Raw genomic sequence first — 72,089 nt, forward strand, 5'->3', positions numbered from 1 at the left:
ACACACATACACACACATGTATATGTATATATATATGTAGTATAGGTATGGTATATATATTATATTCACCATACCTTCTTTAACTGTTTATTTGTCAGTGGACACAGGATGTTTCCATATCTTGGCTATTGTAAATAATGACCTGATGAACATAGGGGTACATGTATCTTTTTGAATTAGTGTTTTTTTTTTTTTTATAATTTAGAATTAAATTAGAATTTGTTTTCTTCATGTAAATACCTAGAAATGGAATTGCTGAATCCGATGGTAGTTCTATTTTTAATTTTCTGAGGAATTTCTGTACTGTTTTCCACAGTGGTTGTACCAGTTTATAATACTACCAACACTATGAGGGTTCCCCTTTCTCTCCAACCTTGCCAACACTTGTTATTTCTTGTCTTTTTGATAATAGCCATTCTGACAGGTGTGAAGTGAAATTTCATTGTGGCTTTGATTTACATGTCCCTGATTATTAGTGATTTGTGCTTCTGTGCATGCTCAGTCATGTCTGACTCTTTGCTACCCTTTGAACTGTAGCCTACTCGGTTCCTCTGTCCATGGGATTTTATAGGCAAGAATATTGGAGTGGGTTGCCATTTCCTCCTCCAGGGCATTTTCTTGACCCAGGGGTTGAACCCATGTCTCCTGCAAATCTCCTGTATTGTAGGCAGATTCTTTACCTGCTGAGCCACTGGGAAAGCCCTGCTATTAGTTATATTGAGCAGCTTTTTGTGTGTCAGTTAACCATGTTTTCTTTGGAAAAATGTCCATTCAGATCCTCAACCCATTTTAAATAAAGTTGTTTGTTGTTTTGATGTTGAGTTTATGAACTCTTTGTGTATTTTGGATATTAATCTCTTATCAGATATATTAGTTGCAAATATTTTCTCCCATTCAGTTGACTGCCTTTGCATTTTGTTAATAGTTTTCCTCACTGTGTAAAACTTTTTGGTTTCATTTGCTCCCATTTGTTTATTTTTGTTTTTGTTTTCCTTCCCCAAGGAGACACATCCAAAAAAATATTGCTAAGACTGAAGTCAAAGAAGTGTGCTGCCTACGTTTTCTTCTAGAAGTTTTATGGTTTCTGGTCTTACATTCAAGTCTTTGTCCATATAGAGGTTTTGTGTGTGTGTGTGTGTGTGTGTGTTATGTATGATGTGAGAAAGCAGTCCAGTTTGATTCTTCTGTATGTAGTTGTCTAGTTTTCCCAACATTATTTAGTGAAGAGGCTATCTTTTTCCCATTGTATGTTCTTGCCTCCTTTGTTATAGCTTAATTGACCATCTAAGAGTTGTACCATAAAGAAGGTTGAGCACCAAAGAATTGATGCTTTTGAATTGATGCTGGATAAGACTCTTAAGAGTCTCTTGGACTGCAAGGAGATCAAACCAGTCAATCAGAAAAGAAATTAACCCTGAATATTCATTGGAATGACTGATGCTGAAGGTGAAGCTCCAATACTTGGGCTACCTGATGCGAAGAGCTGACCCATTGGAAAAGACCCTGCTGCTGGGAAAGACTGAAGGCAAAAGGAGAGGGAGGTAGCAGAGGATGAGAAGGTTAGATAACATCACTGACTCAATGGACATGAGTTTGAGCAAACTCTGGGAGATAGTGGAAGACAGAGGAGCCTGGCGTGCTGCAGTCCATGGGGTCGCAAAGAATCAGACATGGCTTAGCCACTGAACAAAAACAATGAGTACGGTTCATTTCCGTGTTCTGTATTCCTTTCTTTTGATCCATGTATCTGTTTTTGTGCTGATACCATACTGGTTTGATTAGTTTGTGCCCATACCATACTGCTTTGATTATACTACTGTAGATTTGTAGTATAGTTTGAAATCAGAGAGTGTATGGTACTTCCAAATTTGTTTTTCTTTCTCAAGATTGTTTTGGCTAGTTGAGATGTTTTTGGTTTTTTACACAAAGTTTAGATTTATTCTGTGAAAAATGCCACTGGTATTTTTATAGAACTTGTATGAATTTGTAGATTGCTTTGGGTTGTATGGTCACTTTAACAACATTAGTTCTCCCAGCCCTTAAATATGGTATATCTTTTTTTTTTTTTTAATTATTTGTTTGGCTGTACCAAGTCTTAGATAAGGCATGCTGGATCTTTAGTTGCAGCATGTGGGAATCTAGTTCCCTGACCAGGGATTGAACCCTGACCTCCTGCATTGGGAACACGGAGTCTTAGCCACTAGATCACCAAGGAAGACCCAATATGATATATATCTTTCCATGTGTTTGTGTCATCTTCAATTCTTTCATCAGTGTCTTAGAATTTTCTGAGTGTATATCCTTTCCTCCTTTGTTAGATTTAGTTCCAGTTGTTTTATTCTTTTTTGATGTAGTCATACATGGGATTGTTTTCTTCAATTCTCTTTCTGATAGTTCATTGTTAGTGCAACAGATTTCTATATACCAATTTTGTGTCCTACTTTACAGAATTCATTTATTAGTTCTAATAGATTTTGGTGACATGTTTAGAATTTTCTGTATATAATATGCCATCTGCAAAGAGTGACAATTTTACTGCTCTTTTTCCAATTTAGATGCCTCTATTTTTTTTTTTTTTTCTGGTCTAATTGCTGTGGCTAGGATTTCCAATTCTATATTGAATAAAAGTGATGAGAGTGGGCATCTTTGTCTTGTTCCTGATCTTAGAAGAAAAGCTTTCAGCTTTTCTCCATTGGGTATGATGTTAGCTGTGAGTTGATCATAAATGGCCTTTATTATATTGAGGTATGTTCCTTCTATACACATCTTGCTGAGAGTTCTTATCACAAATGAATGTTGAATTTTGTCAAATACTTTTTCTGTATCTTGAGATGATCAAATGATTTTTGTTCTTTAATTTGTTAATCATGTATATCAAATTGATTGATTTGCAGATGTACTATCTTTGGATCTCTGGAACTAATTCCATTTGATCATAGTTTATGATTTTTTTAATGTATTGTTAAGTTTGATTTGCGAATATTTTGTGGAGGAATTTTGCATCTATGTTAATCAATGGCCTCTAATTTTCTTCTTTTTGTGGTGTCTTTTCCTGGTTTTGGTATTAGGATGATACTGGCTTTGTAGAATAAGTTCAGGAATATTCTCTTCTCTTAAATTTTTGAAATAATTTGAGAAAAACATGTGTTAGTTCTTTAAATGTTTGGTAGTATTAGCTAGGTGCCCATTTAATATCAAGATGATTTTTATTTTCAAATGAATTTCTGATCACAATAATTTATTTTTGCTTTTTCTTTATTTCTTATTACTGTTATTCCTTCTGGCATTACTTATTATTTATTATTTTAACTGTATTTCTTCTATTTTTTCTGTGTTTGCTTTTCTCATTCTCGAAGAGAGAGTTTAAATTATTTTCACAAGTGTTAGGACATGGTGATCCAATAAAAGTCTTACTCAAATTAGATCTTGGTTTTCAGACTCCCTGATGGATGCTTAATATGCTAGGTCTTATTTCTCCTCTGGGACTAAAGTTACAGAACCAGAACTGAGATAAATTTAACCCTAAATTATGTGCTGTCAATATATTTTAATCAGAAGCCCCAAATCCCTGCAGAGTTTGATTCTGAAAGTCACCAATTTTGAACTCTGTCTCTGTGTTTGATTGCTCATGTAATATTAAACCCTAGTTGAGCCTTAATTTCAAGAAATATGAACCAAACGAGGATTTCAAGTATTGCTGAACCTGTGGAAAGTAGTTTCTTTACACTTGCTAAAATATACAAATAATGAGCTGTTTCTGATAGATGTTTTTGAATTCACTTGTCATATTTTAAAAATGGTCAGGAGTTATTGGTGGTCAGGATACTATTCCACATGTTTTTATTTCATGGTATTTCTATCTGGATGTCTGCTAGACATCTCAAACATAATGCCAAAACTCTTCACATTTACCTCTCCTTCCCCAACCTATTTTCCCTCAGCCTTATATCTTTATAAAATCATCAGTTGTCACCAGTCACTCCAGCCCCAAACTTGGAAGTCATTTTCAATTTCTTCCTTTCTCTTTCCTCCCATAAGCAATCCATCAGCAAGTTCTATTGTTTCAGTCTCCAAAAACATAGTCTTTCTTTCCAGTTCCTCTGCCACAACCTTGGAGTAAGTCATCATCTTTTCCCTCCTGGCTGCTACTAGAGCCCTTTCTCTAACTGCTGTTTCTGCTTCCCAGGCATTTTGGCTATGAGGTGTGTGCTTCTAACCACTGCAGTTGGCTGCCTCTTGTCTGCTTCTTTCTGCCCTTAGAATAAAATCCAAACTCCTTACCATAGCCATTGCCCTTGGCAACACTGAGTGCATTAACAGCTTCTGTGAGAAACTTTGGTGAAGCTGTGCCTGTGAATAGCAGTCTACTGAGGGTGGAGGAGCCAGTGGCAGTTTAGAAATTGCGGCTAGCCAGTCATCATTTTGGGAATTTTGATATGAAGATGAGGGGAGAGGTAAGGGGGCAACAAAAGACAGCATAAGGGATAGAAGAGTGGTTTTTTTTTTTTTTTCCTTCTTTTTCTTTTCTCTTTGGCCACAGTGCACAGCTCATGGGATCTTAGTTCCCCTACCAGGAACTGAATCTGGACCACAGCAGTGAGAGCTTGGAGTCCTAACCCCTGGATTACCAGGGAATTCCCAAGGAGTGGTCTTTTTTTTTTTTTTGAAAAAAGGGAGACTTGGAGCAATCTCATACAGGGAAGGAGGTAGACTAGAAAAGCTCGAAATATAGGGTGAAAAGATGACAGAATAATGCTTCTGAAGGGGCAAGGAGAAGTGGGTGATTTAGTCTTAGACTCTATACTAGTTACTGGTTGCTAAGTAACAGATTACCTGAAAATTTAGCAGCTTATATGATAAACATTTAATATCTTACATAATTTCTGAAGGTCAGGAATCTGAGGGCTGCTTAGCTGGGTAGTTTTGGCTCCAGATATCTTGGAAGGGTGCAGTTTACCTGGCGGCCAGAGTTACAGTCTCTGAAGATTTGACTAGAGCTGGAGCAGCTGCATCTGAACTGTTAACAAGAAGCTTATGTTTCTCACCACATAGGCCTCCCCATAGGGCTGCTTATGACAAGATTTCTAGGGCAAGTGATCCAAGAGAGTGTAAGAAAGTAAAAGCCCAAAGAGACGCTGCTGTGTCTTTTATAACCTAACATTGGTGTAATACCATCATTAACCATCACTTCTGTTTGTACATATTAATCCTGGTATAATGTGGGAGGAACTACAAATGGTGTGAACACCAGCAGGTAGGGATCACTGGGGTCCATCTTAGAGGATGGCTACCACAGAACTCAAGTGTACTTTTGCTCTGTCAAAGAGCAATGTAAGAGAAAGGGGAGGAAACTGAGAAAGAGACTGACCTGTGGCTTCAGTTTTCTCAGTGAAGCAGGAGGCAACGTCATTTTCTGAGAGTAAGAGGGTGGAAGAGGGAGTTTGGGGGCGGGGGCTGAGGTTTGGAATCACTCCTCAGGAGAATGCGAAAGACAGCCCCTTCCATGTGTAGAATGGTCAGGTCAGGTTGGGTTGAGAGCTCGTTCTGATGAAACAGAAAATAAAAAATATGCAGATGCACCATCTTGCCTGATTGTGTGATTTTTCTCCTTCAGATGCAGAGATGCAGAAATGGTGATGCTGGATGATTGGTGTGATCCAGCATGGGGCTTTTGTTTAAAGAACGGTGTTGAGACAAAGAAGACAAGATAATCGTGGAAAATGTTATGAGAGTGATTGAGATAATTCATCATGGGGCTGAGAGGAAGGACATGAAGCCATAGGTAGCTGAAAGACATGAGAAAATGGAGAGACCAAGGAACTTAACGTTTTGATATGATTGTTGCTGCTGCTAAGTCGCTTCAGTCGTGTCCGACTCTGTGAGACCCCATAGACAGCAGCCCATCAGGCTCCCCCGTCCCTGGGATTCTCCAGGCAAGATATGATTGAAGTGAAGGTAAAGCTAGAGGGAGGCAGGAGGGCTGGATGCAGGAGACGGTGATGTAGAGATGACTTCGGCGTTCAAGAGATTCCATGTAATGGACATGAGAAAACGCTTTAGGAAAGTATGTTTAAAGTGAACTAGATTTATAAAAACCTAGACTTGTATACTCCATACAGCAGAGGATTATTTATCAGTCAACATGTGTTTGTTGAGTCATAGCTACATGTCCACAAATGTGTGAGATCCTGTGGGTGATTAAACCAATTAAAATATATTTCTTTCCACTACAGGCTCTACCACCCAATTTTTTGATTTACCAAAGTATCTTTCACTCCGTGCCATAATACATCACAGGTTTCCTAAAATAATAAACATTGTCCTCTCGGCACTGTACCATAGAATTTGAAATATACAAATGGATGTTGTGGACCAATTTAAACAAATATCTTGTGTAAAGTAAGTGTAGGTTCTTTCTCAGTGTTCTTAGTTTGGGAAATATTTCAGAAAACTACTTTATTATAATCAATTGTTAGCAACTCTACAGAACAGTGGTTCTCAACCATGTGGATACCACCTGGAAACTTGTTAGAAATGCAGATTCTAAGGTCCTACCTGAGATCTGAAAGGGAAAGTGCTAGTTGTTTAGTCATGTCTGATTCTTTGTGACCCAATGAACTGTATAGCACACTGGAGCTCCTCTGTCCATGGAATTCTCCAGACAAGAATGCTGGAGCAATTGGAAATAGCAATTGGAAATAGCAATTGCTATTTCCTTCTCCCAGAGATCTTCCCAACCCAGGGATGGAACTTGGGTCTCCTGCATTGTGGGCAGATTCTTTACCGTCTGAGCCACCAGGGAAATTAGAAACTCTGGGAGTAAAGTCAATCCACATTTCAAAAATCTCTTTAGGTGATTTGATGACCTCTGAAGTTTGAGAACTTACGTGGAAGATATTAAAATAACAATAAAATAAAACAAAGTAAAAAACGAAATAGAATAATTTTTCCCTCTTTGAATTTTAGTTTCTACTTCAGAATTACTGACAAAAGCTATTTTTAATATTGTCATAAATAGTTCAGTGAAAACAATACCATTTTAATGTTACTAATACTTCTGCTCCTTATAACTTCTTCACAGATACTTTTTACTACAATCTCATGGTGCAAAGTCCAATAAAGAAAGTAAAATTCTATTTTATAAGAAATGATGTCTCTTTATAAGACAAGTTTTAACAGTTGAGATGAAAGTTCAGGGTCTTTCTTTTAGATAGTGGATTTGCCCATTCTATTGCCCTTAATTAATTTACTTACCCCTGCTTTGCCCTTAAAACACATTAAAAATAGGTATAATCCAAATACTCAATTATTAACTTCTCACTATTTTGATAGTTGCGACTATTTGAGTATACTGTTCTACATAACTGCTGTATATACTATTTTCCCTAAAACTGTATAAATTAAGAAAAAAAAAAGAGTTTGTCAAATTTCAGTTTTCTATCATAAATGAGTATTGAATTTTGTCAAAATCTTTCTATGCATCTAGTGAGATGATCATATGATTTTTATCTTTCAGTTTGTTAATATGGTATATCACATTGATTGATTTGCATATATTGAAGAATCCTTGCATCTCTGGGGTACAGCTCACTTGATCATAATGTATGATCCTTTTAATGTGTTGTTGGATTCTGTTTACTAAAATTTTTTTGAGGATTTTTGCATTCAGTTTTCTAAATAGAGAAATACTTTATTTATTCATCAATATTGGGGAAAGAATTCTTCCATACAAATGAGTTTTCTAGGAGCCTGACCTATGTTTGCATCCGTTCAGTTCAGTTTAGTCACTCAGTCGTGTCCGACTCTTTGTGACCCCATGAATTGCAGACACCAGGCCTCCCTGTCCATCACCAACTCCCGGAGTTCACTCAAACTCACATCCATTGAGTCGGTGATGCCATCCAGCCATCTCATCTTCTGTCATCCCCTTCTCCTCCTGCCCCAATCCCTCCCAACATCAGAGTCTTTTCCAATGAGTCAACTCTTCGCATGAGGCAGCCAAAGTACTGGAGTTTCAGCTTTAGCATCAGTCCTTCCAAAGAACACCCAGGACAACACCCTGATCTCCTTTAGGATGTACTGGTTGGATCTCCTTGCAGTCCAAGGGACTCTCAAGAGTCTTCTCCAACACCACATTCAAAAGCATCAATTCTTTGGTGCTCAGCTTTCTTCACAGTCCAAACCTCACATCCATACATGACTACTGGAAAAACCATAGCCTTGACTAGACGGACTTTTGTTGGCAAAGTAATATCTCTGCTTTTGAATATGCTATATAGGTTGGTCATAACTTTCCTTCCAAAGAGTAAGCGTCTTTTGATTTCATGGCTGCAGTCATCATCTGCAGTGATTTTGGAGCCCCCCAAAATAAAGTCAGCCACTGTTCCCACTGTTTCTCCATCTATTTGCCATGAAGTGATGGGACCTGATGCCATGATCTTCGTTTTCTGAATGTTGAGCTTTAAGCCAACTTTTTCACTCTCCTCTTTCACTTTCATCAAGAGGCTTTTTGTTCCTCTTCACTTTCTGCCGTAAGGATGGTGTCATCTGCATATCTGAGGTTATTGATATTTCTCCCGGCAATCTTGATTCCAGCTTGTGCTTCTTCCAGCCCAGCATTTCTCATGATGTACTCTGCATTAAACAAGCAGGATGACAATATACAGCCTTGATGCACTCCTTTTCCTATTTGGAACCAGTCTGTTGTTCCATGTCCAGTTCTAACTGTTGCTTCCTGACCTGCATACACATTTCTCAAGAGGCAGGTCAGGTGGTCTGGTATTCCCATCTCTTTCAGAATTTTCCACAGTTTCTTGTGATCCACACAGTCAAAGGCTTTGGCATAATCAATAAAGCAGAAATAGATGCTTTTCTGGAACTCTCTTGCTTTTTCGATGATCCAGCAGATGTTGGCAATTTGATCTCTGGTTCCTCTGCCTTTTCTAAAACCAGCTTGAACATCTGGAAGTTCACGGTTCACACATTGCTGAAGCCTGGCTTGGAGAATTTTGAGCATTACTTTACTAGCACGTGAGATGAGTGCAATTGTGCGTAGCTTGAACATTCTTTGGCATTGCCTTTCTTTGGGATTGGAATGAAAACTGACCTTTTCCAGTCCTGTGGCCACTGCTGAGTTTTCCAAATTTACTGGCATATTGAGTGCAGCACTTTCACAGCATTATCTTTCAGGATTTGAAATAGCTCAACTGGAATTCCATCACCTCCACTAGCTTTGTTCGTAGTGATGCTTTCTAAGGCCCACTTGACTTCACATTCCAGGATGTCTGGCTCTAGGTGAATGATCACACCATCGTGATTATCTGGGTCGTTAAGACCAGATATCTTTTTTGTACAGTTCAGTTCTTCTGTGTATTCTTGCCACCTCTTCTTGATATCTTCTGCTTCTATTAGGTCCATACCATTTCTGTCCTTTATCGAGCCCATCTTTGCATGAAATGTTCCCTTGGTATCTCTAATTTTCTTGAAGAGGTCTCTAGTCTTTCCCATTCTGTTGTTTTCCTCTATTTCTTTGCATTGATCGCTGAGGAAGGCTTTCTTATCTCTTCTTGCTAGTCTTTGGAACTCTGCATTCAGATGTTTATATCTTTCCTTTTCTCCTTTGCTTTTCACTTATCTTCTTTTCACAGCTATTTGTAAGGCCTCCCCAGACAGCCATTTCACTTTTTTGCATTTCTCTTCCATGGGGATGGTCTTGATCCCTGTCTCCTGTACAATGTCATGAACCTCCATCCATAGTTCATCAGGCACTCTGTCTATTAGACCTAGTCCCTTAAATCTATTTCTCACTTCCACTGTATAATCATAAGGGATTTGATTTAGGTCATACCTGAATGGTCTAGTGGTTTTCCCTACTTTCTTCAATTCAGTCTGAAGAAAGTCTTACTGAAACAGGTAAGAAAGGCTGAGACTCTCTCAGCATAAACCTCACCTCCAGGAAAGTTGCCTTATTGGTCAGGAGGGAACCAACAAATCCCAGCTTCCTCTTAAAGAGTGAAGAGTTTGGGCATGTTTGCATATCCACAGCTATTTTTGTTTAGATTTATATCTGTAAATTAGAAGATTGTTTGGTAAGGTGAGCAGTTTGATTTTTCACTATTGAAGCTCTGTTTTGAGTACATTTTATAATATCCTTCTCTTCTAATTAAATAAATGTTTATGGAACGCCTACTGTTTTCATGAACTGCATTGGGTGGTTAGAGGGATAAAAAGATGAATGAGAGAAGTCACCAAGATGGCACCAAAAAAGGAACCTGAATTTCCTTCCTCCCAACATTCACTGAATATACAGCCACACAATGATCAGTATCCTCTGAGAGAAATTCAGAAACAGTTTGAATGACTCCTACACAATGGGCAGATGAGAAAATACCCACACTGAAACAGGTAAGAAAGGCTGAGACTCTCTCAGCATAAACCTCACCTCCAGGAATGTTGCCTTATGGTCAGGAGGGAACCAACAAACCCCAGCTTCCCCCTGAGGAGTGAAGAGTTTGGGTCACACATATGGTGCCCCAGCTTTTATGTCCAGACTATTGTTATAGGGTTTACCTGTAGTGCTTTGAACTTGTTGCCATTCATTTTATACATAAAATGTTCTTAAGTGAGAGGACCTACCCCTGACTTTTTTCCCTGAAGTATATTACTTCTAGCATTCTAGTATGAAGCGTGTAATTAAAACAGCATAACAACTGTGTGGGGTTTGTATCTGCTGTATATCAACTGCTTGCATTGTTAATCTTGCAGGGTTACATTTGGGTTTTCATGGATGATATTTCGTTGTAAACCATTTTCTACATACATAACTTTAAAAGACCCTAACCCTGTTCAGTGCTTTCCTCTCCCCCTCAATGTTAGCTTGAGCTTACTCAGTTTTCTTGAAAATACTCCAAAAATTTTGTAGAGCTTTTTAATTTCTGCAAATGTGCATGTTTAGTAAGACCTACTGGACCTTCAATGGAAATGGCAAATATAGTGCTTCAAGAAAGCCAGAAAAAGCCAAATTTCAATGTCTTTATCACCAGGGAGAATGAACGTTATCCCAGGGATGGACTGAACAGATATTGTCGGTGGTGAGGCAAGAGAGAAATGAACTATGGAATTAGAATTCAAAATTCACAGCATGAATCTGAATATTAGAGAATAACCTATATATTGACCCTTCTGATGTTTAACAGAGTAAAGCATTCAATTTGCATTTCATTAAATATTAGAAATCAGATAAGATTTCTGTTGTTTCTAATTAAAGAAAAAACCTCTTACCAAATTACATTTGAGTCATTAATTTAAGAAATTATCATGAGTTCTTCATTGCAAAATTCAGGCTTTAATGGAAGAAAGTAGGGAAAACCAGTAGGTCATTCAGCTATGACCTAAATCAAATTCCTTATGATTAAACAGTGGAGGTTCTGAATAGGTTCAAGGGATTAGATCTGGTAGACAGGGTGGAGAACTATGGATGGAGGTTCATTACATTGTACAGAAGGCTGTGACCAAAACTATCCCAAAGGAAAAGAAATGCAAGAAGGCAAGTGGTTGTCTGAGGAGGCTTTTACAAATAGCTGAGAAAAGAAGTAAGTGAAAAGGAAAAGTGAAAAGGCATGGGTGAAAAGGAAAGATACAATCAACTGAATGCAAAGTTCCAGAGAATAGCAAGGAGAGATAAGAAGGCCGTCTTTAATGAACAATGCAAAGAAATAGAGGAAAACAATAGAATGGGAAATAGTAGAGAGCTCTTTAAGAAAATTGGAGATATCAAGGGAACATTTCATGCAAGGATGGGCATGATAAAGGACAAAAATGGTATGGACCTACAGAAGTGGAAGATATTAAGGAGAGGTGACAAGAAAGCACAGAAGAACTATACAAAAAAAGGTCTTAATGACCTGGATAACCATGATGGTGTGGTCACTCACCTAAAATCAGAAATCCTGGAGTGTAAAGTCAAGTGGGCCTTAGGAATCATTACTACAAACAAAGTTAGTGGAGGTAATGGAATTCAAGCTGAGCTATTTCAAATCCTAAAAGATGATGCTGTTAAAATGATATGTCAGCAAATTTGGAAAACTCCACAGTGGCCACAGGACTGGAAAAATTTCTTGCATTGCATTGTATTCCCAAAGAAGGGCGATGCCAAAGAATGTTCAAACTGCTGAACAGATGTGCTCCTTTCACATGATAGCAAGGTTATGCTCAAAATCCTTCAAGTTAGGCTTCAGCAGTGCATAACTGAGAACTTCCAGATGTACAACCCAGGTTTAGAAAAGGCAGAGGAGCCAGAGATCAAATTGCCAACGTTCTCTGGATCATAGAGAAAGCAAGGGAGTTTCAGAAAAACCTCTATTTCTGCTTCATTGACTACCCTAAAGCCTTTGTCTGTGTGGATCACAACTAATTCTGGAAAATTCTTAGAGATGGGAGTGCCAGACCACTTTACCTGTTTCCTGAGAAACCTGTATGCTGGTCAAGAAGTAACAATCAAAACTGGATATGGAACAAGAGACTGGTTTCAAATTGGGAAAAGAGTACATCAAGACTTTATATTGTCACCCTGCTTATTTAACTTATATGCAGAGTACATCATGTGAAATGCTATGCTGGATGAATCACAAGCTGGAATCAACACTGCCAGGAGAAATATCAACAACCTCAGATATGCAGATGATATCACTCTAATAGCAGAAAGCAAAGAGAAACTAAAGAGCCTCTTGATGAGGGTGAAAGAGGAGAGTGAAAAAGCTAGCTGGAAACTCAACATTAAAAAAACTAAAATCATGGCATCCAGTCCCATCACTTCATGGTGAATAGAAAGGGGATAAGTGGAAGCAGTGACAAATTTTATTTTCTTGGGCTCCAAAATCACTGTGGACAGTGACTGTAGCCTTGAAATCAGAAGAAACTTGGTCCTTGGAAGGAAAGTTATGACAAACCAAGACAGTGTATTAAAAAGCAGAGACATCACTTTGCCACCAAAGGTCCATCTGGTCAAAGCTATGGTTTTTTCAATAGTCATGTGTGGATGTGAGAGTTGGACCCTAAAGAAGGCCAAAAAATTGATGCTTTTGAATTGTGGTGCTGGAGAAGACTCTTGAGAGTCCTTTGGACTGCAAGGAGACCAAACCAGTCAGTCCTAAAGGAAATCAACCCTGAATATTGGAAGGACTGATGCTAAAGCTGAAGCTCCAGTACTTTGGCCACCTAATGTGAAGAGCTGACTCATTGGAAAAGACCCTGAGGCTGAGAAAGATTGAGGGCAAAAGGAGAAGGCGCTGACAAAGGATGAGATTATTGGATGACATCACTGACTCAATGGACATCAATCTGAGCAAACTCAGGGAGATAGTGAAAGACAGAGGAGCCTGGTGTACTGTAGTCCATGGGGTTGCAAAGAGTTGGACATGACTTGGGGACTGAACACCAAATATAATAAGTTTCTTATTTATAACACTCAAAGAATTGATTAAAAAAGATCAGTAAGTGTTAGAACTAGCTTAGTGGAAAGTTATTCAGCTTTTATTAATGGCAATAGAAATATTATATACCCGATCTTTAGCTCTAGAACATGGTGGATTCATTGTTCACATTTCTTATTTAAATAGGCACATTGAAAAAGCCATGTTACCTGTAGCATGATAGTAGAATATTTATTAATATCATTTATTTGGTTTCTTCCTGTTATTTTTCATTTTGTTCCATTTTAAGAAATAAGAGGTAATTTAGGGATTATAGAAGTTTTTCAAAATAATTTGGTGGTAAAACATTGCTATTCTTATAATTTCAATTTTTGTCTTTGTGTTTATAACTTGGTACTGTTAAACTTACACTGCTAAATATTATAATTTTATATTTAATTAAATTGACTATTAGAATTTAGATATATTTGGAGTATTTAATAATAATATTTATACTTTTCTATTTATGATGCTAGCTTTATTGTTCACTTTATCTGGTGATTTCTTTCCTTGAAACTTACTTGTTTTGAGTACCTTATCTTAATTCTTTGTCACTTGATAGTAATACAGTATAATAAATAAATCCAATTTATGTTACTCTGTTAAAGTCCAGGAGTTGCTTTTCACTCATCTCAGATATCAGATAGCATATGGACATTTAAATAATATCCTTTAAGATAAAATAACCTGGCTTTGTTTGATAATTCAAAAGATACTATAGTAGAATTTTACAGAAATGTAGGCTTATGACATTGCTGATTGATATGGGATATGTTTTTGTGCAGGGGTTTTAAAAAGCCTGTAAGATTATAATTAATAAAGACTATATTTGAATATAATAGCTGTTATTAGGAACATATTTGATAAATTTTAGAAATCATATAATCCAATGATTCCGCCCCCTCCCCATAAATGATATGATGAAATAGATACCCAGGGAGATTAAAATGCCTTGCCCATGGTCATAGAACTCATTGGTATGAGTTGAATCCTCAAAATCCTGAGTCTTCCTTCATTTTGTTTTTTGACAGGGTTCTTAAATCTATGAGTGGATATTTTTCATCAGTTTTGGAAAATTTTTGCCATTGTAGTTTAAAATTGTTTTGCCATTTCCCCTCTTTCTGGTATGTGTTATGCATGTTAGGTATATGTATTCTCTATGTTTGTTACATTCTCCTCTGTATTTTCTATTCCTTTGTGTTCTATACTTTATTCTGGTTAGTTTCTTCTGATTTTTAATTCACTAATTTTTGTTTGATTGCATTTAACGGGCTGTTAAATCTGTTCATAATTTTGGTATTTGTTTAAAATTTTCTCTACATCTTTTGAATTTTTTTCTGCTGAAAATGAAACACTGTCTCTTAGCTCCTTGAACGGGGTAAGCAGATTTATTTTAAAAGTTCAGATATCTAGAGCCCCTATAGATCTGTTTCACTTGTTTGCTGTTTTTTTGGTCATGTAATCGCCTATCTTTGCCTGTCTGGTTGTCTAGGCTTTGTATTAAAATTGTCTGTGGAAGTAGTTTGAAATTTAGGATGATTTCAAAGGTTTTTATTGACTGGAGAGAATTTTCTTTTTTCAGGAACCTGAAGGCACTAGTAATCTAGGATCACCTTTTTCCAATTTTAGGAATAAAAAAAAAATTCAGGGTCATCCATAAGATTTCACTTATGAATATGATACAGGTCTTTGGGACTACAGATTTATCTGAGCTCCTACTTTTAGCAGCTCTGGCTGCCAAATTTTGAAACACTAGGTGATGAGATTGCCAGCAGTTGGTTTGCTTTCAGCAGTCTCTTCTGGAATTTGTCCTAGGCGAAAGTAGATCCAAGGAAAAGCTTACTTCTTTGGATTTTTGTTTTTTCCAAGATCTGAGCTCAGTTACAGAGCCATGAAATTAAAAGATGGTAACAATAACCCTGTATACGAGACAGCAGAAGAGACACTGATATATAGAACAGTCTTTTGGACTCTGTGGGAGAGGGAGAGGGTGGGATGATTTGGGAGAATGGCATTGAAATATGTATAATATCATATATGAAACGAGTCGCCAGTCCAGGTTCGATGCACGATACTGCATGCTTGGGGCTGGTGCACTGGGACGACCCAGAGGGATGGTATGGGGAGGGAGGAGGGTTCAGGATGGGGAACACATGTATACCTGTGGCAGATTCATTTTGATATATGGCAAAACCAATACAATATTGTAAAGTTAAATAAAATAAAATTAAAAAAAAATAATAAAAGATGCTTACTCTTTGGGAGAAAAGTTATGACCAACCTAGACAGCATATTAAAAAGCAGAGACATTACTTTGCCAACAAAGGTCCATCTAGTCAAGGCTACGGTTTTTCCAGTAGTCATGTATGAATGTGAGAGTTGGACTATAAAGAAAGCTGAGCATTGAAGAATTGATGCTTTTGAACTATGATGTTGGAGAAGACTTGAGAGTTCCTTGGACTGCAAGGAGATCCAATCAGTCAATCCTAAGGGAAATCAGCCCTGAATATTCATTGGAAAGACTGATGTTGAAGCTAAAACTCCAATACTTTGGCCACCTGATGAGAAGAACTGACTCATTTCAAAAGACCCTGATGCTGGGAAAGATTGAGGGAAGGAGGAGAAGGAGACGACAGAGGATGAAATGGTTGGATGGCATCACTGACTCAATGGACATGGGTTTGAGTAAACTCTGGGAGTTGGTGATGGATAGGGAGGTCTGGCATGCTGCAGTCCATGGGGTCGCAAAGAGTCGGACACGACTGAGTGAACTGAACTGAGCTCGGTTATTCTTTGCTATTTTGTTAGGTCTCAGATGCCTTCAAGCAGATATTTTTATATTTCACTTAGCCTTTTTATTGTCCACAGGAAAGGGATTGGTTCTAATTATTGAATTCTCCATTATTAGAACTAAAAGTTGACCCTTTCTTTTTTAAAGAAGGTTTATAATTTAAAATAATCATTATTAAAAAATTTTAAATGCCTAAAAATCCAAAGAATAGAAAATCTCTCATAAACTCACTCCTTCCTTGTATTTGTCAATTTCCTCCCAATCTGTTCTCCATGATTTTTTTACATTCCATTGCTTATATTGCATTTTGTATGTCTATTTTTATATCTTTTAAAAACTTAATATATACCATATGGACTTGTTTGCTATTATGAAGTATACTTAATTACCATCTTGCTAACTGCATGATCTGCACATTAAATATACTACATCACTTTATAGAACCATTGTCTATGTTTTGCCATTTAGGTTGTATTCAATTTTTACTCATAAATAGAACATTAGTAAATATATTTGTGTTCAAATTATTTTGTCTCAGAATTAGAATGATTAATTTAGGATGCATTCTTAGAAATTGAATTGCTGGGTCAAGGGCCTGCATATATTTAAGACTTCTAAATTACTTTTGAAAAGTGAAAGTGAAAGTGAAGTCACTCAGTCGTGTCCAACTCTTTGCGACCCCGGGGACTGCAGCCCACCAGGCTCCTCTGTCTACGGGATTCTCCAGGCAAGAATACTGGAGTGGGTTGCCATTTCCTTCTAAATTACTTTTACTGTGAGTCAATTCCTAGGCAGGTTGATAAGAAGTCTGGAGGTCCCCGAGGAGAGAGGGATCTGGGCTTCTTGTGGAGGAAGAAAGGACAAACTTATTTTCTCTACATTCCTTAGTCATAGTCACATAAAACGGTTTTTTTTTTTTTTCTTTAAGCCTGGAACTGATGATTACACAACAAACAACTCAGTTTAAACTCTGTACTAGGGATTATATAACAACAATGTATCCTGCTTGAGGACAGTTTCTCCTTCCTGAAAACCTGACTAATCCCCATATTTTAGAATGTTTATTATGGGAGTGGGTCTGGTAGGATCTTTCTATTGTTAAGTTCTAAGCCTGTTATCCTAAAATGTAAATTGTGGGAGTGGATCTGGTAAAATTTTCACAAACTTGAGACATTCTTTTGATTTATTGTAATAATTGATTAAACGGTATTGCTAATACTAGCGAGGGGGGCATTCTCTGGTCTCCTTCTGATGTCTCTTTCTCTGTCCCCTTTCACTTTAATAAAACTCCGCTATACAAAAGCTCCTGAGTGATCAAGCCTGGTCCCTGGTCCTGAAGTTAAATCTTCTTCAGAGATCAGGAATCTAACACTGTTCACCGTGAGCTATCACTAAGATATAGATTTAAGAATTTTTACTCCATCTTCATGTTCCCACTTCTTTGCTGTATTGTTTTTGGCCAACCTTGTTTTTGACATTCATGTCAAAATAAGTATTGCCATTAGGATAGTCAAATATAATTAAGAATGATATTGAGAGATTATTTAATTTTTAACCACACTGTGATGGTGGCTATAATTAAATGGTTTTTCTTAGAGAGAAAGAAATTAATTGGATGCTACAACATCTTGCAATAACAGTTTAATGATGACCCTCTTGATACTATTTTAGATACTATATTTATTCACATCTAGTGTAATTGATTTTGATTTAGACAAGGTTCAGAATTCCAAGTTTCTTTTAGAAATAGTTATTATGTTTTTGTATTTCCATATTTTTGGATGTTTTGCTTGACTAAATTGAGTAAATTAGGAGATATTTTTTGTCTTTCTTAACCATGTGATGGTAGAGAAATCATTTCTTCTCTCTGATCCTTAGTTTCCTCCTTTGTAAAATAGAGATGAACTTGTGCTTATAAGTATCTGGTGCTACTTGATGCAGGCAAGTCACCAAACTTCATTCCGACCATGTTTGAAAAAAAAACCCTTAAATATATTAATAGCAACAATATAAGAATATCTTGAATATGGGGAAAATACCGTAAGCTAGTATGAGGGGCCATATTTCATAAAATATAAAGAAAAACTTTGAAAAATGACATTGAATTAAATGCAGATTCAGGCATATTAATTATTAAAGTGAATAATATAAAGTTTTTGTGCAGAATTTAATATAGTAAAAATAAAATAAAATTAAGAATAAAAAAGTACAAAAAGAGTAAACTAAAAAAAAAAAAAAAGAGTTTTGGTATAAAAAAAAAAGAATTTAATGACAGTATCTAAAAGTCAAGACATTTTTGTTTGATGTGCTTTGCCTAATTTATATGTAAATATAGGCCCAGTAGTATTACCTAGACATTTAAGGACTGTCTTAATGTATTCTGGGAAACCAGTGTATTTCTCTGTTTTAACTTTATGCTTGAAAGCATTGTGTAAAATGTAGTTTAATATGTATATTTTGAAAAGTAAAAAGAGGCACAATGATTTTGGAAACTCTCTGGTTGAAATAAGTTCTGAATACACTGAAGTACATAATTATAATCAATTTTCAGTAAAATCACTTTTGCACTAAGTCTGGAGTCTGTAGGAGAATTGTCACTTACAAAGAGAACACCAGAGTGCTCTATTGACCTGGGGAATTATGAAGCTGTTTGTCTACATAGGGCTACATAAGCTACTGGGCTTCCCTGTAGGTCAGATGGTAAAGAATCTGCCTGCAATACAGGAGACCTGGATTGGGAAGAGCCCCTGCAGAAAGGAATGGCAACCCACTTCAGTGTTCTTGCCTGGAGAATCCCATGGACAGAGGAGTCAGGCAGGTTACAGTCCATGGGGTTGCAAAGAGTCAGACATGACTGAATGACTAGCAGTACTACTGCTTGCCTACATATGGGTGCACGATTGTATATCCTAATTCTGGAGTGTCTTGGGGTGCACAGAAGACATTCAATTGAATTCTGACCAATTTAAAACAGATGAACAGAAGAGTAAGAGAGCTTGTCAGCTGTGATTACTTGAGTAGACCCTTGTATACCTCTAAATATAAAGACTCAGCTCAATCATGTAGCGTGGACATTCTAATACAGCGTTTCTAGACCATTTTCACTGTGTAGTAAACTTGTGGGCTTGTTAGTACTCTAATGCTTTCAGGACGTACGACAGCCAGTTATCAGTTCATTCCCCCATCTGCCAAAGCATCTGCTTTGTGCAGTAGTGAAAAGCCTGATGACAAAAGGAATATTTGGGAATAACTGGCAATTGTGGTTCAGCTGAGGGTGATTCTATCCAGGCTTAGAAATTGTCCCAGGACAAGAAAACCTTTGGGATACACAGTCCTGCAATCATAAATTTCAGAAATGTAATTCTGTGCTGATGGACCACTGATACTTGTACTTTTAAGAAATGCAGTCCAGGTTCGATGCATGATACTGGATGCTTGGGGCTGGTGCACTGGGACGACCCAGAGGGAGGGTATGGGGAGGGAGGAGGGAGGAGGGTTCAGGATGGGGAACACAGGTGTACCTGTGGCAGATTCATTTTGATATTTGGCAAAACTAATACAATATTGTAAAGTTTAAAAATAAAATAAAATTTAAAAAAAAAAAAAAAATAAAAGCTTAATGGAACAGAAAAAAAAAAAAAAGAAATGGAGCATAAGAATATCTACAAATCTTTATTTTAGCTGCTGTATCCTGAACAAGGGCATCAATACATATCAAAAAAGGCCACATTTAAGTTGAAATTGAAGTTGTCTTTATAGATAAGAAATTAAACCTGGGGATAAAAATGCACCCATGCTCTGCACATCCCTCAAATAGAAAGAACAAGTTTCAGAAGTTAGGGAGGTAAAGACAGGCATTTTATAAATATAAAAAGCCAGAAGGACATTAAGACCCTGGATGGCCACAATTGACACTTAAAGACTTCTGGCAAAGACTTCTAAGGACTGTTCTTTTATCTGCAGGTGGCAGGCTGAAGGCTGGCAGCTTTGGACTGCAGATCTAATCTTATAGATCTGTAATTTGAGGGATGACTGAGGTACTAATCAGTCTAGGATTTTGATTGCCAAATGTGGGTTAGCCAGGATTATACTTCATGTCACACTTTCAAGGAACATCTATCTCTTTTTAGTAGAGTTGAAATTTTCTTGGGCAATTGAAAGTTGCTAATGAAATTCTAGTCTTTATTAAATGTCCACATAGATATGTTGCAGCTTAAAAAAATTCCAAACATAACAAGCAGATAATGGAGTTCCTTGGGTTCTACCACTGGAGAAGGAAACAGCAACCCACTGCAGTATCCTTGCCTGGGAAATCCCATGGACAGAGGAGCCTGGTGGGCTGCAGTCCATGTGGTGGCAAAGAGTTGGACACAACTGAGCAACTGAGCACACATGCATGGGTGTTCCCATGGTTATGAGAGATGCTAGAGGAGGAATGAAAAAGACAGAAGAATTTAGAACTAAAGTGTTAGAAATAATTCATGTTGGAAGATCTACTGGAGATGAAAACAAAATATGTCTGAAACCAAGTGGAAGGACCAAGTTATGTGCCCAGTTTCCCAGAAGCTCATTTGTTTATGAACTAGAGCTTTCCCTGCAGTAAAGGCAGAACATAACTGATCCAATGATGGCACCTCATGGTACATTCTTTGGCTGACAAAGCTGGGGGTGATCTTGATTATTACATTAAGACTGTTGTTTGGATTCTAATTTTGCTTTCAGCTTGAATTATTTTGGGGTGATACTTAGTTTTTTAAAGTTGCCTTTCTGTGAAAAGGTGGTAGGTGAGGCTTTGTTGGTTTGGCTGTCCATGATAGCCTTTGGTTTGAAAAATTTAACACATCTCAAGTGATTTCTTTTGAGAGTCCCAAGTTGGTGAAGACAAATTTTTGATAAATCTTTAGCAGGAATCAAATTACTAAATCCTTAATCCTAAGGAGTATTTGCTTTTTCTTGAGGGCTTCATTGCCCTCTCATTTGAGGGAAAATAATGATCAATACTATTCTTTTTCAAAGGAGGGGAGAAATTTTTGGTTTTGCTTTTGTCCAAGTTCAATGGAAGTCAGAATTGAGTTAAGATTTAAAATCTTAAATCTCATTCTTTTCATGAAAATACAAACAGAAACACACTTAAACCATTACAAAATTAATATTGCTGTGTATTTTCCCCTCACAAATATTGAAAAATAAAGGAAAGTATGGATTATTTTCTAATATGACCAAATTTTCATCACTACTCCTAAGAATACCACATATTTCTGTTCATTTTTTCCTTTCACATGTGAATAGCAAAGTAGGGTTCCCATACTTGGTTCTGAGAGATTTCCAGTTTACAGGAAAAAGTATAGAAAAGTTAACATGCAGATCTTACACTTTGCAAGATGCTATGGGTTAGAAAAGAGAAAAACTTTGTTGCTCAACAAAGACTTTATTTTAATTTTCTTCTTTCTGGTATCATTTTTACTAGTGTTTATCATTTACTGTTCACTGTACTATTCAGGTTGATTCCCTGGTGGCTCAGATTGCACCTGCTTGCAATGCGGGAGACACTGGTTCGATCCCTGTGTCGGGAAGATCCCCTGGAGAAGGAAAGAGCAACCCATTCAAGTACTCTTGCCTAGAAAATTCCATGGATGGAGGAGCCTGGTGGGCTACAGTCCATGGGGTCACAAAGAGTTGGACACGACTGAGCGACCTCACTTTACAGTACTTTGTACTATTCATAATGTAAAGCCAAAATCTCTCTCTTTAAAAAAATTTTTATGCTTAACAGTATAGTTGATTTACAATGTTGCGTTAATTTCTTCAGTACAGGAAAGTGAATCAGATATCTATCTATCTATCTGTCTATATATATATCTGAAAATGAAAAAGAAGGTGTTCAGTCCAGTTCAGTTGCTCAGTCGTATCCCACTCTTTGTGACCCCATGAATTGCAGCACACCAGGCCTCCCTGTCCATCACCAACTCCCGGAGTTCACCCAGACTCACGTCCATCGAGTCAGTGATGCCATCCGGCCATCTAATCCTCTGTCGTCCCTTTCTCCTCCTGCCTCCAATCCCTCCCAGCATCAGAGTCTTTTGAGGTGGCCAAAGTACTGGAGTTTCAGCTTTAGCATCATTCCTTCCAAAGAAATCCCGGGACAACACCCTGATCTCCTTTAGGATGTACTGGTTGGATCTCCTTGCAGTCCAAGGGACTCTCAAGAGTCTTCTCCAACACCACAGTTCAAAAGCATCAATTCTTCAGTGCTCAGCTTTCTTCACAGTCCAACTCTCACATCTATACATGACCACTGGAAAAACCATAGCCTTGACTAGATTTATCTTTGTTGGCAAAGTAATGTCTCTGCTTTTCAATATACTATCTAGGTTGGTCATAACTTTTCTTCCAAGGAGTAAGCATCTTTTAATTTCATGGCTACAGTCACCATCTGCAGTGATTTTGGAGCCCCCAAAATAAAGTCTGACACTGTTGCCACTGTTTCCCCATCTATTTCCCATGAAGTGATGGGACCAGAAGCCATGATCTTCGTTTTCTGAATGTTGAGCTTTAAGCCAACTTTTTCACTCTCCTCTTTCACTTTCATCAAGAGGCTTTTTAGTTCTTCTGCACTTTCTGCCATAAGGGTGGTGTCATCTGCATATCTGAGGTGATTGATATTTTTCCCGACAATCTTGATACCAGCTTGTGTTTCTTCCAGCCCAGCGTTTCTCATGATGTACTCTGCAGAGAAGTTTAATAAGCAGGGTGACAATATACAGCCTTGACATACTCCTTTTCCTATTTGGAACCAGTCTGTTGTTCCATGTCCAGTTCTAACTGTTGCTTCCTGACCTGCATACACATTTCTCAAGAGGCAGGTCAGGTGGTCTGGTATTCCCATCTCTTTCAGAATTTTCCACAGTTTATTGTGATCCACACAGTCAAAGGCTTTGGCATAGTCAATAAAGCAGAAATAGATGTTTTTCTGGAACTCTCTTGTTTTTTCCATGATCCAGTGGATGTTGGCAATTTGGTCTCTGGTTCTTCTGCCTTTTCTAAAACCAGCTTGAACCACTGGAAGTTCATAATTCACATATTGCTGAAGCCTGTCTTGGAGAATATTGAGCATTACTTTACTAGCGTGTGAGATGAGTGCAATTGTGCGGTAGTTTGAGCATTCTTTGGCATTGCTTTTCTTTGGGATTGGAATGAAAACTGACCTTTTCCAGTCCTGTGGCCACTGCTGAGTTTTCCAAATTTGCTGGCATATTGAGTGCAACACTTTCACAGCATCATCTTTCAGGATTTGAAATAGCTCAACTGGAATTCCACCACCTCCACTAGCTTTGTTCGTAGTGATGCTTTCTAAGGCCCACTTGACTTCACATTCCAGGATGTCTGGCTCTAGGTCAGTGATCACACCATCGTGATTATCTGGGTCGTGAAGATCTTTTTTGTACAGTTCTTCTGTGTATTCTTGCCACCTCTTCTTAATATCTTCTGCTTCTGTTAGGTCCATACCATTTCTGTCCTTTATCGAACCCATCTTTGCATGAAATGTTCCCTTGGTATCTCTAATTTTCTTGAAGAGGTCTCTAGTCTTTCCCATTCTGTTGTTTTCCTCTATTTCTTTGCATTGATCACTGAGGAAGGCTTTCTTATCTCTTCTTGCTATTCTTTGGAACTCTGCATTCAGATGCTTATATCTTTCCTTTTCTCCTTTGCTTTTCACGTCTCTTCTTTTCACAGCTATTTGTAAGGCCTCCCCAGACAGCCATTTTGCTTTTTTGCATTTCTTTTCCATGGGGATGGTCTTGATCTCTCTCCTGTACAATGTCATGAACCTCAGTCCATAGTTCATCAGGCACTCTATCTATCAGATCTAGTCCCTTAAATCTATTTCTCACTTCCACTGTATAATCATAAGGGATTTGATTTAGGTCATACCTGAATGGTCTAGTGGTTTTCCCTACTTTCTTCAATTTTATTTTATTTTATTTATTTTTTTTTGAACTTCTTGTAAGGTTAGTAGTTATAAGCCATTCTGTGCAGAGCTGTTTACTGAGGAGATGAGCCAGTTTTAATAGGGTCCAAGAAGCTGTCCCCAAGAAATGACTGAGATCCTTTTCTTGTTATTACTGCAAACTGATGAGTTAAGATGGTTCCAACAAATCAGTGTTAGAAAGAAAGATTCAAAAAATTCCAAAATGGATCATACCAAGAAAGAAGATTGTCTACACTGACTTTAGACACAATTCCAAGATTAGAGGTTTATAGGGAAGAGCTAATTCTAGTCCGCATGTGAGCTGAGGTGGAGCTCAACGTCCTTGTATGCTGTCTTTGAATTTGTGGTTTGGGAATATATGCTGAGCATGAGTGTGTAAATTAAGACTTCCATTGTTGGGTACCCTGAGGCCTGAGCAAGGATGAAGCAGAGCAAGAGTGAGTCTGAAGTTGTGAATGACCTGTGAATGACTTTCTTCAATTTTAATATGAATTTGGCAATAAGGAGTTCATGATCTGAGCCACAGTCAGAATGTGGTCCACTGGAGAAGGGAATGGCAAACCACTCCAGTATTCTTGCCTTGAGAACCCCATGAACAGTATGAAAAGGCAAAATGATAGGATACTCAAAGAGGAACTCCCCAGGTTAGTAGGTGCCAATATGCTACTGGAGATCAGTGGAGAAATAACTCCAGAAAGAATGAGGGGATGGAGCAAAAGCAAAAACAATACCCGGTTGTGGATGTGACTGGTTATAGAAGCAAGGTCCGATGCTGTAAAGAGCCATGTTGCATAGGAACCTGGAATGTCAGGTCCATGAATCAAGGCAAATTGGAAGTGGTCAAACAAGAGATGGCAAGAGTGAACGTCGACATTCTAGGAATCAGCTAACTGAAATGGACTGGAATGGGTAAATTTAACTCAGATGACCATTATATCTACTACTGCGGGCAGGAATCCCCCAGAAGAAATGGAGTAGCCATCATGATCAACAAAAGTGTTCAAAATGCAGTACTTGGATGCAGTCTCAAAAACGACAGAATGATCTCTGTTCATTTCCAAGGCAAACCATTCAGTATCACGGTAATCCAAGTCTATGCCCCAACCAGTAACGCTGAAGAAGCTGAAGTTGAACGGTTCTATGAAGACCTACAAGACCTTTTAGAACTAACACCCCAAAAAGATGTCCTTTTCATTATAGGGGACTGGAATGCAAAAGTAGGAAGTCAAGAAACACCTGGAGTAACAGGCAAATTTGGCCTTGGAATATGGAATGAAGCAGGGCAAAGACTAATAGAGTTTTGCCAAGAGAACGCACTGGTCATAGCAAACACCCTCTTCTGACAACACAAGAGAAGACTCTACACATGGACATCACCAGATGGTCAACACCAAAATCAGATTGATTATATTCTTTGTAGCAAAAGATGGAGAAGCTCTATACAGTCAACAAAAACAAGACCAGGAGCTGACTGTGGCTCAGATAATGAACTCCATATTGCCAAAGAAGGTATATATATATATATATATATATATATATATATATATATATATATATGAATGTATATATTGTATATGAATGTATATATATATATATATATGAATATATATATATGTATATGAATGTGTATATATATGTATATGCATTCTTTTTCATATTCTTTTCCACTATGGTTTGTCATGGGATATTGAATATAGTGCCCTATGTGATACAGTAGGACTTTGGTGGGTATTCATTTTATATGTAAAAGTATGCATCTGCTAGTCCCAAACTCCCAATCCGTCCCTCCCCTCCCCACCCTTGCCAACTATAGATCTGTTCTCTATGTATTTGAGTCCATTTCTACTTTGTAGATAGGTTCATTTGTTTCATATTTTGGATTCCACACATAACTGATATCATATTGTGTTTGTTTTTCTCTTCCTTGACTTCACTTGGTATGATAATCTCTAGGTCTATACATTTTGTTGCAGATGGCATTATGAAATCGCTCTACCTTGATTAGGTCAATTAATGCCTGTGTGTCCTCTCCATTGAGAACAGGATGTTACAGAACCAAGGCATGCCCCAATAGAGAGCAAGTCATTGAGTGGGGGAGCTGAGTACTGTTTTAGAGTCTTCCAGGGATTTTCTGCTGTTTATCATGCTGTATTTTGAGATTCTGAAAACTAGGATTCCTGTCTTAGTGTTTCCAGAGTTGAACCTGGTCTGCATGTTCATAATCTTAAATAATGGACTGGAGTTAAGTATCAATGCATAGCGTTGCTGGGTGTCAGGGTAGCACTGGGTGTTAAATATTGCTTCAGGAAAAATGTATTTACACACATGCTGACAGTTCATTTCCAGGTGGGAGGCTCATGTCTGCTTTGTACACTGCAACTTCAATCTTCCTCCCGTGAAATTTTAGACAGCTTGTCTGCAGAGGCTCTGCCAGACCTATTAATATTTATACATTCCATCCACACTCCAGTCAGAGCGTATAAGTTTCAGATCTTTCTGATTTGGAAGCTATTAAGATTCATGACCCTTTAGCTATTTACTTCGTGTGGTCTGGGAGCCTTTGTGATCAGCTTACACTTAAGAAGAAAGCACAAATAATTATTGTTCAAATATTTTCCTGTATTGTGACCATTTGTAGTCCATCAATGGGGTGTTAAGAGCTTTAATGCATTCATTTAGGTTATTAGGTGAGATACTCTTTTCTTGGAGAGGGATAGAATAGAAATATTACTTATACTTATAAAATTGCTTTTTTAATCCCAAATTAATAACTTTGTCTGAAGTTTCATGTGTTATTAAGAAGTAATATCTAATCAGTTTTTTCCTTGAGAGCAGATGTTGATTGAGCAAATGATGGAAGCAATGTGTTGAATAGAATAGAACAAAGACCATCAAATATTTAGGTGTGCCTTAGACCTGTCTCTGAGGAGGTTCTGTTCTTTTAACAGATTAAGTCTTGTGTGTCTGTAGCCTATAAGGTGCTGTACAACTGAAGATAGGTCTTATATTGAATTAATTTATGGAACTATTCAATATGTTTTATTAGTGTTTCCAAGACACTTAATCCTTATACCAAGATAACATTATTGGAAAAAAACGAGAATGCTAGAAGAAAAATAGGGGCAAGAGAGGAAGAGATTGATATTTGTCCAGTGCTTACCATGGGCTAAGTATTTTACATTTATTACTTATTTTGAATGATGCAACAGCCCTTGAGGTAGATACTATTATCCCCATTTACTGACTAGAAACTGAATATTAAAGAGGTCAAATAGCTTGCCCAAGATCACCCATTTAGTAAATAAAATGCTAACAAATTCATTTGTGATATTCCCAGTATCTGATTATTTAGATGCTAGTTCATCTGCATTTCTCATAGAAATATAATGTTCTAGCTCTCAAAAGACCATATTCTGGCTAGACGTACTACCTCTGTGCAATATTTTTAACACAAAATTCGAGTCCTGTGAATTTCCCAAGTAACCTAGGCTTGCTGCTTTCCTTCTGGTTCATCTTCTGTTTCCTAACTTAAAAACAAAACAAAACAAAACAAAACAAATCAAAGGTAATTCATTTATTAAAAGTGAGCATCACCTCCACCACTACCACCTTTACCACTACAACCTCTTATACCCCCCTTTGTAAGCCACAGACACATGACAATATGTTAAAATATAGAGCTACCTTTAATGTAGAAACAATATTTTTTGCAGTTTATACAAAATTTGCCAATAAAACCTTTTAAAGGATTTTTACCCAACACATCCATATTTCAAAATATTGTTATATAGAACAAAATCAATTGCTCAATTGACATTATTTTTCTTGCTCTGAAGATGAGTCAGATTATAATCTGTAATTTCTTTAGCCTCAAATTACCTGTGTGTTGATAAAAACAAAGAATGCTGTGATATCCTGCTTTCCTGAAATGACATTCCATTCAGGGTGCGTGGGGAACTATATCTCCATGGTGGCTGAGCTAGCTTTTCTTTAGCAAGAGCTGGGGAAGAATCAGTTCTCCCGCAATGAGCATAAGGCTTTAGTACCAGTCATTTCAACTGTTGAAAATAAGACACTGTGGTAACTCACTGTTCAATTTATTCTCTGTTTAGTCAGTCTTATAGCATACTGAAGTGGGTGAAATGAACTTGAGGGACAGAAGATCAAGAAAACAGTACAATTCTTCCTATGTTACCAAAAAAAAAAAAAAAAAAAGCCCTCCATAAACCAAGAATAACAGAAGAAAGCATGAACATCATTACATACCAAAATTAGAATGAGCTTTCAAAGGCTCTTTCTTTGGGAAAAAGACAAGTTGTTGATTCTTTGCTGTTTTTCAACATTATCATTTTTTTGTCCATCTAGTTTTCTGAAAAGTGGGAGGAGGATGAAGGACTGGCAAAATGAAATTAACTCCCATGGGCTTGATTCTATTCTGCCTTTCTGTTCTTTCTCTGGCACCCCTTGGTTTGCTAAGAAGTAGCTCTTTGATGAGGACAAGCTTTATTTTTGAGGACCACTCTTTCCTTGAAGCCTTAAGTTCAAAGACTTCAGATCTGCTTCATTCACATTCTGGCATTCACAGCCTGGGTGAATTCACAAGTCAGGCTATGTCGTGCTAAAGAAAAACACCTCAGGAATTGTGCAGTGCTTAGGTCAAACCTAATTTGGGTGTACCTAAGATTTCTTGTCAGTTTCCTTTTGGTTGGAGGTTAAAGAGGGTAAATGTTTAATCTCTGTTTAATCCTTAAAGTATCTGCCAAAAAAGGATTTCATATCATAGTCAATGTAGCTTTTCCTTGCATATTTTTTCTCAGAAAAAGGTTTCAGTGGGATTTTGAATTATCTTCAGTGATCCCTTCATCCACCTTGGTCATTTGCATCTCTGTGGTGCCATTTGTACCTTTCAGGGGCAGAGGCATACTAACTGGAGACTTAAAAGTAAACTGGAGATTTAAAAGTAAAAAAAAGAAATGAGACAGGCTTGTTCTTCAGTTGGATCCTACTTGTGTCTTTAAAAGCTGGTGGTACTTCAGAACCACAAAAATAAAGACAAACAGGGGCTTTCCCAGGTGGCACTAGTGGTAAAGAATCTGTTTGCCAATGCAGGAAATACAAGAGATGCAAGTTTGACCCCTGGGTCAAGAAGATTCCCTGGAGGAAGAAATGGCTACCTACTCCAGTATTCCTGCCTGGAAGAATCCCATGGACAGAGGAGCCTGGCAGGCTAGAGTCCATGGCATCGTGTACCATTAGACATGACTAAGCTACTGGGCACACACACATGTAGCACGTTATTATTAATTATTATAATATTGTTAATTTCTGTCACTCTGCTACCATGCAGCAAAGCCATGATTCCAGCTCCAGCCTTTCTGAGCCCAGACCCCAAGTTGTTTCTTCACCATTTTACATCATTTCCCTGACTGTCCTTCTCCATCTGTAACCATCACTCCAGGTCAAGTGGTGACCCCTTCTCCACATTTCTCCATTGAGGCCTGTTTGTGCCTGTTTGTAACTCTGTGTATGTCTGCTGGTCTCACCTGCTGGGTTGTCACCTCTTTGAGGACAGGGCCGGGGCTTTATATGTCCCTGTATTTTAAACCATTAATTTATAGTCCCCATTAGTTTGGCAAATGCTTGTCTCTTCATGAATATTTGTTTAGTGAATGGTTACTCTCTATTTTTTCCCTTATGGCTTTAATGCACATGTTTGCTATACAAAACCTTCAGAAATAAAATCCACATTTGTAATAATTTTCAGGCTTCACACAGGAAGAGGAGACAAGTTAGAGTAGCACACGTCTGAAAAGGACTCTTGTGGACCCCTGTTCTCAACTGTCATGAAAAATAGAGGAATAGCTCACTGTAAGCATGAAACTGACCCTGTGGTTTTGTGAGACACCTATTGCTAAAAAAGGCCACAATCTTGGTTGGATATAGTTTTGATACGCAGCTTGGTGCTGTGCCAATTATAGCAGGATCAGGTTGACAGTTTTTATTGAACTTGCTTTTAAGAAAATACACACATCCCTTTCAGTGAAGTTTCCCTGTAGTATTTAAATCGATAGTCCCATTAGACACCATATTATATTAATCCATCAAAAAATAAACAGTGTCTTGTGCATGCCAGTTTCCACTTGCACCTCTGTTCCAACCAATTAAATTGTTAGAAATTACAAAGTGATTACTTGACTTGCCAGAGTTCGAATGGCTGAAAAGAAGATTCAATGCCACAGCCCCGGCCTCAGGGCCCCTAACCTAGTGTAGTTTTCATTATACCAGCTGTCTCTGGGCTAGAAATATTGGGGTCATGATTTCTGCTTTACCTACTTCAAGGGGTGATTATACCTCATGAGGTTAATATATACACATGAGTGGTGTTAATGTTAAAAGCTTTCCTCTGAAAAGCTTCGTAGGCTGAAGCAGACAAATCTGGCTCCTTTAAGTTTCCTCTATAACCTCATTCTGGGTAAATGCTACACTAAAAGGAAATCGCCATTTCCCAAATCATACAAGTAAAAGTCAGGAGAACTCATGTCCTGTTGACATTCAAAAATAGACAAAATTTTAGAAAAGTCAGTGTAATTAGCAGAAAAGTAATTGAGGACGCCCTTGTAAAGCTCAAATTTTTAGCACTAACTTTTTTGTCTTTTCATTTTATCAGTCGACCTCTATCCATAATGGTCATTCTTATGTTCCTCTTTTAGGTTTAATTTGTTTTCCGCTCTCACAACTCCAGGAGTCCTTAATGAAAGAAAATTCTTTACAGAGTTGTTTCATGATCACCAGATTTCTAAAAACTGTGTGACAGGGAGGAATAATTGTGATTCAATATTCACCTTCCCCTTTCCTTCTACAATAGAACCTTTGGTTTTTAGCTGTGCCTCTGGGTTCTGAAACAATGACTATATATCCCAAACCTCCCCTTCAGCAAGGTGTGACCACGTGTCTAGGGGCTGGCCAGTGAGATGTGAAAAACAATGGGCATGACTTATGAAAATCATTCTTAAAGAGAGGAGGGTGCCCCTTCTTCCCACTCCTTTTCTTCATCCTGCTGCCGAGAAGATGGACTGGAGATGAGCTTCTCTGAGCCATGTGAATGAGGGCAGGCACCTAGGCAGGGTTAGTAGAGCAAGGCGAAGGAAGGGCTCTGGATGCTGTGATGACTATGCTAAGCTCGACTGCCCTACCAGCTCTCCACCACCAGTGACTGGAGAGAAACTAACTTCTGCTTAACTAAGGACACTGCTATTTTTGGCCTATGAAACACATAGAAGAATCTATATATCCTCTCATACAAAGGCAGAGAAGGAGGGAGATTTTTTTTCAGATTGGAATTAGTTTGGACAATGCTTTCAATAAAATAATGATAAAATAGGATCAGAAAGTGTTCTTGTTTATAGACCAAATATTCTGTGGTGGGTAAACTTGCAACATGGGCGTCAATATCTGCTGACAGAACAAAGCAAAGAGAAATAGAGTGCAGAGCTCTGTAAATCAAGGTGTATTTTATTACATATCAGCACAAAATATTAGGCATTTCAGTCTTTACAATCATGATGTTTAGATTCCAGTTCTAAACTTCACACAGTAGGCATTATTGAGAGGATCGCTTCATCAGTATAACAGCAATCAACTATGCAATTTTTCTTGCTTTTGAGGGAAGACTTGTTGCTAATGGGGAAGGCCATCTGCTCAAGAATGCTACCTTTAAAAGGAAGTGCTAACTGGTTAATAGTTTAAAAACATCTTAAACCAACGTCAAAGAAGTTACAGAATTATTACTTATTATTCATACTAACAAACGTTCATGCATTATTTTAAATTTGCATTGTACTGAAAGGTTTAGGGAATGAAAAGTACCCGGGGAAATGATGAGCCAGAGTGCGCAAGCCTGGATCCCACAGATAGGGAGAGAGCCAAAGTGTGATGATGAAGACGTGAGAAAAATGCTCGGAAAGGGGACAAACGGAAAGCAGACTATCTATTAGATGTGGCAACTTCAGAGCTTCCCAGGGCATTGTTTACAATGCTAACAAAATAGGATCTTAAAGAAACAGGATCACTAAGTTGTGTCCAACTCTTGCGACCCCATGGACTGTAGCCTGCCAGGCTCCTTTGTTCATGGGATTCTCCACGCAAGAATAGTGGAATGGGTTGCCATTTCCTTCTCCAAAATAGCCTTTCCCTTCTCCAGGGGATCTTCCTGACCCAGGGATCCAACCCAGGTCTCATACACTGCAGGCAGATTTTTTACCCTCTGAGCCACCAGGGAAGCCCCATGGATCTTATTAGGTTATGTTAACCATACCGATTGTAGGACATGTGGCAAAACTAGCCTTTTTATTTTGCACATTTCCCAGCGTAACAATTTCAGTTCAGTTCAGTTTCTCAGTCATGTTCAACTCTTTGCGACCCCATGAACCACAGCACACCAGGCCTCCCTGTCCATCACCAACTCCTGGAGTCCACTTAAACCCATGTTCATTGAGTCAGTGATGCCATCCCACCATCTCATCCTCTGTCGTCCCCTTCTCCTCCTGCCCTCAATCTTTCCCAGCATCAGGGTCTTTTCAAATGAGTCAGCTCTTTGCATCAGGTGGTCAAAGTATTGGAGTTTCAGCTTCAACATCAGTCCTTCCAATGAACACCCAGGACTGATCTCCTTTAGGATGGACTGGTTGGATCTCCTTGCAGTCCAAGGGACTCTCAAGAGTCTTCTCCAACACCATAGTTCAAAAGCATCAATTCTTCAATGCTCAGCTTTCTTTATAGTCTGACTCTCATATCCATACATGACCACTGGAAAAACCATAACCTTGACTAGATGGACCTTTGTTGATAAAGTGATGTCCCTGCTTTTTAATATGCTGTCTAGGCATAACAATTTAGTTCTTTTCAATTCAGTCTGTATGATAGTTTGGAAGATAAACACTTTGGCAAGCACGTGCATGCACACACACACACAAACACACACACAGGCACGCTTGTTTACCTGTAGTAAATGTCTCTTGATATCTATTGAATGGGCTTTCCTAATGGCTCAGCAGTAAAGAATCTGCTTGTGATGCAGGAGAGGGTTCGATCTCTGGGTTGGGAAGATCCCTTGGAGGAGGGCATGGCAACCCATTCCAGTATTCTTGCCTGCAGCGTCCTGTAGACAGAGAAGCTTGGCGGGCTACAGTCCATGAGGTCGCAAAGAGTCAGACACGACTGAAGTGACCAAGCATGGACACCTATTGAACATCAGGCACTGTGCCTATGCGTCCTCAGGCATTTACCAATGCAATTCCACAGCAACCTCTGAAGTGGGTATTTTATTACCCTTAGTTTATTGGTGAAGTAGTAGCAACCATTTTTTGGAATGCCTTCTATGTGCAAAATGCTTCAAATACATTCTCCCATTTGGTATTGACCTCTGCAATAGTATTTATACCCATTTTACAGATGAAAGAAGCTGAATCCAAGAGAAGTTAAGAAAGGTTCCCCAAAATGCACAGAGGTATTCATCCCCATGGAAAGTTGTGCTCCAAGCTGATGCCTCTTCACAAACCCACTCTTTCTCCCTCCAACGTCATACCACCCAATGTACACAGGTTCATGAGATTAAGGAACAAGCCTGCCTCAGATTTTTCTGACAGTTAAATACAGGAGTCTGATTTTGCCTTCTCTACTTTTAAAGACTACGTTGAGTATCAAGTACCATATGAAAGCAAGATTTCATTATTAGTTTTAAAAATGACTCAAAATAGAGGATGAAAGTAAATAATCAGTAAATACTTTGGTAGGCTTTACATGCTAAAGTTGGCCTTTGGGAACAATTTTTTTTTAATAAAATAAAAACGACTTTATCATTTATTCTTCACTAAGGATTGTACATGCAATTGATCTCTAATAATATATACATCCTGAATAAATGAGATAAGAAGTAAATGAAAGAATGAAATATGCATTTAACCCTTGTCCAGTCTTTCTATGTAAAACCAACAGTATCTGTGTAAATACTGATTTACATATTTCAATGGAATTACATTATTGGTCCACTTTGAATTTAATTTAGTATACATTAGAATTAAAGCACATCACATAAACGTGCAGGGCTAGGAGGCTGTACAACTCAGTATTGCAGTTTCTAAGTTCCCCGCAGGGGAACTTGCAGACTTGTTGATATTGACTGAGTGGATGAAGGCAGGAGAAGAGATGGTCAACTTCCAGAATTTTGGCTCGTTTTTTTGGTTACATATAGTTAATATGTGGAGTAATGGAGATATTTGAGATTATTATCTAAAAAATAAATTCTAATTGTTTCTCCTTCCAACATTTTCAAACTACCTATTATTAAAACAAAAAGTTGTTTCAACTCTAGTTTTTATAGAAGATGTTTGGGGGCTTCTGTTTTGGTTTTATTTAATCATTGTGACAATTACCTCAAGTCTTTACTTTGGGTAGATTTCTCAGGTGATTTGGAGCATTCCTTTAAGTAGGTCGTGTGCCCAATGGCAACGTTAGCAGTGAAAAGGACAGGTGGCAAGAGAAAAAGGGCAGAGCCCTTGATTTTTTGCACTCTGGTGAAAGCGAAGCATAATTTTTTTTAAACCTATGCTACCAGTGCCAGTGCTTATGTGCTCGGTCGTGTCTGACTCTTTGTGACCCCGTGGACTGCATGCAGCCCACCAGGCACCTCTGTCCATGGAATTTTCCAGGCAAGAATACTGGAGTGGGTTGCCATTTCCTACTCCAGGGGAACCTATGTTCAAAGCTGCAAAATCAGACCTCTGGTAATGCCTTCTTCCTCGAATTGGTTTCTGCAAAGCCAAAAGTCATGAGGATCAGCACAATGCACTATGAATAGTTTTCAGCTCTGATTTGCAATATTCTTAAGGATTTCAGTCGTGGTATATCCAGAGCAGAACTGACCCAATCTTCCATTGTCAATTTGCTAAATATTCCTAAGAAATTTAGGAATCGTTCTGGAAAATTACATTGTGAAGAATAAATTCCTTTTTTTTTTTTTTCTGCTGAGGCCCATCCTTGAATTTAACCAAGAGAAACTCATCAGGGATTTCCTGATAAAGGCTGCATTGATTGCCTCAGCACTGAGAAGCTTAATGCCTTGAAGGACCTCCTCAGATAGATTTATACAGAACATGCAAGCCTGCTAAGGCAGTATAACTGCAGATACTCAGAAACCCAGTGGGTTTCAGAACTGTAGAAACCCAGTGAATTCGTGAGCTAAATGCCCTCAGCCGACTTAAGTAAGATAAGCGGGAGGCCCTGTAGATGGGTACTCTTCTACTCTGACTATCCTGTTTGCTTTTCTGAGAAGTGCCAAAGCCAGCCCTCCACAATTGTTGTTAAGCCTCAGCAGGGTGTCTCAAAACCTCAGCAGGGTGTCTCAAAACACAAGAGGAAGTGTATTAATTGTACTTACTTTTTTTCTTTTTAAATATTATTATTTCAGATGCTGTATTAATAACTTTAAATTGCAATAAGATTATTTGTACTCTATATTTATTTTGAATAGAAAGGTAGGATGCACTCCAGGCTAGAAAGTAGTAGCTTAAGCAGCTATGTGTCAGACCCACCCTTAAGGTGAACTCCAATGAGTCATGCCCTTGAACTCCTTCCCATTGATTATGGGTGGAATCTATGCCTTTCTTCTAACCAGTAGAATATAACCCTTTGGTCATATTCATCATATTCTCTGATGAGAAGTCACTGCTATGATTCAGTTCTGTTACGTTTTGTAATGAGAGACCAGAAACAATCACACAGCAAAGGACATTTAAATTCGCTTGATTTGGGGGCAATTCTTTTCTCCACCTAATATTCACTGACCTAGGAGGCATTCATTGAGTGTCCTGAGTTGTAAGCAGCTTTCTTGGACAACTAAGTCTTGTTTTTGCAATGTAAAGACCTGAATATACAGGAACAGAAGTAGTAAGGGCATAGCTACAGAATTACCAAGTATGTAAGAATGGACTTGAACTAACACAGTACAGATCATCACTTTTGGATGAGCTGGGATTGAACTATGAGAGAATTAAAAGAAAGTACTTTATACTATAATTTTAAGACAGTTAAAATATCAGCTAAAACATTTTAAGACTTTGGAAAAGATTCATATTAATATAATTCATAATACTAATGGGAATTTTATTATCCATTATGAAATTATTTGACACCATTACCAATCTAAAGGAAGGAAAAGGTTACTTCTGAAATATAATTAACCTGTTTCACTTGGGAAGAATAGAAAGTTAAAAATAGAGTTATGATTCTCACCTGTATCTTTGGGCAGACTCGCCTCATGAATGAAGGGAAATTTAATAGAACATTGGAGGTTGTCACATTACTAGTTTTCTAGTAGAGCTGATCAAATATAAATGGTCTGAAATTCTCTTTAACTCTAGCATGTATAATGGAATCTAGAGTCCGTGTGTTATTTTAAAGTTCCTATTTTGAGAAAACTTCATTAAGTTTACTTAGTGAGAGCTTGCCTTAGTGAAAGGGCAAAGAGCAGGTCCTTGACAAAGCCTTACTGGGCACAGTGACAACAGGTAATGAGAAAGTGGACAGGGTGGCTGTTTCCTATCCTTTTCTGCAGATCTTGAGATGTGGAGCTGCCTGACACATCTTTAATTTCTACCCTAAGGCCATAACGATCTTTTCAAAATGCAAGTCGTTCATTGGTACCTCTAACTTTATTGTTAGAGTTTGCATCCCTTAGGGTGGCATGTAAGTTCTGTCATCATCAGCCCCTCTGACTTCAGCTTCTCTAGCTGCACTGAAGCTTCGGTCATTCCTCTGGCTGGTTCAGCCTTCTGCCTCCTGGCATTCATGATGTTGCTGCCTCTGGCTAGAATGTCTTCTCCATACTTTTTGGGTCAGAGCTTGGCTCAAATACTGATTCCTGTAGGGAGTCTACCAGACTTGCAGTCTATTTTTTTTTCCTGTTTAAAAATTTTTTATTTTATATTGGAATATAGTTGATTAACAATGTTGTGTTAGTTTCAGGTATACAGCAAGGTGATGCAGTTATACATATGCGAGTGTCTGTTCTTTTTCAAGTTCTTTTCCCCTTGAAGTTATTACAGAATATGGAGCTGAGTTCCCTGTGCTATACAGTAGGTCCTTGTTGGTTTTTATTTTATTTTATTGGTGGTGGTTTAGTTGTTGAGTCCGACTCTTGCAACCTCATGGACTGTAGCCCATTAGGCTCCTCTGTCCATGGGATTTCTCAGGCAAGAATACTGGAGTGGGTTTCTTTCTCCAGGGGATCTTCCCAGGGATCGAACCCACGTCTCCTGCATTGCAGGTGGATTCTTTACTGATTGAGCCACCAGGGAAGCCATTTATTATTCTCTTTTTAAAAAGCTTTTAACTTTATATTGGAGTATAGTTGATTAACAAAGCTGTATTAATTTCAGGTGTACAGCAAAGTGATTCAGTTATGAATATGCTTGTTATCTATTCTTTTTCAATTCCTTTTTGCATTTAGGTTGTTACATAATATTGAGCAGAGTGCCCTGTGCTGTACAGTAGGTCCTTGTTGGTTATCCATTTTAAATATAACAGTGTGTACATGTCAATCCCAAATTCCCAATCTATCTCTCCCTCCCACTGTTCCCCCTGGTAGCCGTAAGTTTGGTCTCTAAGTCTGTGAGTCTGTCTTATAAATAAGTTCATTTGTATCATTTTAGATCCCACATGCAAGTGATATCACATATTTGTCTTCTTTCATAATTTAAACATTTTACCCTGTCTGTGCTTCCCTTTGTCACAACAGTGATACTGTAAGTAATGTTGACCATCTTCTTTCCTTACTAGACTGCGATTTCCCTGAGGGTAGGAAAGCCTCACAGGTGGTGCTAGTGGTAAAGAACCTGCCTGACAATGCAGAAGACATAAGAGACACGGGTTCAACTCCTGGGTCAGGAAGATCCACTGGAGGAGGGCATGGCAACCCAGTCCAGTATTCTTGCGTGGAGAATCCCCATGGACAGAGGAGCCTGGTGGGCTATAGTCCATAGTGTTGCAGATTTGGACATGACTGAAGTGACTTAGCACACACACACAGGATTACTTAAATTTTGTATCCCCAAGACTTGTACTATTTATTGTGCATTTTTTTTGTGCACCAAATGCTATCCAAAAAAATGTATATTAGCTCCTTTAATCCTTCAAATACCCTTGTGAGGTAAGTGCTAATTTATTCTTCATTGTATCAATAAGGAACTGAGGCCCAGAGAGGTTAAGTAACTTACTCAATGTCACACAGCTAGTAATAGGTGGAGCTAGGTTATGAACATCCAGGCAGTCTGGCTTCACAGCCTGTCCTCTTAGCTTCATGCTCTACTGTCTCACCAGTGCCTGACATATAGTGGGTCTTTAATGCATGATGGTGGAATGAATGGCTGTGTAATAGAGGCATGTGACACTGAGAGAGCGAGACCTGATTATGGGCTCATAAACAGCTCAGAGAGCAGTGATACACGGTTCAGGTAGAACAGAGATGGTTGGAGAAAAAGGAGATTAGCTGGGGAAGCCATTTTAATCTCTACCAGACTCATGATTTTAATGTCCTATAGTTCACCAGGGACTATCCTGGGAGGTCAGGGCACCCTCTAATTTGTAGCAGGACATGTATGACAAACAGCTGGAAGAGGGGAGAGCATTACCAAGTCAAGAATAACTAGGTTTTCAGATGCAGAGTGTTTTTACTGATATACACACACTGGAGCATTTCCTCGAGCAAGAAGGACATAGTAATGTCATCCTTGTACCCTGAACTGTTCTCAGTCCTGTGGGAGATGTGCAGAAAAGTGGAGGAGGGCTCAGTCTGCTTAGAGTGTGTGCAGAAAATCCGATTTTTATGCAGAGAAAACATGTTATATTGGGGGATATGCTTCACTCAGCCCTAGGCACCCCAGCTCTGCTAACATTATTATTAATAACAATATGATACAGCTCCAGCTACCATAAACATAATCACTTAAAAAATAAAATTCTGATCCAAATGCTGTAAAAATGGGCATAAGTGTCCCATATACTTTGATTGTAGTTGAGGCTGTACTGTAGTATCAAGTATACACATAGCAATTAAAAATGTAATTCCATTCTATCATAAATTTGATTGAAAACTAATATGCCAGTTTTAGTTAACACTAAATATTTAAGTAGCCACAATTTTCTATGCCTCCTTGGAGTCCAGAAAGGCTCTGCTGGAGTAATTTGGAAGGGTCAAGTTTTTAAAAGTCACATCTGAGGAAGTCCTGCTAATATCTTTTTTTTTTTTCCTTTCTTGAATTTTGCTGAAGCAAGCAGAGGTGTTGAAAATAGTTCTGTTCTTTTAAACTGACCTTAAAGTACTATGGTAGTTACTGAAATGTTGAAGATTATGATCATAAAAGTGCGTTTTCTTTCCCAATGAAAAGCATTTATGAAAGAGTTAAGAGTTAACCCTCACATCCTCCTCTTCACCTTCTCTCATGACTTTGACTTATTCAAAGTAATGAATGCAGTTGCAGACTCAAGGTAATCAACAGGGAGAGCAACCACCCTTCATCTGACAGTTCCCTGGCAGCAGTCAGGGTAGTGAAGGAAGCTGTAGACTTTTCTCCTGCATCACAGGCCCTGGACTTCTCCATTTGTTGGTTATCCCCACTTGGAGAACCTGTAAGCATATTATCAAAACAAAAATTCTTTTCTTTCCTTTGAGACATTCTTTTCTTCGCTTATCTACTCACTCAGAAAATATCCATGGCTAGTTGAGTGGATGAATGAATGAAAAAAAAAAAAAATAGTACCAGGTAATCAGCAAAGACGTAAAAAAAGAAAGCTGCATGGTATGTATATCAGTAAGAGTTCAATGCAGGCCAACAGGGTATCTTACCCTGAAAGGGATTTACTACAAGGAACTGGGTGCTTAAAAATCATTGGAAGGACTGGAGGTAGTCCTCTGGACTTTTTGACCAGCTGTGACTTGAGGTCAGGGAGCTACTCCTATTGCCATTGTTACTGCTTTTGTAACTTCCTGGGGTTTCCCTGGTGGCTCAGACGGTAAAGTGTATGCCTGCATTGCAGGAGACCTGGGTTTGATCCCTGGGTTGGGAAGATCCCCTGGAGAAGGAAAAGGCAACCCACTCTAGTACTCTTGCCTGGGAAATCCCATGGATGGAGGAAGCTGGTGGTCTACAGTCCATGGGGTTGTGAAGAGTCGGACGTGACTAAGCGACTTCACTTTTTGTAATTTCCTATTGCCAATACTCATGTTGGCTTTGTCTCCCCAATCACAATGGAAAAAATTAGTATTCTACCCATTTCTGCTTTATTGACTATGCCAAAGCCTTTGACTGTGTGGATCACAATAAACTGTGGGAAATTCTGAAAGAGATGGGAATACCAGACCACCTGACCTGCCTCTTGAGAAATTTGTATGCAGGTCAGGAAGCAACAATTAGAACTGGACATGGAACAACAGACTGGTTCCAAATAGGAAAAGGAGTACATCAAGGCTGTATATTGTCACCCTGCTTATTTAACTTCTATGCAGAGTACATCATGAGAAACGCTGGACTGGAAGAAACAGAAGCTGGAATCAAGATTGCCAGGAGAAATATCAGTAACCTCAGATATGCAGATGACACCACCCTTATGGCAGAAAGTGAAGAGGAGCTCAAAAGCCTCTTGGTGAAAGTGAAAGTGGAGAGTGAAAAAGTTGGCTTAAAGCTCAACATTCAGAAAATGAAGATCATGGCATCTGGTCCCACCACTTCATGGCAAATAGATGGGGAAACAGTGGAAACAGTGTCAGACTTTATTTTTCTGGGCTCCAAAATCACTGCAGATGGTGACTGCAGCCATGAAATTAAAAGATGCTTACTCCTTGGAAGGCAAGTTATGACCAAGCTAGATAGCATATTGAAAAGCAGAGACATTACTTTGCCAACAAAGGTCCATCTAGTCAAGGCTATGGTTTTTCTGTGGTCATGTATGGGTGTGAGAGTTGGACTGTGAAGAAAGCTGAGTGCCAAAGAATTGATGCTTTTGAACTGTTGTGTTGGAGAAGACTCTTGAGAGTCCCTTGGACTGCAAGGAGATCCAACAAGTCCATTCTGAAGGAGATCAGCCCTGGGATTTCTTTGGAAGGAATGATGCTAAAGCTGAAACTCCAGTACTTTGGCCACCTTATGCGAAGAGTTGACTTCTTGGAAAAGACTCTGATGCTGGGAGGGATTGGGGGCAGGAGGAGAAGCGGACGACAGAGGATGAGATGGCTGGATGGCATCACTGACTCGATGGACGGGAGTCTCGGTGAACTCCGGGAGTTGGTGATGGACAGGGAGGCCTGGCATGCTGCAATTCATGGGGTTGCAAAGAGTCAGACACGACTGAGCAACTGATCTGATCTGATCTGATCTACTTGTTTTCTACCTGTCAGATCTCATACAAGTGCATCTTACTAGCAGAACCTATATTGTATCCAGAGTCATAGCTGCAGGAGAGTCTAGGAATCATAGTGTTCAGCCTCTGAGTCCTAGAATCCAGGGGCAGGGTGGGGGTGGGCGGGCATCTGGAAAGAGATTGAAAATTGATGATGAGTGCCATATACAGTGTCTAGCATAGATCATGCCTCACAATTGCTAGCATGGTCATGAGAGGGTGTCCTGTTGCTAATGAATGAATAATATCAGAAGATAGGGATAGGATGAGGTGAGAAGTAGAAAATTCTTATAAAACACATTCTATTCTCAAAGTACTTAGGGAGATTAATTACTAGTTAACAGCCATAAACTCTGTGGCATAGAATCCAATGCAATAGAAATTGAGGAAAGACAGAGCCATGTGGTGCTGGTGTGGTTTGAGAAGTGTTGGGGAAGAAATTGAGCTGGGTCACAAAGAATGAATGAAGTCCGCACATTGACCTAAGTAGAAGGATGGAAAGAAGATGGGATTTCAGGGCTAGGTCTGAGCAGCAAGTATTGCCTCATCTTTTGGTCACTTGAACTCACATTCACAGGTGATGGCTGGATCTATCAGTGTGAGCTACCTCTCAGGGGCTGGTTGCAACACCTGAAGAGATTTTATTCCTTGTCTGCTTTTGAATATTATCAATCTTTTCTATACTGACTACAAATGAACCACAAGCTGTTTTCATGTAAACCAATCTACATATTAGATATTTGTTAATCTTTAATTATCTATTGCTATGTAACTAATTGTCTCATTGCTCAGCATATTAAAACAATAGATATTTATTATCTCACACACTTTCTTGGCTGCCTGGTTCTGGCCCTGGGTATCTCATGAGGGTATAGTTAAGCTGTTGACCAGTCTGCAGTCTTCTGATGGGCTGGAGGAGTGACCTGCAAGCCTGTTCATACGGATGCTGACTGAAGGCTCAGTTCTTCACCCTGTGGGTCCCTTTTCAGGAAGGTTGTGACTTGGCAGCAACCATACTGAGCAAATGATCTAAGAGAGCAGAGCAAGACACAGCAACCAAGATAGAAGCATCAGGGTCTTTTAGAATCTGATTCCAGATGTTACATCCCATCACTTGTGCTTTATTTTGCTGGTCACACAGACTAACCCTGGTACAATGTGGGGAGGGACTATACTAGGTGTGGGGTTCACTGATGCCATCTTGGAGACTGGCTGCCATAGTCTCTATATCCCCCAAATAAATTAGCATTGATACTTAGGTAGTGTTCCAGCAGGGAGAGTTAGAGTACCTGATTCTCTTAGAGAGTCTGAGACCCTATTCCATTCTTGTGATTCTGCTGTTCTAGGAATTTTAGGATTATAATCAAAAGCACTCACTGGTGTTTCAAGTTCTTATCTATGATCACTAAAATGTGAATATATATTTTGAGACATCCAAACATGATTTCTGGCATCTCTTTTATAGGCTAAGAATATTGGAATTGAACAAAGGTAGAAACCTTAACCTGTAGGCAAGTTCCTAAAATATGGAAATCTGTTTCAAATGTAGCAGTTGTACTTTGTTATTATGGCAGATGATGTCATAAACATAGACTTTTTTTGAATGAGGTTTCTTGTTGGATACTCTTGTTTGGATGAATGATTTTTTTGAGCCATTGTAGGCTACTAGTAGGACTATCATATTTACTATTTCCCAGGTGGCTCAGTGGTAAAGAATCTGCCTGCAATGCAGGAAATGTGGCAGGAGACGTGGGTCCGATCCCTGGGTCAGGAAGATCTTCTGGAAAAGGAAATGGCAACCCATTCCAGTGTTCTTGCCTGGGAAATCTCATGGACAGAGGAGCCTGATGGGCTATAGCCCATGGGGTTACAAAAGAGTCAGACATGACAGTGATTAAGCAACAATGAAAAATAAATGATTATACTGGTGTTTCTTATTTAATAGTCTCTGATCTGTAAATATTTCTAGAATTTATGAATTCTGGATAAATTAAAGGAGTAAGTTTGGTATATGTTTTCTGAAGACTCAAAGTTTTGTATTTGTGGAAGTAAGGAATAAGATAACCTCAGGTCTAATCTCTAGAGGAGGGGTCAATAAACTATGGCCTACAGGTCAAATCCAGTGGGCCACCTGTTTTTGTAAATGATGTTTTGTTGGAACACAGCCATACCCATTTATTTTCATAGTGTCTATGGCTGGGTTTCTGTGCTACAATGGCAGAGCTGAATAGTTGTGACAGTTTATGGCTCATAAAGCCTAACATGTTTACTACCTGGCCTTTTACAGAGAAAGTTTGCTGAGTTCTGCACTAGGAGTCATTTTGAAATCTTAAACAAAATCAGAGTAAGTTAGAAAGATATATTTTAATTATAATTAGTATTTTTTGGATGCATTGATAAGAAAAGGACCTGATTAAATATGTCTACATTATTTTGGCCACAATAGACAGCTTCTGATTCCAAGTCCAGGAGAAGATTCCTGCCTTTGCACAACATGGCTGTTTCCTGAGCTCTGCAGTGTACTGTGTTGTAATCTAAGACAGACAGAGACCTCAGATTTTGCAAAAGCCTGTTCGTTTCCAAGGCAAACCATTCAATATCATGGTAATCCAAGTCTATGCCCCAACCAGTAATGCTGAAGAAGCTGAAGTTGAATGGTTCTACGAGACCTACAAGACCTTTTAGAACTAACACCCCAAAAAGTTGTCCTTTTCATTATAGGGAACTGGAATGCAAAAGTAGGAAGTCAAGAAACACCGGGAGTAACAGGCAAATTTGGCCTTGGAATATGGAATGAAGCAGGGCTAAGGCTAATAGAATTTTGCCAAGAGAAGGCACTGGTCATAGCAAACACCCTCTTCCAACAACACAAGAGAAGACTCACACATGGACATCACCAGATGGTCAACACCAAAATCAGATTGATTATATTCTTTGTAGCCAAAGATGGAGAAGCTCTATATAGCCAGTAAAAACAAGACCAGGAACTGACTGTGGCTCAGATCATGAGCTCCTTATTGCCAAATTCAGACTTAAATTGAAGAAAGTAGGGAAAACCACTAGACCATTCAGGTATGACCTAAATCAAATCCCTTTTGATTATACAGTAGAAGTGAGAAATAGATTTAAGGGCCTGGATCTGATAGATAGAGTGCCTGATGAACTATGGAATGAGGTTCGTGACATTGTACAGGAGACAGGGATCAAGACCATCCCCATGGAAAAGAAATGCAAAAAAGCAAAATGGCTGTCTGGGGAGGCCTTACAAATAGCTGTGAAAAGAAGAGAAGTGAAAAGCAAAGGAGAAAAGGAAAGATATAAGCATCTGAATGCAGAGTTCCAAAGAAGAGCAAGAAGAGATAAGAAAGCCTTCTTCAGTGATCAATGCAAAGAAATAGAGGAAAACAACCGAATGGGAAAGACTAGAGATCTCTTCAAGAAAATTAGAGATACCAAGGGAACATTTCATGCAAAGATGGGCTTGATAAAGGACAGAAATGGTATGGACCTAACAGAAGCAGAAGATATTAAGAAGAGGTGGCAAGAATACACAGAACTGTACAAAAAAGATCTTCACAACCAAGATAATCACAATGATGTGATCACTCACCTAGAGCCAGACCTCCTGGAATGTGAAGTCAAGTGGGCCTTAGAAAGCATCACTATGAACAAAGCTAGTGGAGGTGATGGAATTCCAGTTGAGCTATTTCAAATCCTGAAAGATGATGCTGCGAAAGTGTTGCACTCAATATGCCAGCAAATTTGGAAAACTCAGCAGTGGCCACAGGACTGGAAAAGGTCAGTTTTCATTCCAATCCTAAAGAAAGGCAATGCCAAAGAATGCTCAAACTACCGCACAATTGCACTCATCTCACATGCTAGTAAAGTAATGCTTAAAATTCTCCAAGCCAGGCTTCAGCAATGCGTGAACCGTGAAATTCCAGATGTTCAAGCTGGTTTTAGAAAAGGCAGAGGAACCAGAGATCAAATTGCCAACATCCACTGGATCATGGAAAAAGCAAGAGAGTTCCAGAAAAGCATCTATTTCTGCTTTATTGACTATTCCAAAGCCTTTGACTGTGTGGATCACAATAAACTGTGGAAAATTCTGAAAGTGATGGGAATACCAGACCACCTGACCTGCCTCTTGAAAAACCTCTATGCAGGTCAGGAAGCAACAGTTAGAACTGGACATGGAACAACAGACTGGTTCCAAATAGGAAAAGGAGTACATCAAGGCTGTATATTGTCATCCTACTTATTTAACTTCTCTGCAGAGTACATCATGAGAAACGCTGGGCTGGAAGAAGCACAAGCTGGAATCAAGATTGCCGGGAGAAATATCAATAACCTCAGATATTCAGATGTCACCACCCTTATGGCAGAAGGTGAAGAGGAACGAAAAAGCCTCTTGATGAAAGTGAAAGAGGAGAGTGAAAAAGTTGGCTTAAAGCTTAACATTCAGAAAACAAAGATCATGGCTTCTGGTCCCATTACTTCATGGGAAATGGATGGGGAAACAGTGGAAACACTGGCTGACTATTTTTTTGGGCTCCAAAATCACTGCAGATGGTGAATGCAGCCATGAAATTAAAAGACGCTTACTCCTTGAAAGGAAAGTTACGACCAACCTATATAGCATATTCAAAAGCAGAGATATTACGTTGCCAACAACGGTCTGTCTAGTCAGATCAGATCAGATCAGTTGCTCAGTCGTGTCCGACTCTTTGCGACCCCATGAATCACAGCACGCCAGGCCTCCCTGTCCATCACCAACTCCCGGAGTTCACTCAGACTCACGTCCATCGAGTCAGTCATCCCATCCAGCCATCTCATCCTTTGTCGTCCCCTTCTCCTCTTGCCCCTAATCCCTCCCGGCATCAGAGTCTTTTCCAATGAGGAGTCTTTTCCAATGAGTCAACTCTTCGCATGAGGTGGCCAAAGTACTGGAGTTTCAGCTTTAGCATCATTCCTTCCAAAGAAATGCCAGGGCTAATCTCCTTTAGAATGGACTGGTTGGATCTCCTTGCAGTCCAAGGGACTCTCAAGAGTCTTCTCCAACACCACAGTTCAAAAGCATCCATTCTTTGGCACTCAGCCTTCTTCACAGTCCAACTCTCACATCCATACATGACCACAGGAAAAACCATAGCCTTGACTAGATGGACCTTTGTTGGCAAAGTAATGTCTCTGCTTTTGAATATGCTATCTAGCTTGGTCATAACTTTCTTTCCAAGGAGTAAGCGTCTTTTAATTTCATGGCTGCAGTCACCATCTGCAGTAATTTTGGAGCCCAGAAAAATAAAGTCTGACACTGTTTCCCCTGTTTCCCCATCTATTTCCCATGAAGTGATGGGACCGGATGCCATGATCTTTGTTTTCTGAATGTTGAGCTTTAAGCCAACTTTTTCACTCTCCACTTTCACCTTCATCAAGAGGCTTTTGATCTCCTCTTCACTTTCTGCCATAAGGGTGGTGTCATCTGCATATCTGAGGTTATTGATATTTCTCCTGGCAATCTTGCTTGATTCCAGCTTGTGTTTCTTCCAGTCCAGTGTTTCTCAAGGCTATGGTTTTTCCAGTAGTTATGTATGGATGTGAGAGTTGGACGGTGAAGAAAGCTGAGCACTGAAGAATTGATGCTTTTGAACTGTGGTGTTGGAGAAGACTCTTGAGAGTCCCTTGGACTGCAAGGAGATCCAACCAGTCCATTCTAAAGGAGATCAGCCCTGGGATATCTTTGGAAGGAATGATGCTAAAGCTGAAACTCCAGTACTTTGGCCACCTCGTGCAAAGAGTTGACTCATTGGAAAAGATCCTGATGCTGGGAGGGATTGGGGGCAGGAGGAAAAGGGGACGACAGAGGATGAGATGGCTGGATGGGATCACCTACTCAATGGACGTGAGTCTGGGTGAACTCCGGGAGTTGGTGATAGACAGGGAGGCCTGGCATGCAGCAATTCATGGGTCGCAAAGAGTCGGACATGACTGAGCGACTGAACTGAACTGAACAGAAAATAGTGGTTCAATTAGCTTATTGACTTTTTAATAATATCTTAGTCTGCTGTGGAGAGATTCTCCTTCTTATAATTCACAGGTAGATTTAGGAGCTCTTTGGAAGAGAGGTTAAAGATGGAGATGGAACGATTTCTGGATTATCAAATCCCTAAAGGAAGCTTTCCTGGTGGCTCAAATGGTAAAGAATCCGCCTGCAGTGTGGAGCCCTGTGTTTGGTCCCTGGATTGGGAAGATGCCCAGGAGGAGGGCATGGCAACCCACTCCAGTATACTTGCCTGGAAAATCCCCATGTACAGTGGAGCCTGGCAGGCTATAGTCCATGGGGTCACAAAGCGTTGGACATGACTGAGTGACTAAGCACAAAGGGAGGCAAGTGTGTAGCCTGGGTGACCAGGGAAAATTTTCTTAGATCTTGAACTACCAGCATGGCAATAATGTGTGCTCACATTTTAGGAACTAGTCAAAAAGAAACCTAAGATTTTCTACTGAGGAAACTGAGTCTATAAGCAATTTCTAATAACAATGCAAAAAATGACCTGCATTGCCATAGCAATGACATGTGCAGAATATCTCACAGAACTATCATGAAGAAAGCCACAAATTGAATTCTATAATACTTCAAGGTGCTTTAGTGATTAACGGAGAAAACTTTAAAAACTCTAGTTCTAGAAACATTAGAACACTAATAATTTCCTTTTCTAGTTACTCATTTGAGTCCCCAAATAAGATATTTCTGCAGGAGGACAAACACTGAATGACTGATTTCTGTAGGAGCAGAGCCCCTTTAAGTCAAAGAGTATGAAGGAATACTCAAGTTCTAAACATGAAGAGACACCATGGAGCTGGAGTCAGCCAGTGGAGAAACTTTGTTTTGGTGACTGGATTTCCAAAACCCTATAGGTTCTCTGTGTCCTCACCACCTACTAATCTCCCTTCCTTTTCTCCCTTCCAACCACACTGGCTTCCTTGCAGTTCCTCCAGTGTTCCAGGTAGGCTCCTGCCTCAGGGCCTTTGAACTTGCTCTTATCCCTGCCGTTGTCCCAGATAGTTGTCTGGTTCACTCACCTACCTCCCACAGGCCTTGACTCAAATGTCGCCCTTTCAATAAGACTTCCCTTGGACACCTTATTTAAAAATTACAACCTGTGCCACCTTTCCAAGTCCCTATCTCTCTCCCTTGCCTAATTTCCTGTTTTTCCATAGTATTTATCACCCTCTGACATACTACATTTGCTCACTTTCCTGGTCTGTTTGTTCTGGAATAGTGTCTGGCTTGGATTAGACACTCAATAGATATTTGCTGAGCAAATGAATAAATGACCACTATCATCACTTGATCTGGTTGGAAAATTCTGAGGTTGAGCTTTGTCATCTCCCTTCTCCAGATTTGGAGATTTCACTTTGAGACCCAGAAACTTTATTTCTTCCCTTGTGAGGGTTCTCACCCTGATTTATATGAATTGCTGAGAAGTACTGTGCTGCTATGAGGAAAGCAAATCTTTCTTGGAATTTGTTGACCAAATGCCCAAGTAAGGAGAACAACCCACAGGGAGCAGTTTCTTCTTTCTGCCTCCCCCTCATGCATGGTAAGACCTTTTCTGACTTGAGTGGACTCTTCTTAGGGTCTTGTTGGTATGATGACAGCCATAAAAAGTTAGTTAACAGCTGGAATGGGAGCCAGACTGCCTCTGGAATGAAGGGACCATAGCCCAGAAAGCCTTATGCAAAGACAATGGATCCATGCGTGTTGGGCATTTGCCTTTCTCGTTGTATGAGAAAGGATACACATGCTAACTTCTACCTCTTCCTTCTCTAGTCACTCACTATATTTCCTCTTGAGCTTTATAATTGCCTGGTCTCTGTCTCACATCCACTAGATCTGGAAGTCACCCATTGCTGGCTTCCTAATCCTACTGTGTTCCTGTGAATTAGGAGCCTAACCCCATTATCATATCTGTAACAAGCTTCCATAGAGTTGACAATACTTTGAAAAATGTAAAATTTAGGAGTCATTATCTCTTAGCGTGATGTTAAATTTGTAATGCATTCTCTTATTCTGAATGCAAAAAGTTCCACCCATTTTGCTGAAAACTTTGGCATATTAATATTCTAACCTTTCCTGGATGATATGAGAAAGAGGCAACAGATCATAGTAAAGTCCAGTAACAAATAGAATTTTCATCAAATGGACTCTGCACAATCATTATACTGGTACCCTATCCAATGATTATCATGTAGGACACCAGTATGGGTGTTTGGAACTAGAAAAGTCAACTTGGGCATAGAACTCTGATGGTATGGGGGGAAAAAAAGAACATTTTGAAAACTGAGGATTTTTTTTTAATCTAACTGAATGCATTTATGTTCTCTATATTTCTGTGATCGAAGGCTAAATATCATGGAATAAATATTCTAATAGCATTCCTTTCCCAAAATAGTTGCCTCAGTTTTCCTGGCTTTATCTTTGGGAAACATGGGTCTAATAATGACTGACCCTTCTTGGTGGTTGGCTTTAGCCCTGGATATCTGCAGTCATTAACCCATAGGCTGCTCTTGGGCAAGACTAAAGGATCTGCAGGTGTGGTTTGCTGGGAGGTATAGTGCCAAGATGGAGGTATAGCTCCAAGACCTGAGGGTACCACACAAGAGAAATTCCTTGGGGATGCAGTTTTATAATCCTTACACTTTACAAGGTTTCTGTCTCCAACTCAGCCTTTAACTAGTTATTGGATACTGGACAAATCTCTTTTCCATTTTTTGGCCCCCATTTTCCAAATGAATTGGCCTGGATTAATTTTCTCTATTGTCCTTTGTAGTTATAAAGTGCTGAGCAATCACTAAGCTGCTCATTGATAATGATCATTCACTTTTTGTATTCATCATAATAACATTAATATAATACCTTTGATTTGTTCAATGCTTTATTAGCTTTTAATATACACAGAAACCACTGCAGATCACTTTAGCTAAAATCATTCAGCACCTCTCCAAATAAATCTCCCTTTTCAAGGAGTGCTGTTTAGGAAAGTTTTATAAATGAAATGATGCCAGAGAAAGTGCTTGTAAGACATTTATAAAGAGAAAAGAAGGAAGGCTCAGAGAAAAGGCAAACGGTTTTCAACAAATAATGAAAATCAGTTTGTTTGCATGCTTCTTTATGTTCCTAACACTTTAAAAAGCTTTGTTGCTTAAACTGTAATTTCACAGTCAATTAATCTACCACTTATTATATGCTGTTTTCTGTAGGCTGTGTTGTAGGCACCTGAAACCCACAAAGAGCAAGTTTATTTCTACATCTTTAGGTTGATTAGAATGCAACTGCTGAGAGTGGGCACTACCTGGTTTATAGGGTAAAAAAAAGCTTTTAAAATAGATTCAAGAAACAGAAAAGTCTTCTGTCAGAGATGGCTCTACCTTGTGTGTGCTTAGACACTCAGTCATGTCCCATTGTTTGCAATCCCATGGACTGTAGCCTGCCAGACTCCTCTATCCATGGAATTTTCCAGGCAAGAATACTGAAGTGGGTTGCCATTTCCTATTCCAGGGGATCTTCCAGACCCAGGGATTGAACCCACATCGCTTGGTCTCCTGTATTGGTAGGAGGATTCTCTACCACTACGCCATCTGGGAAGCCTGGCTCTTTGTTAAATGTGGCCAGTTGTTGATTCTGGGTCACCAGAATGTAGGATTTGGACCTTAGAAAGCAGCCCCTGATCTTCTTCCCTGTATGTGTTTGTTAATGTGCAACATAATGCAGATGATTTTCAGAGGAAATAGCATAAAATAGCCACATGTTTTTCATGAAAATCTGCTGCTGCTAAGTCACTTCAGTCGTGTCTGACTCTGTGTGACCCCATAGACAGCAGCCCACCAGGCTCCCCCGTCCCTGGGATTCTCCAGGCAAGAACACTGGAGTGGGTTGCCATTTCCTTCTCCAATGCATGAAAGTGAAAAGTGAAAGTGAAGTCACTTAGTCGTGTCCGACTTTTTACAACCCCACGGATTGCAGCCCACCAGGCTCCTTCGCCCATGGGATTTTCCAGGCAAGAGTACTGGAGTGGGGTGCCATTGCCTTCTCCATTCATGAAAATCAATGGGGGAAATAAATAAATAGAACATCTATGAGCTGATTTTCTTCTGAAGGAGAAAAGAGGAAAAGTCCTAGACTATACACTGTTTTCATGTTCAAATTCCAGATCTGCTAATTGGTGGAATGACCTTTTGTGAATTATTCCATCTCCACCTTGTTGGCTGTCAGCTCCATCTCAAAAGTGAGTTGATTGGGCCACTTGATTGTTATGGTTCTAATATACTTGTTCTCTGATCTGAGTCTGTTAATGAATTCTAATTAGAATCTAAAATTCTAAGTTTAATTGTTATCAAGAGAACTCTAACAAATTCTAATTGTTATTAGAGAGAAGGGAAGAGTATTCTAGCCTGGAAAATCCCTGGACATCCAGCCTTTAAGTTGTAGCAAGAGTTGGACACAATTAGCAACTAAACCATCACATGCAAATAAGAATATTTTCTTTTCCAGATATTTCATAATATATATGCAACACAACTAAAGAAGAAATGGGTAAGAGACCATGGTCTCTAACAAGGTTTTCTACTGGGATTGCGCACCAGGACATGTAAAACATTGATCCATTGTGTTGGCTATACTCATGTCTTTTCCATTCGCTTTGGCTGAAAAAAATATTTTAGGGTCATCATCCACTGTTTTAGTTTATGTCTGAAAGAGACTGTAAACTTCACCGGACAGGAATTCTGTCTTTTGTGCTTTATGTTCTATAAAGTACCACATACATTTACACAGCACTATAAATTATAAGAATAAAAATAAGTGCTGAGCCAACACATTCATCCATTTAATATTTAGCAGATTTTAGTGATGACTTCAATATTTTATCCTCGAATATTTTACAGCGTTTGGAGTTTTTATGGCGGTCTCTCAGAGACAGACTTTAAGCTGAAATTTTGCTGTTTGGAGAGGCATCAATTCCGAATGCCCCTTCTGGGGCCCATTCTTTAGCCATTGAAAGACTCACAGCTGACTTACCTCATTCGGGAGCCTCTTTAAGGCCGTTTTCTGTTGCATTAGTCGGCTCCCTTTGGGTGACATCCAGCACTTTCCATGGCTATGTATACTTTTCCAATTTTATACAATTTATGGGCAGCTCTTTTCAGATGAATCTTCCTAAAACACTGACTTCATCATGTCATTTTCCAGCTTAAAAACTTGCAATGTTTCCAAAATTAAATCTCAACCTCTCAACATGGAATTCAAGGTCTTCCTACAGCAGAGAAATGTATTCTGGTATCTTTCATTTATAAAGCAAGCAAGCAAGCAAGCAAAAATCCCACAACTTCTCTTGTAGTCACATATCCTCTATTGTTGCTTTATCTCTTTTCTTTTTCTAATAGCAAAACTGCTTGAGAAAATTGTCTCTACTCAGCCCCACTTTCTTACCTTCTAGTCATTCTTTAACCCATTCCAATCTTTCCCTTGAATTCATTCCTCTACTGAATTACTCTGTTCATGATTACCTACAATCTCCATGATGCAAAGCCCAGTGTCCCTTCCTCTGATCTGTCTAACATGACCTCAAGCAGTGTTCAACACATTCTTCTGACTTTTCCTCTGTCTTTCTGACTGCTCCTTTCAATTTTCTTTGCTACCTCCTTTATTGGACTTCAGAATGTTGATAGGCTTCCAGGCTCAGCGTGGAGTTCTCTTCTCTGTCTTTACTTTTTACCTAACTAATTCTATTCAGTCTCATGGCATTAAATATCTTCTATTGGCTGATGACTTTTTCATATCTATAACTACTCCCTCAGACTTCTTTCAGTTTGTACTTGTGTACGGTGGCTCATACAGCTGGTCACCTTCCCAGGATCCACTTTCTCCAGTTGTTCAGTCTCTCAGTCACGTCTGACTCTTTACGACTCCATGGACTGCAGCACGCCAGGCTTCCCTGTCCATCACCAACTACTGGAGCTTGCTCAAACCCATGTCCATTGAGTTGGTGATGCCATCCAACCATCTCATCCTCTGTCGTCCCCTTCTCCTCCTGCCCTCAATCTTTCCCAGAATCAGGGTCTTTTCCAGTGAGTCAGTTCTTACCAACAGGTGGCCAAAATATTGGAGCCTCAGCTTCAGCATCAGTCTTTCCAATGAATATTCAGGACTGAATTCCTTTAAGATCGACTGGCTTGATCTCCTTGCAGTCCAAGGGACTTTCAAGAGTCTTCTCTAACACCACAGTTCGAAAGCATCAATTCTTCAGTGCTCAGCTTTCTTCACAGTCCAAATCTAACATCCATACATGACTACTGGAAAAGTCATACTTTGACTAGACAGACATATGTCAGCAAGGTAATGTCTCTACTTTTTAATATACTGTATAGGTTGATCATAGTTTTCTTCCAAGGAGCGAGCATCTTTTAATTTCATGGCTATAGTCACCATATGCAGTGATTTTCAGATCAGATCAGATCAGTTGCTCAGTTGTGTCTGACTCTTTGCGACCCCATGAATCGCAGCACGCCAGGCCTCCCTGTCCATCACCAACTCCTGGAGTTCACTGAGACTCACGTCCATCGAGTCAGTGATGCCATCCAGCCATCTCATCCTCTGTCGTCCCCAGTGATTTTGGAGCCCCCCAAAATAAAGTCTGTCACTGTTTCCATTGTTTCCCCATCTATTTGCCATGAAGTGATGGGACCAGATGCCATGATCTTAGTTTTCTGAATGTTGAGCTTTAAGCCAACTTTTTCACTCTCCTCTTTTGCTTTCATCAAGAGGCTCTTTAGTTCCTCTTTGTTTTCTGCCATAAGGGTGATGTCATCTGCATGCTGCTGCTGCTGCTAAGTCGCTTCAGTCGTGTCCGACTCTGTGCGACCCCATAGATGGCAGCCCACCAGGCTCCCCCGTCCCTGGGATTCTCCAGGCAAGAACACTGGAGTGGGTTGCCATTTCCTTCTCCAATGCATGAAAGTGAAAAGTGAAAGTGAAGTCACTTAGTCGTGTCCGACTTTTTACAACCCCACGGATTGCAGCCCACCAGGCTCCTTCGCCCATGGGATTTTCCAGGCAAGAGTACTGGAGTGGGGTGCCATTGCCTTCTCCATTCATGAAAATCAATGGGGGAAATAAATAAATAGAACATCTATGAGCTGATTTTCTTCTGAAGGAGAAAAGAGGAAAAGTCCTAGACTATACACTGTTTTCATGTTCAAATTCCAGATCTGCTAATTGGTGGAATGACCTTTTGTGAATTATTCCATCTCCACCTTGTTGGCTGTCAGCTCCATCTCAAAAGTGAGTTGATTGGGCCACTTGATTGTTATGGTTCTAATATACTTGTTCTCTGATCTGAGTCTGTTAATGAATTCTAATTAGAATCTAAAATTCTAAGTTTAATTGTTATCAAGAGAACTCTAACAAATTCTAATTGTTATTAGAGAGAAGGGAATGGCAACCCACTCTAGTATTCTAGCCTGGAAAATCCCCTGGACAGAGGAGCCTGGTGGGCGACAGTCCATGGGGTCGCAAGAGTTGGACACAATTAGCAACTAAACCATCACATGCAAATAAGAATATTTTCTTTTCCAGATATTTCATAATATATATGCAACACAACTAAAGAAGAAATGGGTAAGAGACCATGGTCTCTAACAAGGTTTTCTACTGGGATTGCGCACCAGGACATGTAAAACATTGATCCATTGTGTTGGCTATACTCATGTCTTTTCCATTCGCTTTGGCTGAAAAAAATATTTTAGGGTCATCATCCACTGTTTTAGTTTATGTCTGAAAGAGACTGTAAACTTCACCGGACAGGAATTCTGTCTTTTGTGCTTTATGTTCTATAAAGTACCACATACATTTACACAGCACTATAAATTATAAGAATAAAAATAAGTGCTGAGCCAACACATTCATCCATTTAATATTTAGCAGATTTTAGTGATGACTTCAATATTTTATCCTCAAATATTTTACAGCGTTTGGAGTTTTTATGGCGGTCTCTCAGAGACAGACTTTAAGCTGAAATTTTGCTGTTTGGAGAGGCATCAATTCCGAATGCCCCTTCTGGGGCCCATTCTTTAGCCATTGAAAGACTCACAGCTGACTTACCTCATTCGGGAGCCTCTTTAAGGCCGTTTTCTGTTGCATTAGTCGGCTCCCTTTGGGTGACATCCAGCACTTTCCATGGCTATGTATACTTTTCCAATTTTATACAATTTATGGGCAGCTCTTTTCAGATGAATCTTCCTAAAACACTGACTTCATCATGTCATTTTCCAGCTTAAAAACTTGCAATGTTTCCAAAATTAAATCTCAACCTCTCAACATGGAATTCAAGGTCTTCCTACAGCAGAGAAATGTATTCTGGTATCTTTCATTTATAAAGCAAGCAAGCAAGCAAGCAAAAATCCCACAACTTCTCTTGTAGTCACATATCCTCTATTGTTGCTTTATCTCTTTTCTTTTTCTAATAGCAAAACTGCTTGAGAAAATTGTCTCTACTCAGCCCCACTTTCTTACCTTCTAGTCATTCTTTAACCCATTCCAATCTTTCCCTTGAATTCATTCCTCTACTGAATTACTCTGTTCATGATTACCTACAATCTCCATGATGCAAAGCCCAGTGTCCCTTCCTCTGATCTGTCTAACATGACCTCAAGCAGTGTTCAACACATTCTTCTGACTTTTCCTCTGTCTTTCTGACTGCTCCTTTCAATTTTCTTTGCTACCTCCTTTATTGGACTTCAGAATGTTGATAGGCTTCCAGGCTCAGCGTGGAGTTCTCTTCTCTGTCTTTACTTTTTTACCTAACTAATTCTATTCAGTCTCATGGCATTAAATATCTTCTATTGGCTGATGACTTTTTCATATCTATAACTACTCCCTCAGACTTCTTTCAGTTTGTACTTGTCTACGGTGGCTCATACAGCTGGTCACCTTCCCAGGATCCACTTTCTCCAGTTGTTCAGTCTCTCAGTCACGTCTGACTCTTTACGACTCCATGGACTGCAGCACGCCAGGCTTCCCTGTCCATCACCAACTCCTGGAGCTTGCTCAAACCCATGTCCATTGAGTTGGTGATGCCATCCAACCATCTCATCCTCTGTCATCCCCTTCTCCTCCTGCCCTCAATCTTTCCCAGAATCAGGGTCTTTTCCAGTGAGTCAGTTCTTAGCCAACAGGTGGCCAAAATATTGGAGCCTCAGCTTCAGCATCAGTCTTTCCAATGAATATTCAGGACTGAATTCCTTTAAGATCGACTGGCTTGATCTCCTTGCAGTCCAAGGGACTTTCAAGAGTCTTCTCTAACACCACAGTTCGAAAGCATCAATTCTTCAGTGCTCAGCTTTCTTCACAGTCCAAATCTAACATCCATACATGACTACTGGAAAAGTCATCCTTTGACTAGACAGACATATGTCAGCAAGGTAATGTCTCTACTTTTTAATATACTGTATAGGTTGATCATAGTTTTCTTCCAAGGAGCGAGCATCTTTTAATTTCATGGCTATAGTCACCATATGCAGTGATTTTCAGATCAGATCAGATCAGTTGCTCAGTTGTGTCTGACTCTTTGCGACCCCATGAATCGCAGCACGCCAGGCCTCCCTGTCCATCACCAACTCCTGGAGTTCACTGAGACTCACGTCCATCGAGTCAGTGATGCCATCCAGCCATCTCATCCTCTGTCGTCCCCAGTGATTTTCAAAAAATAAAGTCTGTCACTGTTCCATTGTTTCCCCATAAAGAAGTGATGGGACCATGATCTTAGTTTTCTGAATGTTGAGCTTGCCTTTTTCTTTCTTTTGCTTTGCCTCAAAAGATCTCTCCTGTCTTCACTGAGATTTGTTTCCATTGTTTCCCCATCTATTTGCCATGAAGTGATTGATCTTAGTTTTCTGAATGTTGAGCTTTGCCAAGTTTCATCAAGAGGCTCTTTAGTTCCTCTTTGTTTTCTGTTCAGTCGTGTCCGACTCTGTGCGACCCCATAGATGGCAGCCCACCAGGCTCCCCCGTCCCTGGGATTCTCCAGGCAAGAACACTGGAGTGGGTGTCATCTGCATATCTGAGGTTATTATTATTTCTCCCAGCAATCTTGATTCCAGCTTGTGCTTTATCCAGTGTGGATATTTTGGAGATAATGATATGCCCAAGCTAAGCATTACATTTTTTTTTAGACTCCTTTGTAGCTTTGGGTAGTCATGGGAAATGTTAATCAAAGTCTTCTGGAGATTTCTGGGAAGTTTTCAGTCTTGATATAGACACATACCCTTCCTCATCTGGCTTCCTTCTTATTTCTGTCTGAAACACAGACCAGAAGTTGCAGACAGAACATATATTGTAATCATGGGGTGACCACAAGAATGAAAGTTTTTTTTCATTTTTGGTACTTGAGCAGGAAAGGAAGGGGGACTTTGAGTGGCTCTCCCAGCCCCAAATTTCCAGTCCCTCTCTAGATTCTTCACTATATGAGAAAAATATAGGTCCTTGCTATAAAGTTCCTATCCATGAGTGATACAGATATAGAACAGGCATTAAAAAAATAGCATGACTAATAAAGAACTCATGACTTTGCCCCTACCCTTTCCCCTCAAATTTTTCTTTTTCAAGTCTTCCCTAGTTCACTAAGAAGTTTCACTACCCTCAAGACTGCACAAGTACAAAGGCTAGATGTCATCCTTAGGTCTTTTTTTCCTCTCCTCTCTCCTCTTGATTTACAATTGCTAGCAAGTCCTGGAGGTTCTTTGTGTTCGTGGGCATTTTGCTTCTCTCACTCTTGCTTATCACCACTCCGCCCTGGTCCCAGCCAGCATCGCTGCTACAGCATCCTCCTAAGCATCTCCTTGCTTCTATTCTTGTCCCTCTCTCCACAATCCATTCTTCTCAGGGCTACCACAGTGATCTTTAAAAAATATAAGTGACCTCATTTAACTTGCCCGTATGCATCACTTACCCAAATCTAACATAGTTCACTGACTTTCTATTGTATCTAAAAGGTGAATTTCTTATATGGTGGAAGAAAGTTGACTGGATCAGTCTCTGCCTGTTGTTCTGACTTCACCCACGCCACTCTCCCCTGTCGCTGACTTCACCCATGCCGCTGTCCCTAGTCACTGTATACCTTCCACACTGGCCTCCTTTTGATCTTTAAAAATGAACGTGAACTCTTTTTCTCCTAAGGTTATACACTCTTGCTGTTCTCTCTGCCTGATGGCTGCAGCTTTGCTCCTCATAATTTAGGTCTGAGCTCAAACATCATCTCCTCAGAGAGGTTTCCTCAGCCTCCTCACAAAAGTAAGCAGCCTCTTTTGACCTGGAATACCTGTCCTTTTACTTACCTCCAAGCCAATTCAAGTTTGCCCTCTCTCTAGCAAGCTTTTCTTCGATTACTCCATTCCACAAAGATCTTTGTGTTTCTTTATCCCCATAGTACTTATTCAGGTTATCTTTTCCAGAATGTGGTTAGACACTGTCTTCACTGTTCACAAAGTGTTTTAGAATGCATGCCTCATTTTCCTAAGCAGAGCATAAGCTTTTCGAAAATGGCAGGTTTTGGATTTCCTTTAATAGCTTGAGTGCTTGGCTCATGGCTGGGGCCTAAAAATATATATTGATTTGATGATGTGCAGATTTTTGGTAAATGGTGCTTTCATATTAATCATCTGCTTTTGTCTTTACATTGTAGGCCTTTTGGCAGAAATATTTTCCTGCACAATTTTAAAGAGAATCTCCTAATGTTTTAATTTTATCTTTTGTCTCCACGGCTGAAATCAAGGCGGGATCCTAGCATATTAGAAAAAAAAGTATGTTTTGCCTTGATTGTCTTTTGTTGGGTTTAGAACTGAAAGTACAGATAGCTATGATATTGATTGACATTATTCTTTTCCATGTATATACATACATGGTGGGTAAGGCAGAGCTTGTGACAGTGAGCTTTAGCTTTCAGAATTTTTACTTCAGTGGAGAAGAAAGGTGCATTTGTTTCTATTTAAAAGGATGTATGGGTCATTTTCAGTACATCCTGAAGTTCTGGTTGATTTTTCCAGAAATGATTAGTGATTATGGATTTGTGTAGATCCATCCATACTTCTTTGGTGGTATCCATGGCAACAAAACTGATACATCTTTGAGAGGCTTAATGGGCAATCAAAAGAGGTTTTCTTGGTGCAAAGGAATATGGTCCATTTGAGGTTCACGTCCCCACTACAGGTCTCATTAGGACTAGACATTATTGGGCTGAAAGAACCAACCCAGGAAATGAACAGTTACTCTATAAAGGTATCATATTCCTATTTTTATTGGAGATTTTGTAGGAGAAGTAATAACTTGCTTAAATTTAGTCAAGACCCAGTAAACCTAGGACTGACCGTCTCTTCTCAATGTATTCATCTCTTGAGTCAGTGAGGTCAGCAGTCCCACAAATATATGCTGCTCAACCCTGTTGAGACCAACTTTTCAGAAAAGTTCAGCTGAAATTTCAAAAATCAAGTCTATAATGAAAGGGATGAATCTTTAATAATACGAAAGATCAAAATGCAGAGAAATGTAAATTTAAATTTTGGTTATCACAGAACACTCTCTGGTAGAGTTACCACATTTTAAGGGGATTATAAAATTCTCCATATGTTTACAAGGAGGATATAATGAGCAGTCATCTCAAAACAGACACTCAGGAAACATTAAGTAAATTTAACACTCTTCTTTACTGGTAGAAGTAACATGCATAACAATTTGAAAATTATGAAGGGCATATGTCTGTGCTAAATATTGTAAATCAGTAGAAATCATGGTTATCTTTCTTACATGAAAGATGTCTTTTTAAAAACATCCCAGCTCTACATTTTTGCAATTTTAATTAAGGTTGTCTGAGAAAAATGGTTTTTCCTGTGAAATGAATCCATTGATTTGATATTCTATTGAATCCAGTACATTTTTTGGGACCACATTCTGTGCATATCCAGAAAAAGGTCACCTGCTGCTAATAGTTGCCAAATGTCTGCTGGTATTTACTGCTGAGGTAGTAGAAGATGAGAGGACAATGTGTACGTATGTGCTGATGTTGATGGCTTTCCACGAACAGATGGCAAAACGATAAACTAAAAACGTATGTACTGCATTGTAAACATTTCCTTCTGAGTGATTTGGCAGACTGACAATGATCAGTCAAGAAGAGGAAGGGTGTTTAGAGCCTTAGGAAAAATTTAACCCTTGAAAATAAGGGACAAGACAGAAAGTTATTTGCATGTTAAGGCTTAAACCCAGAAAGTGAGTTCTTCCAACTAAGAGATGTTATTTTTGAACTCAATTACAGATGACTGATGATCTATATTAATCTGAGGCTTGGTACCCTCTGTTAGTTATAATGACTTGTGAGTCTCTTACACAAGTTTTTTGGGAAGATTTTGTTTCTTAGCCTATTTTATGTTCTGTCCTGTTTCAGAAAAGTGAAGGTAAAAGTTAGTTGCTCAGTCGTGTCCAACTCTTTGCGACCCCATGGACTATATAGCCTTCCAGGCTCCTTTGTCCATGGGATTTTCCAGCCAAGAACACTGGAGTGGGTTGCCATTTCCTTCCCCAAGGGTTCTTCCCAACCCAGGGCTCGAACCTGGGTCTCCCACATTGCAGGTGGATTCTTTACGGTCTGAGCCACCAGGAAAGCCCTGAGTACAACTGTCCTTCTACCCATGGGGGGATTCATCCTGGGACCCTGCCTCCCTCAGGGATACCAAAACCCAAGGATGCTCAAATCCCTTATATGTGTTTGCCTATATCCTATCACATCCCCCCTTTACGTTGTTTCTAGATTACTTATAATACCAAACACAATGTAAATGCCTTGCAAGTTGTTATAAATACAATGTGAATGCTATGTAACTAGTTGCCGGTGAGCAGCATATTCAAGTTTTGCTTTTCAGAACTTTCTGGAATTTTTTAAAGGAATATTTTTGATCTATGGTTGGTTGAACCCTTGAATGTGGAATGCAAGGATATGGAGAGCCAACTGTGCTTTAATATGGACTGCTTTGGGGGATTTCTAAACTAGGTTCTGAAGACAACTCACAAGATCTGGAGAGACCTGGACCTTGGGTGTCATTTCTGTAACAAAATCTTCACAAAGGAGCAGACACAAGGGCAGTTTCTGAAGGATGATTTCTCTGAGCAACCATGCAAAGCAGGGAGTGTCATTTCCCCCGAAGGCCCACTTTGCCCCTGGTTCCTCTTCAGGTCAGACTCTGGTCTGGGTACCTGGAAATACTACTCTTAGTTCTGAGCTCCTTTGCAAGGTATCCTTTTGGGAAGACACAGCACACTGTGTCATTACTGCTTCCTGAGGAGCAACCCTTGTCACCTCCTAGACTGTTCTGTTGACATCCTCCATGAAAAGCCCCACTTGGGAGGAGTGGGCCATCTGTGTTCTGGGCCTGTCAGAGGCCACCCAGCCTCACCTGCGGCACAGGGCTCTATGACATGGGTATAGGAAGTACCAGAGGGACAAGACGGAAATTAATCCCAGGTAAACAAAACGATGGCCAAGAAGAAAGGGAGAGGGTCAAAGAGCATGTGAGTGAGGGGAAGGACACATCTTTCTTGGTCTTCTGGTCCTTTGGCACTCACGATAACTATAGGGAGTTGGGGGGGGGCGGGTTGCAGTGGCCACTTACATGTGGAAAGAAAAATAATGGTAATAAAAAAATTTAAACATGTTGCTGTATGGTGGAAACCATCACAATATTGTATTTACCTTCCAATTAAAAATAAAATTAAAAAAATGTGTAGATGGCATTTTGTAGATCAGCTTTAGGTTTCTAGAAAAAATAAACAGAAAGTACAGAGCATTTCCACATACTCCACCCTCTTCCCTGAGTTTCCCTGTCACTAATTTTTGCATTGGTGAGGCATGTTTGTAACAACTGACAAACCAATATTGATACTCTATTATTAACTAAGCTCCATAGTTTAGAGTTCATTTTCTGTTTTGCAAAGGTTTATGAGTTTTGCCAAATGCATAATGAAATGTACCCACCATCATAGTGCCATACAGAATAACCTCCCTGCCCTAAAAACCCACTGTGCTTCAGCTGTTTACCCTTCCTTCCCCTCTGTCTACCACTCCTTGGAAACTATTGATCTTTTTACATCTCCATAGTTCTACCTTTTCCAGAATGCCATTTAGTCAGAATCATACAGCATGTAGCCTTTTCACATTGGTTTCCTCCATGTCCTTTTGTGGTTTGATAGCTCATTTCTTTTCACTGCTGAATAATATTTGATTGTACAGAGATATCACAGTTTGTTTAGTCATCACCTACTGATGATGAAGTGGAAAGGAAATGGCAACTCACTCTAGTATTCTTGCCTGGAAAATTCCATGGACAGGCAGGAGTCTTGCAGGCTACAATTCATGGGTTCTCAGAGTCTGACATGACTAAGTGACTGAGCATGCACTGATGGTCAAGCTGCTTCTGTTGGCAATTATTATTCAAGTTGCTTTAAATCTCAGTGTGCAAGGTTTTTTTGTGGATGCAGGTTTTTAACTCATTTAGGTAAACATCAAGGAGTGTGATTGCTGGATTGTACGGTAATAGTATGTTTAGTTTTGTAAAAAAAATAACTGCCAAACTGTCTTCCAAAGTGTCTATACCATTTTGCATTCTCACCTGCAAAGAATGAAAATTCCTGTTGCTCCACACCCTCGTTAGCATTTGGCATGGTCAGTGTTTTGGATTTTAGCCATTCAAATAGATGTATAGTGGTGTATTTTTGTTTTAATTTGCAATTAAATTTGCAATTTAATGTTGAGCATCTTTTCATATGCTTATTTACCAACTGTACATCTTTTTTGGTGAAATGTCTGTTCAGAGTTTTTTTCCTCACTTTTTAATTGGGCTTTTTTTTTTTATTGTTGGGTTTTAAGAATTCTCTGTATATTTTGGATACAAGTCCTTTGTCAGATGTGTGTTTGGCAAATATTTGCTCCCTGTGGAAACATTTTCCCCAGTCTATGGCTTGTCTTTTTATCCTCTTAACAGTGTCTTTGGGACAGAAGTTTTTACTTTGGAAAAATGATTGTTTTGAGGAGTTTTGCAAGATAGGAGGTGCTGGAATAGTTGTGGTTGGTGAGGGAAGTAAAGGAGAGAGAAAAAGAGAATTTTAAGAGTGTGGCTGTGACCTACATACTCCCTTCAGAATATTTGATAAATGCAAGTAGAGAGCTCGAGTTAATTTGCATCAACTTTGTGTTGCTGGGCTTTACATCGTGAATGTGAGAACTCTGAGCACCTGTGCTGCATGGTCACAGCTTCTCAGAACCCTGCGGCCCCGGGTAGCTGGGTATGAGCATTAAATGGGTAACATATGTGAAGAGAATGTGGTCATGGGTGGGGGTGCTGTAAATGTCAGTTCTCTTCTGTAGAGAAATATCATGGGCATGTGCAGCTGCCTGAGTGCAGGACCAACATAACCAAATGCCGTCCCAAGAGACAACCTTGCTGTTCTTGCTCTCACTTCACTCTGCCACCCCTCTGCTTTGGGAGGGAAAGAAAGGGTCTACCCTCCCAGAAGTTTCACAAAGGATTTAGATCCTTACTCTGAGTGCCAGTTTCCAGTCTTCACAAATTCCACACATAAAAGAAAATTGTGGTTTGAGGAGTTGGAAAGAGTTTAGGCCATTTAATTGCAGTCATAATTTATTCAGAAGCTACAGACTTTATATCTATGATCACTGAGACAGAAACTTGACTGAAGTATACTACCGTTCTTTCCAGGATAAAGGGTTTTCTTTTTCTAAGTGAATAGATGAAACATGATGGCAAAGGATAAGATTTTTTTACTTTAGAAAATATAACCCATATAGGACAACTGATTGGGTTCAAATCTTATCTTTTCTACTTATTGGCCAAGAGTCATCCCCTTTGAGACTTCCAGCTTCCTCATTTTAAAATGAGGTCAACGACACCCATGCCTGCAAGGTTGTGATGAGTAAATGAGATGAGCATGTAAACCTCCCAACATGCTGACTGGGACATGGAGTGAGGCTCAGCACATATCTTTCCCACCCCCTTCCCTCTGTATCATAAGAAATGTTCCTTCTAAGCCCTCTGTTGGAACCATCTCCTCTCCATCCTTTGGGAAAACTGAGCTCCAGCCTCTGTAATTTTGCTTCTGTTATTCATTGTATCTCGAATATATCTTTCCTTTCATCTTCAGCTGGCCATCTCCTTGATGGCTCTCTGGATGGCTTTTCTAGAGGGCTGCTGCCTTCACCCTTCTGATCTCCGTAGATGGCTGTGTCTTTTACTTCCTACTTCAGTGACTGCCTTGCATTGTTTGTATGCATGTTCATTTTAATCACCTTGGTCCTGTCCCTCCAGTACCCTTTCTTTTGTTAGGTCCTTCCCACATGTATCCAACATTAACAGTAGTAAGGATCATTGAATAATTGATGTTTTGATTACAAATTGTCAAGCTGGTTTTAGAAAAGGCAGAGGAACCAGAGATCAAATTGCCAGCATTGGCTGAATCATCAAAAAGGCAAGAGAGTTCCAGAAAAACATCTATTTCTGCTTTATTGACTATGTGAAAGCCTTTGACTCTGTGGATCACAATCAACTGTGGAAAATTCTGAAAGAGATGGGAATACCAGACCACCTGACCTGCCTCTTGAGAAACCTATATGCAGGTCAGGAAGCAACAGTTAGAACTGGACATGGAACAACAGACTGGTTCCAAATAGGAAAAGGAGTACATCAAGGCTGTATATTGTCACCCTGCTTATTTAACTTATATGCAGAGTACATCATGAAAAAACGCTGGGCTGGAGGAAGCACAAGCTGGAATCAAGATTGCCAGGAGAAATATCAATAACCTCAGATATGCAGATGACACCACTCTTATGGCAGAAAGTGAAGAAGAACTAAAGAGCCTCTTGATGAAAGTGAAAGAGGAGAGTGAAAAAGTTGGCTTAAAGCTCAACATTCAGAAAACTAAGATCATGGCATCTGGTCCCATCATTTCATGGCAAATAGATGGGGAAACAGTGGCTGACTTTATTTTTCTGGGCTCCAAAATCACTGCAGATGGTGACTGCAGCCATGAAATTAAAAGATGTGTATTCCTTGGAAGGAAAGTTATGACCAACCTAGACAGCATATTAAAAAGCAGAGACATTACTTTGCCAACAAAGGTCCGTCTAGTCAAGGCTATGGTTTTTCCAGTGGTCATGTATGGATGTGAGAATTGGACTATAAGGAAAGCTGAGCGTGGAAGAATTGATGCTTTTGAACTGTGGTGTTGGAGAAGACTCTTGAGAGTCCCTTGGACTGCAAGGAGATCCAACCAGTCCATCCTAGAGGAGATCAGTCCTTGGTGTTCATTGGCAGGACTGATGTTGAAGCTGAAACTCCAATACTTTGGCCACCTGATGTGAAGAGCTGACTCATTGGAAAAGACCCTGATGCTGGGAAAGATTGAGGGCAGGAGGATAAGGAGATGACAGAGGATGAGATGGTTGGATGGCATCACCGACTCAATGGACATGGGCTTGGGAGGACTCCGGGAACTGGTGATAGACAGGGAGGCCTGGCGTGCTGTGGTTCATGGGATCGCAAAGTTGGACACAACTGAGCGACTGAACTGAACTGAACTTTCTTTTAAATCATGAATTTCTTAAAGCAGTTACCCAAGGACTTTTCTGACCTTGAGATTCTTTGGTAATCCTATTTGGATTCCTTTACAAAATTTTTGTTTAAAAATATTTTTAATTAACTTAAAGTTTCTTATAAAAATGAAAAGGACAAATAAATCATGGTACATTACAAAGGAGTTTATGAGGGTTTTGAATAATGTAAGGAAATGAGTGGTTGTCATGTTAAGAGTAAATCAACATGCAGAACCATGCATATGGCATGATCGCAACTACATAAACTATTGCCTAGCAATGTAAAACTGCTAGAAACAAAGAAAATCAGGACCAGGCATGAATACAAAATTATTTTTTGGAATCAATTATACTATTATTTTCTTCCTATTTCATTTGTGACTGTTTTTGCTCACAAATGCTTTGTGTAGTTAACTACTTACTGTGCATGAAGAACGATTCTGCTTCTTCTCACTAGGGGACACTGTGGTTCTTTAGTTATTTTTTTTTTTCCCCATTTGGCATCCCTGTTAGTGGGGAAAAAGCATTCTGTCATGGTTATTATTTTTAGCAAAGTTAAGAGAAATGTTAAAACGATAGCCTCCTTTTTTAAATACAAAGAAACATTTTCTAGAGATTGTACTTATTTTTCAGATTCTGTATTCCAGGCCATAACTATCAGAAACATTTCTATTTTACATTGGTGACCCAAATTTAATTTATTAGTGTGAAACATCATCACTCTACCATTTATTCTGTTATTAAAACAGAACTGCACCCATGCTTTCTATGGTGAGAGAATAATAGAGGACTAACTCTTTCTATTTCTGGTTCAGCTTTTTTTTTTTTTTTAAAGATTGTTTCCCAGCAGTATAGAACTATGGCTTCAAGAAGGACTCGTTAGTAATGGAGTATTAAAATCAATTAATGACACATGAGCTGTGCACATATAAGGGCCATTTAATAAGTGAATGCTGAAGACCCAACACATTGGATTGATACAGCACTATGTCCTTAAAAGAATTTCTCCCTGGTAGATTCAGCAGGGATATAGGCTGCGTTTTTCTGTTTGAAAAATGATCAAATATTAAGTATTAGAAAAAGGAAATATAGGCCCCAATACTAATAGGATGCATACCGAGAATAACATCATCTGAAATGCCTAAGCCACATGATAATCAAGGTCCTTAGCTTTCCTAGTGGAGTCTTAAATGCATTTGAACATAAACCAAGAAGCTCTAAATTTTATATTGCCTCCAAAACCTCGTCTTTTCCTCTCATCCTCTTTTCACCATTTTCAGCCTTGAAAAGTGGTGTCACAAATCACCTCACAAGATCTTATATATTTTTCACAACCTGGGTCATTTTGTTGCCTGCGTATTCTTATACCTATAGCATTAGGTATAATCCAGCATTGCTGGATTCATAGAAATTTCCCCCAACTCAGACTGTCTCTCAGTGAATCTCAAGGTTGATTATTCATTATTTATCATGGACCCTACATTTATCAGGATTAGAGAGATAGGGTATACACCGCATTTTGGAAGCCTACTGACCACTCCAACTATCTATAATACACTTAAAAACTCTGCAGGATTTTTGCCCCCTCCTTTGGCTAAAGTGTGCAGCTCCATTTTCCTAACTTTGCTGAACACACTGTGGAGGCTGAGCATCAGGCATAGCTGAGTGTAGTGGGGACTATGTGCTTTGCAGTCTTTTTATCTTCTCAGTTACATTTCTTGCAAACCTAATATCTGTTCTTGCTTCAAGAGGCCACTTTCACCATTGGGGCTTTCAAAAGTGGTGTGATTAATGATTGTCTTGACACTATTAACAAAGGATAACCGACTAAGTAAGACTTTTTTGGGTGGGGAAAGCACTTTCCACTTTTCTTTCAAAGGATGTATTCACCTCCCTGTCTCCTGTAACCCAGAACCCTCCAAAGCTGTCTAGAAATATTTTCTTTGAACTCTCCCCAGTTGAAGCTCCATCATTTAGTTCAGCGTTTCTCAAACTTTTACATTACACACTCAGAAATGCATACTTTTGAAAGAGGAGAGGGGATGTCATGGCAGGTTTATAGTTAGAAAAATGTGGATTTGAGCTCTAGTTCTACCACTTACTAGCTGTCTTACTTTCAAGCCCCATGACCTCATGAAGGTAATCTTAGGATCCTCTGCTTTAAAATATTCTTTTAAACTGAGCCACCAAGGAAGCCCTCTGTAGTCCTTGAAGAGGAACCAAATATCCTTGACTTTGTTTTGAGGACTCAGCTAGTATTTGTCTTGCTTGACTGTTCTCCTTTGTATCTGCATCATTTCACTTCTCTGATTAAATTTGTTCTTTGTTACACGGATAGTAACATTGGCCAATGGGATAATGTATAAAAAATGACTGGTACTCTGGTATATGGCAAGCACTCAACATGTGATAGATACTCTTAGTAGTAGTAGTAGTAATAGCAGTAGTAGAAGTCATGGAAGTATCTGTCTGGGTGATTGATGTTACCATGGTGAAGGTGCATTTCGATTAGGAAAGTGGGCTGAGGTTGAAGCTGTGTTACCTGAAGAAAGCTGATTCTTGAGAAGCTATGTGGTACCGCAGATTGATTAATTCATGACCACTCGAGGCTTACCAGATGCCAATCCACGTCTTAGGTTTGCTGTGGTGACCAAGGTGAGACCCCTCTTCTCAGGAAGCTGACATGCTGTTGAGGGTGATGAAAGTGAAACTCATGGGTAGCAGGAAGTGCTCTGTGGAAGAGAAACAGAGTGAGGGGGTTGTGTGCCTGGAGTGTGGGGTTGGGGCTGCTCTTGGTGGGGTGGTCAGGGAAGGCCTTCTTGAGAAAGTGGCAAAATAACAAAAGGATATGGCTCAGGATGTTATCTATAGCCCTGTTGTTGTTGTTTGGTTGCTCAGTTGTATCTGACTCTTTGCAACCCCATGGACTGTCCACCAGGCTCCTCTGTCCATGGAATTTCCCAGGCAAGAATACTGGATCTCCAGGGGATCTTCCTGACTCAGGGATGGAACCCGAGTCTCCTGCACTGGCAGGTGGATTCTTTAAAACTGAGCCACCAGGGAAGCCCTCTATAGCCCTTGAAGAGGAATCAAATATCCTTGACTTTGTTTTGAGGATTCAATCATTAGTTGTCTTGCTTGACTGTCCTTTGTTTCTGCATAATCTCACTTCTCCTATTAAATTTGTTCTTTTTCTTTGTAACTCGGGGAAGGCCTAGGATGAAGGAAAGTTACTTGGCTCAAAATAGCCTGGAGTTAAAACTCCCCTCCAGGTCCTCTCCACCATTCTATGCAAAACAAAGAACTCTCTCACTGGAAGAAAAAAAAAATGGATGTTAAGGTTGATTACGCCCAGCTCGCAGCCGGTCCAGCCTTTCTCTGGCCAATCTCCAGAATTCCTTGCCCCAGCCGTTTAAGAGATAACTACTCCAAACAACCTTGGAGAAGAACAGGCCCCCTTAAGACAGTAGATTTCCACATATATGCCTATATATACTTACTCTTTTCTTGGGTTAGTGCAGCAGATCACTAATCTGACTGCTGCCCCTTCTTGCCTCATTAAAGATGATCTGTTCCTGTAAAGTGCCGGTCTCTTTTTGCAAACCTCGTCTTCTCTAACTCCCTTACCCTACATAGGAGGCTTAAGTTTTTCTACAACAAAAGAAGCAGGTGGAGGATATGGGGGCATCTGTCTCAGGAAGGCCCCAAAGAGTCCTCCTGCTCAGTTTACAGGTTTTCCACTTTATTGAGCTGGGGTAAAATTTCATCTGTTGCTTAATACTTTGATCTTATTAATTTATTAATCATGAGATTATTAAAAGGATTAAAGAAAATAGCACATGTAGATTAGCTAACATTAGCTGACTTTGAGCACTTAGCTCTTCTAATCCTTGTAATGACTCAGAGAGATAATCACCCTTCCTCTTTAGCGTCAGTGAGACTGAGATAACCCATGCATGGACTTTGGCATTGTGTTTGGTCTGTGAGACGTGGTCAAAAAATGACAGCTGTTATTTTCTTGTTGATACTTATTAAAGGCAATCAATAATGAATATATAGTCTCCGGGAGACAGTGTGCATTCAGTCAGTAAGTCTTGTGCGACTCTTTGCGACCCCAAGGACTGCAGCATGTCAGGTTTCCCTGTCCTTCACTATCTCCCAGAGTGGCTCCTGCTAATGCACGAGACCCAGGTTTGATCCCTGGGTTAGGAAGATCCCCTGGAGAAGGGAATAACTACCCAGTCCAGTATTCTTGGGCTTTCCTAGTGGCTCAGCTGGTAAAGAAGCTGCTCCCAATGCGGGAGACCTGGGTTCAATCCCTGAGTTTCCTTGGAAATCCTATGGACAAAGGAGCCTGACAAAGGAGCCTGGTGGGCTACAGTCCATGGGGTCAACTGAGCAACTAACACTTTCAGGGACATTGGCCAGCATTTTTTTTTTGTTTTTAATGCTGTAAAGACACAGGATAAATGTGGAGCATCCAGATATCTATCCAGATAACATCCAGAAAACAAAGGGACAGGGGTTAAGTTTGACTTTCTGTTCTTGTAAGTGTCTTGCTGATAGAACGCACAAGAAAATCCACTAAATCCACCATTTCTGTGTTGACCAATTTTATCCTTTCTTTACAACTCAAAGAGTACATGATTGGAAAAGTTGTTACTTATTATTTTTGTGTTATCAAGAAACTTTTGGCTTTTAGAGAATTAGTTACATCAAAATGAACCAGACATTCTGTTTTGGGAGAACATATGCTAATTTTATTTGTCCCAAGGGTTAGTACCAACTTTGTAGAGAAGAAGTGGTAGACTGGCCTTGGCCAAACCCCACACCTAGTTTTTGAAAAATGAGTTTGTCACCTTATGAACTGGTGGTTTTGAATTTCTAATTATTCCAAATAAAAATAAAATAAAAACAAACACTCTCACATATCAGTGTGGCTTCTTGTCACAATTGTACTGAGTCAAAATTTTTGTTCATGCCTAGAGAAAAATGAAAATGTAGATAACATTTTGTTCTAGATGTAATTTGAAAAATTACAGTTTCTTAAGAATATGAAAATAGACACAATTCTATTAAGGTCTAGAAAGTAAGATTCACATGTATGTTTTTACCACTTAAAAAAACCACCTTATTTTCAACTTTGGACTTAACTCTTTTTTAGACTGTTCGTCAAGGCCTTGAAAAGTTGGATTTGGTCTTCTTTCATTTCTAGTGAACCATTTTAGGGATAAGAGATTTAGGTGTTAGGACATTATTAGTTATCAACACTTACACGAGTGCTTAGTTGCTCAGTTGTGTCCAACTCTTTGTGACCCCCTGCCAGGCTCCTCTGTCCATGGATTCTCCAGGCAAGAATACTGGAGTGGGTTGCCATTCCCTTCTTCAGATCTTTCCAACTCAGGGATCAAATCCTGGTCTCCTGCATGGCAGGCGGATTCTTTACCATCTGAACCACAAGGGAAGCCCATTAACACCTGAGCTTACAGCACAGAGAGTGGGAATAGCGAGGCACATATTGCAGGCTCTTCTCTCCTTTTCTCCTGACGTCCTCTTCTCACCATCATGGTCTCAAGGCTTGTTGAGCCGTGGTTGGGTCCTGGGCCTAGGTCCAATGTTTGACAGGTTCTTACGGGCTTTTAGAAGCCACACGGTCCAACCTCCTTGTTTTCTACATCTTA

The sequence above is a fragment of the Bos mutus genome, chromosome 5 (genome assembly GCF_027580195.1).
Source record: "Bos mutus isolate GX-2022 chromosome 5, NWIPB_WYAK_1.1, whole genome shotgun sequence".
Classification (NCBI taxonomy): Eukaryota; Metazoa; Chordata; class Mammalia; order Artiodactyla; family Bovidae; genus Bos; species Bos mutus.